Here is a 72089-nt window from a genome sequence, read left to right on the forward strand (position 1 = left end):
GAATTTATCATATTTTTCAAACACTGTTCTCTTCACCACTGCTCCCTGGAGCTGGGGAGCATTTCACAAGTACATATTCCAAGCACTGTGAGAGGGAACATGTGTGTATCTGGAGGTGGTGTTCTAGTTTGAAAACCCTAGGATGTTAGGGACCATTTTGGCAGTTTTGGCAGGGCTCACATGCAACCTACCTAAATTGAACCAGGAAGACATAGAAAACCTAAACAGACCCATAACAGAGACAGAAATTGAAACAGTAATAAAGGCCCTTCCAACAAAGAAAATCCCAGGACCAGATGGATTCACTGCTGAGTTCTACCAGACATTTGAGAAGAATTGGAGTTAGTTCTTCTCTAAACTATTCAAAACAATCGAAAAAGAGGGAATCCTCCCAAATTCTTTCTATGAAGCCAGCATCACCTTAATTCCCAAGCCAGAAAAAGATGCAACATTGAAAGAGAATTACAGACCAATATCCCTGATGAACATAGATGCAAAAATCCTCAATAAAATTCTAGCCCATAGAATGCAACATCACATTAGAAAGATTATCCACCCAGACCAAGTGGGATTTATCCCTGGTATGCAGGGATGGTTCAATGTTCGCAAAACAATCAACGTGATACACTACATTAACAGACTGCAGAAGAAAAACCATATGATTCTCTCAATAGACACAGAGAAAGCATTTGATAAAATACAACACCCTTTCATGATGAAAACTCTAAGCAAACTGTGTATGGAAGGAACATTCCTCAATACAATCAAAGCAATTTATGAAAAACCCACGGCAAGCATCCTATTGAATGGGGAAAAGTTGGAAGCATTTCCGCTGGGATCTGGTACCAGACAGGGATGCCCACTCTCACCACTGCTCTTCAATATAATTCTGGAAGTCTTAGCCAGAGCTATTAGGCAAGAAAAAAAAAATTAAAGGGATACAAATTGGGAAGGAAGAACTCAAACTATCCCTCTTTGCAGATGATATGATTCTTTACTTAGGGGACCCAAAGAACTCTACTAAGAGACTGCTGGAACTCATCGAAGAGTTTGGTAAAGTAGCAGGATATAAAATCAATGCACAAAAATCAACAGCCTTTGTATACACAGACAGTGCCACAGCTGAGGAAGAACTTCTAAGTTCAATCCCATTCTCAATAGCTACAAAAACAACCAAATACCTTGGAATACACTTAACCAAGGACTTTAAAGATCTCTACGATGAAAACTACAAAACCTTACAGAAAGAAATAGAAGAGGATACCAAAAAATGGAGAAATCTCCCATGCTCATGGATTAGAAGAATCAACATCATCAAAATGTCCATTCTCCCAAGAGCAATTTACAGATTCAATGCAATACTAATCAAAACACCAAAGGCATTCTTCTCAGATCTGGAAAAAATAATGCTGAAATTCATATGGAGACACAGGAGACCTTGAATAGCTAAAGCAATCTTGTACAACAAAAACAAAGCCGGAGGCATCACAATACCAGATTTCAGGACATACTACAGGGCAGTAGTTATCAAAACAGCATGGTACTGTTACAGAAACAGATGGATAGACCAATGGAACAGAATAGAAATACTAGAAATCAACCCAAACATCTACAGCCAACTCATATTTGATCAAGGATCCAAAGCCAATCCCTGGAGTAAGGACAGTCTATTCAATAAATGGGGCTGGGAAAACTGGATTTCCACATGCAGAATCATGAAGCAAGAACCCTACCTTTCACCTTACACAAAAATTCACTCTAACATGGATCAAAAACTTAAATCTACAACCAGACACCATCAAATTTTTAGAGAGCATTGGAGAAACCCTGCAAGATATAGGCACAGGCAAAGACTTCTTGGAAAAGACCCCAGGAGCACAGGCAGTCAAAGCCAAAATTAACATTTGGGATTGCATCAAACTGAGAAGTTTCTGTACTTCAAAAGAAACAGTCAGGAAAGTGAATAGGAAACCAACAGAGTGGGAAAAATATTTGCAAACTATGCAACAGATAAAGGGTTGATAACCAGAATCTACAAAGAAATCAAGAAACTCCACAACATCAAAACAAACAACCCACTTAAGAGATGGGCCAAAGACCTCAACAGACATTTTTTGAAAGAAAAAAAATCAAAATGGCCAACAGACACATGAAAAAATGTTCAAGATCACTAGCCATCAGAGAAATGCAAATCAAAACCACAATGAGGTTTCACCTCACCCCGGTTAGAATGGCCCACATTCAGAAATCAACCAACAATAGATGCTGGAGAGGATGTGGGGAAAAAGGGACACTAACCCACTGTTGGTGGGAATGTAAACTGGTTAAGCCACTATGGAAGTCATTCTGGAGATTCCTCAGAAACCTGAACATAACCCTACCATACAACCCAGCCATCCCACTCCTTGGAATTTACCCAAAGGAAATTAAATTGGCAAACAAAAAAACCATCTGCACATTAATGTTTATTGCAGCTCATTTCACAATAGCTAAGACCTGGAACCAACCCAAATGCCCATCAACAGTAGACTGGATAAAGAAATTATGGGACATGTACTCCATAGAATACTATACAGCAGTAAGAAATAATGAAACTCGGTCACTTGCAACATGATGGAGGAATCTGGAAAACATCATGCTGAGTGAATTAAGCCAGTCTCAAAGAGACAAATATCATTTGTTTTCCCTGATTGGCGACAACTAACTGAGCACCAAAGGGTAACCTGTGGAAGTGTAATGGACACTATGACAAATAGTGACTTGATCAGCTATGGTACTGATTGTTGATGTACAATGTAACACTTTATCCATTTTAGTATTTTTTTGTAAACTCTGTAATTAACACACAATTATTCTTAGGTGTCTAAATCTTAACTGAAAAGTGATCCCGGTTAAATATAAGAATGAGAAAAAGAGAGGGAGGAGATGTGCAATAGGGGACATGCTCAATTGGATTTGTCCCAAATGATGGCATTAGAAAAGTCCCAGGGGATTACAATACAATCCCATCAAGGTGGCATGTACCAATGCCATCTCACCAGCCCAGGTGATCAATTTCAGTTCACAGCTGATCACACTGATAGATCTAAGAGTCAAAGGGATCACACAAACAAGATTAATGTCTGCTAATACTAACTGATAAAAAAAAAGGGGGGGGGGAGAGAATGATCCAACATGGGAAGCGGGATACACAGCAGACTCATAGAATGACAGATGTCCTAAATAGCACTCTGGCCTCAGAATCAGCCCTTAAGGCATTTGGATCTGGCTGAAGAGCCTATGAGAGTATTTTAGGCATGGAAAGCCAAGACACACTGGGGAAAAAAAAAAGATGAAGAAGAAGACCTAAATGAAAGATCTCAATGAGTGTGATCCCAATGGAAAGAATGGGGCCAACAAAGTAGGAGGTAACTTTCTCTGAAGGGAGGTGAGAACTTCCACTTAGACTATGGCCTTGTCGGAATAGGATCGAAGTCGGCGAATCCTAAAGGCTTCCATAGCCTCGGCAACTCATGGCTAGAGCCTAGGGAGATTACTGACGCCATAAACAAGAGTGTGAAATTGTTAAATCAACATCAGGGGTCACTGTGTACTTACGTCCCATGTGGGATCTGTCCTTAATAGGTTGTCGAAGGTGAAGTAATGATATAGTTAATACTGAAATATTATTTTTACACTTTGTGGTTATGTGTGGGTGCAAACTGATGAAATCTTTACTTAGTGTATACTGAAGCGATCTTCTGTATATAAAAATAATTGAAAATGAAAAAAAAAACTTGGTTTTAAATTTGAAATTACATAGAGAAATAATCTTTTTTTAAAAAAATATCTTGCAGAATCTGTCATTAATGTGATGTACACTGTTATTTAATGCTATAACTAGTACTCCAACAGTATTTTTTCACTTTGTGTTGCTTTGTGAGGGCAAACTGTTGAAATCTTTATATATACTAAACTGATTTTCTGTATATAAAGAGAATTGAAAATGAATCTTGATGGGAATGGAAGGGGAGAGCGAGTGGGAAAGGGGAGGGTTGTGGGGGGAAAGCCTTTGTAATCCATAAGCTGTACGTTGGAAATTTATATTCACTAAATTAAAAATAAATAAAAGAAATCAAGCTAATAAGAACTTTCATCAAATGTTTTCTTTTTTTCCTTACAAAAGGAAATGTAATTTTTGATGAGTCTCCAAGAGAAACTTGACTATTTTATTTACTTTTCTTTCACAATGATCAGCACCATGATGTAAGACTTCAGGCACAAATTGGTGATTCACAGCCACTGTAATCTCTTGTGTTTATAGGGCTTTATATCTACTCATTTTATTTTTTTTAAGTGACACATACAAGTTGTACCCAAGAGGGTACTTCAAATTGTTCTTGGAAAAAATGGAATTGAAAGGCAGGTTTACCTTTCTCTGAAGGGAGGAGAGAATGTCCACTTTGAATATGGCCTTGTCTAAATAAGATCAGAGTTGGTGAACCCAAGAGGCTTCCATAGCCTTGGCAGCTCATGGCAAGAGCCTCGGGTGATTACCGATGTCATAAATTAGAGTGTCAATTGTTAAGTCAACAATGGGAGTCACTGCTCCCCATGTAGGACCTCTGCCCTTAATGTGTTGAACTATGTGAATTAATGGTAAAACTACTACTCAAACAGTACTCTATGCTTTGTGTGTCTTTGAGGTTGCAGTCTGTTGCAATGTTTACTTAGTATATACTAAGTTGATCTTCTGTATATAAAGATAATTAAAATGAATCATGATGAAGAATGGGATGGAAGAGGGAATGAGAGATGAGATGGTTGCGGGTGGGAGGGAGGTTATGGGGGGAAAGCTGCTATAATTCAAAAGTTGTACTTTGGACATGTATATTTATTAAATAAAAGTTGAAAAAATAAAAAAAGGTAGGTTTACTTTGATGTAAAATAAATTTGAGATCCATTCATAGTTTTATAACTTTCCAAATTTTGAAGGCCTTTTATACACATGAATTTCTATTTGTTTCAAAATAATCTCTTAATTCCATGTTCTATAAATTTACTCTAATCCTGTTATCTACTCTATCAAATTAAGAATCAGTATCTCCACTGAGTGGGGAGATGAGTGGGGCTTAAAGATCCAAACTAACTTGTTCAAGTTCACTCAGCTGGTAAGTGACAGAAGGAACTGAACCTTACACCTGCCTGCTCCCAAGCTCATACCCACAGTCTGAAACATGGTATGCCCTCAGTAAGCATCTGCTGACTCAAGGAACAAATGTGCCTATTAGAAGGATATCAATGGCAAGATTGGACTAACTCTAAACTCTTTGCCTGTACATCCAGTAACTCTTCCAGTAAGATTGAGACCTACTGGGGCAGGCATTTGGTGCAGTAATTAGGATGTGACTTGGATGCCTACATGCCACACCTGAGTGCCTGGGTTCAAGTTCTGGCTCCTTTCCCGATTCCAGTTTCATGATGATACGAATGTGGGAAGCAGTGGTTATGACTTGAGTTGGGTTCCTGCCACCCATGTGGAGACACACATGTGGTCTTGTCTCCTGGCTTCAGCCTAGCCCATTTCTAGTTGTTTGGGGGAGTGAACCCTCTGAGAAAAGATGTATTTCTCTATCTCCATTCCCTCCACCCCTGCTTTTCAAATAAAATATTTAAGTAATGAACATTTTTTAGAAGTAGACATATTTTGAATTTTTTCTTCATGCAATTGCATCCTCTCAAGCCTTCTACATCCCCTCTACTCTGGAAAAGAGCAGCAAAAAACCCCAGGCCACCATTAAGAGGACCTCACCCCCGGGCACCATAGCCAGGATCTTTACCACTTTTTTATCATAGATCCCTTTGAAAAGCTAGAGAAACTTCTAGACCTCTTTCAAAATATTTTAATAGTTACAAAGAAAACCAATTATTTTTAAATAAAAACTTTTTTAAAAAAAACTTAAGCCCTTAAGCTGATTTGTATCACTCATGTAGCGCTTGTTTATTAATGCATTTTTCTACTAATTTATTTCTTTGAAAGGCAGAAGAGAGAGACAGACATCTACTACCCAATTGATTCAATCCTCCCAAAGCCATGAATTCCATCCTGGTCTCCCATGTGGGTGGCAAGGACCCAAGTACCTGAACCATCTAATCCAGAAAGCTGGATTAGAAACAGCAACTCAGTTTCAGGCACTCCAAGTAAGATTTGGGCAATCCAAGCACTAGCCTAACCAAACATGCCACACCTACTCCTATTGATGTATTAAGTAACAAGATCTAGCTGGACAATTATTATATTCTCAAAGTATCAATGATCATAAACATTTTGAAACATCTAACTGCTGTAAGGTGGCATGAACAGATCTTTGAGATTTTACTGGGGAGATATTATTAATATTGATCTTACATGTGGTCTCTGTTAATAAGAAAATGACAAATTTCAATTTGAAGTTAATGACTGCTTCCCATCTAGATTTATAGACCTTTCACTACTCTAAATTAAGAAATTATAACTCATCTTGAGTTACTCATAGCTAAACTTTTCAGAAGCTAAATTTAAAATTTCTTAATTCTATCAAAAATCCTCACAGCAAAACACATACACATGTGACATATTCACTTTAACAGGAATGGCCCGATGGGATGGCAGGCTTTAAAACTAACAGGTCAAGGACCTATGAAGGTATTAAGACAATCTTGAGTCTTGTGACATAAATCTGCAAATATCATTTACCTATAATAACAATTCAATTTGACTTAGCTAATATTTATCAAGCAGTTACTATACCAGATGCTGTTCTGGGATTTAGGTTTTAAAAGGGAAGAATCTGCATCCTTTACTTGTGTGGCACTGTACAATGTTTAAAGCAGTTCTATAAAGCTCTCTCATTCAAATCTAACCGTGACTCCAAGAGGTAAAGCAGGGTCCCAAGACTTATTAATTCTGCATCCTAACCATAAATCTCAAGCCAGAATTATATCTGGTACTCAATAAATGTAGACACTGCTCTGCTCTCTTCTTCTGAGCCAATCCTCCCTGAACTAGGGTTGTCAGATAAAACACATCCAGTTCCATTTGGACCTCAGATAAATGATTTTTCAGCACATGTTCTGTGCAATAATTCTTCCTAGAAGATGCTCGAAGCAATACAGGACATATACACTAAAAGCATTATTTGTTGTTCATTTGAGTTCCAGACTCAATTAGGAATCCTGCATTTTTTTGTTTATTTGAAAGGTATAATCACACAGGGAATGATATGGAGATCTCTGATTGGGGAGTGAAGCAGCAGATAGAGACAAACGACCACAGTGGCTGGGGCCAGGCCAGGTTGAAGCCAGGAGCCTAGAACTCTGTTTGATCTCCCACATCAGGTGGCTGAGCCCCAAGCACTCAGGTCATCTTCCACTGCTTTCCCAGGTGCATTTACAGGGAGCTGGATGGGAAGTAGAGCAGCTGGGATATGGGCATCACAGGCAGCAGCCTGACCCACTATGCCACAACACCAACCTGTATTTTGCATTTTTATTGGCTAAATCTGACAACCCTCCCCGATTTCCTCTGCCTGGGAACCCTCTCTCCTGCAAGAACTCAACAAAGGGGAAGAACAGATGGACAGTGCAGGGAAGCTAATGCCCCTGTGAGCAGCCTGCAATCCCTAATGGGTTCAAATGTGAGGGACAGGGCAGGGCAAGAGTTCTGCAAGAAGGATGGTTGTGCACAGGGCAGAAGCAGGGCTGGGTGTGTGTCCTGTGATCAGACACAGATTTCCCAAGACAGGGAAAAGGGGACCAGGCCACATAGAGGAGAGCTGGGGCCACCAGGTAAGAACAGAGATCATCTGAATGCTTATGTAGAGCAAACGCAGCCAAAACTGCTAGGATCAAAAGATAATATCATGTTCATTTGGTGGTGGAGGGCAGCATAGCTGGAAGCAGAGAAACCAGTTAGTAGGCTCCTGCCAGTCTACACCTCTGCTTATAATGACCTAATGAGTAGGAAGGCGTGGGCTGCATCACAAAGGAAGAGCCCTCAGATCTGAGCCATGGAAGGGTCAAGAGAAAGAGAAGAAACCTCCTGTCTTGTACCAAGGTAATGGGGGAAACAGCACCATGAACAAGAAACTGGGAATCTAGTTGTACAAAGTTGAGAAAATAACTCTTAGGTATTCATCGTTTCTGTGAAATTAGGCTTTCCGATTTTATGATTGAGAGTGTGGATATGTCCCCTGTGCTGGACAGAAGTAACTTTAACCACCTGGGGATGAGACGCCATCTTCCCTCCACTCCAAACTCCACTCCAGGACTGCATAGCATCTAAGACCATGGCGTCTACCCCTGGAGGACATCTGCTTCTACCTGCCCACCTTCTTCTCCCCCTGCCCCCATCTAGAAACAGCCCTTGTCTTTCCTATAAAGGTTTCGTTCCATGCAGTCTAGTCAACCTACCCCACCACTCTGCCCCAGTACAGCTCATGAAAAGGCATATAACCCAGACCTGGCCAGTTGAACCACCCCATGCCACCTGCACAATGCAGTGGCCCAGGAAGAGGAATGTGGCTAAAACCAAGCCAGTCATGAGCTGTAAATTATTGAGAAAGCAGAAGAAGTTCCTTCTGCTACAATTAGGATCCACAGTACAAGTTAGGGGTTGAAATGAAAGGCTCAAGACCAAAACCTGGGATTAAAAGTAGGGGAGAACCTGGCTGAAATCAAAGAGTACAGGGCCAGCACAGTGGCATACTGGGTAAATCCACCTCCTGCAATGCCAGCATCCCCTGTGGGTACCAGTTCAAGTCCTGGCTGCTCCATTACCAATCCAGCTCCCTACTAATGCACCTGGAAAAGCAGAGGATTAAGGCCCAAGTCCTTGGGCTTTAGCACCCACATGGGAGACCTGGAAGAAGTTCCTGAGTCCTGCCTTTGGCCTGGCCCACCCTTAGTTGTTGTGACCATTTGGGGAGTGAACTAGGAGATGGAAGATTCTGTCTCTTCTCTTTTTGTAACTGTGCCTTTAAGATAAATAAATCTTAAAAAAAAAGAATCCTATAAAAATTATAGGAACTCCTGGGTCCAGCAATATCTGAAGCCAACTGAAGCTTCCAACTATATCAAATTATTTTCTTTAAGGAAATAAAATTGAATTCAATTACTTGCTACCAAAGAAAAGGTCTGTATAATTTTACTAGCTTTAACAAAATATGTGCTGCACATACCAATATTCCAATCTTTTTAAAAAGTCACTGTCGGGGCTGTTCCTTCCTTGGCCACCACATCCATGTATCCCTTTCCCCTTGCTCTGCCTCTTGCTCAAGTTATTTGCATTTAACTTAAAGAGCTTTTAAAAGATTGCTCTAGCAGCTCATCATCCTGAGCCTGCCCACTAATAGAGGATGATTCCAAAACAAACAAAAAACTTCCAAAAAGGAGAAAGCAGAAATCAGCCAAGCCCAGATGGCAACCACTGTCCTGGCCAATACCTTGACTGAAGCTCTGTGGAGATCTTAGCAGAGAATCCATCTATGCCACAACTACACATCAGACCTGCAGAAAATGTGACATAATCTACTTGAGTTGTCTTAAGCCTCTAATTTTCTGGTAATTTGTTATCCAGGAATAGAAAATAGATCCAAGCCAGATGCAAGAGCTTGTCCTTAATTGCAGAACAGATATTTTACCTGGCCCAAAACAAGACCCTTAGAAAACTGGAATAAAGATATGCAGACAGATTCCAATGAAGATGCAAACCTGGAACCCCTTAAGTTGGGTGGCCCTCCTTTGGCAAAAGAGGCTTCCGGGGACTGGCACTGCGGTGCAGGAAGTCAACCCCCTGGCCTGAAGTGCCGGTATCCCATAGGGGTGCTAGTTGCTCCTCTTCCAATCCAGCTCTCTGCTATGGCCTGGGAAAGCAGTAGAAGGTGGCCCATGTCCTTGGGCCCCTGCACCCATGTGGAAGACCCAGAAGAAGCTCCTGGCTTCAGATCAGCACAATTCCAGCTGTTGCAGCCATCTGGGGAGTGAACCGGTAGATTGAAGACCTCTCTGTCTCTACCTCTCTCTGTAACTCTGTCTTTCAAATAAATATTTTTTTTTAAAAAGGAGGCTTCTGTCAGAGTTCCAAAGTGGTGGAGTAGGGAGGGAGCTTACTGCTCTAGTCTAGGAGAAGATAGTTTTTAAAAAGTAGAGTACAGTCTCAGGGAAGAGTTAGAGATATTGGCAAAGGCAACTCTATGCAAACTAAAGGGACATGGTAGACCTGCATGGAGGGCATGGATGCCCACAATTCAAGTCTCCAGCAGCCGAGAACCTATGCACCAGCATTGAAAAGTCAGGTGGGTGCTCCGGTGTGGCTCACTAGGCTAATCCTCTGCCTGCTGCACCGGCACACTGGGTTCTAGTCCTGGTCAGGGCACCAGATTCTGTCCCAGTTGCCCCTCTTCCAGACCAGCTCTCTGCTGTGGCCCAGGAGTGCAGTGGAGGATGGCCCAAGTGCTTGGGCCCTGCACCCCATGGGAAACACACCTGGCTCCTGGTTTCGGATCAGGGTAGTGCGCCAGCCGCAGTGCGGCAGCCATTGGAGAGTGAACCAACGGCAAAGGAAGAACTTTCTCTCTCTCTCACTGTCCACTCTGTCAAAAAAAAAAAAAAGCCAGGTGAGACCAGACTGCAGCAGCCCAAGCCACTAGCACTAAGCTGCAGGAACAGACTAGAGGGAACCGAGCTTGGAGCCCCATGGCAGAATAGTGTACCTGCCAAACTAGAGGAGAAAAAAGGAAAAAAAAAAGAAATATTTCTCTCTCCTCGATCACTTTACAATGGTGTCCTGTAACAAATCCATAGAGCAGGCACCATTTTGGACATATGTAACAGCTGGGCCAGTTCATGTCTGCACACAGCAACCAGCCAAATGCAGACTCCTGACTCTGATGAGCAGGATTCTTGTCTCTGGTGGGGAGAAATAAAAGGGGGCTCAGAGCTCACGACTGTGGGAAGCTTGTATGCCAGGACTGTGGAAAAAAAACTAGTCTGTGTGTGAGGACTCATAGTTTGGCTGGGACTTCAGACAGTCACCGTGGGAAACTCCACATGCTCAGGGCTTCCTGGTTACCTGACGAGGGACATTGCTGAGGAGTCTGAACTTACACTGAGAACTGCACAGATAATTTCTGTGGCCTTTGGGACAGAGCAGACGAATATTACACCACTGGGGCTAGTGCTCAGGCACTGGTCTCCTTTGAGGAGAGGAGCTCAGTTGAACAGAATAAACTTCTCTTCTGATAGAAAAAAAGAGGGGCTGGCACTGTGGCACAGCAGGTTAATGCCCTGGCCTGCAGCGCCAGCATCCCAGATGGACACCAGTTCCAGACCCAGCTGCTCCTCTTCCAATCCAACTCTCTGCTATGGCCTGGGAAAGCAGAAGATGGCTCAAGTCTTTGGGCCCCTGTACCCATCAGGGAGATCTGGAAGAAGATCCTGGCTCCTGCCTTTGGATTGGCACAGCTCCAGCCATTGCAGCCATCTGGGGAGTGAACCAGCAGATCAAAGACCTCTCTCTGTTTCTACCTCTCTCTGTAACTGTCTTTCAAATAAATAAAAATATAATAAGAAAAAAGAGAAAGAGGAGATTTACCATGCCAAACCTGGCTGTGTCACCTTAGACACTGACCTTGGAAAACTGAACAGAGCTCCCTGGCCACACCTACTATGAGCCTCTAGATATTCATTGAAAGCAGACATTCCACTTATCTACAGAGAAATAGTACAAAGATAACAGCCACCACAGGGAAAAAAAAAACTAATATCTCCACAAATGCCAAAAAACAAACGCACCAATTCAAGAAACAAGAACAAATACCTTGGAATACCCAAGGATATCTAAGCTCTCTATGATTATAATTACAAGACCTTAAAGAAATAGAAGAGGATACAAGAAAATGGCTAATTCTTCCATGTTCATGGATTTGAAGAATCAATATCAAAATGACCATTCTTCCAAAAGTGATTTATAGATTCAATGCTATACCAAAATACCAAAGACATTCTTCTCAGATCTGAAAAAACTGATGCTGAAATTAATGAGACACAGGAGACCTCGAATAGCTAAAGCAGTCTTGGACAATGAAAACCAAGCTGGAGGCATGATAATACCAGATTTCAAGACATACTACAGGGCAGTTACAATAAAAATAGCATTGGGGCCAGTGCTGTGGCTCACTTGGTTAATCTTCCACCTACAGTGCCAGCATCCCATATGGGCACTGGTTCTAGTCCCGGTTGTTCCTCTTCCAGTCCAGCTCTCTGCTGTGGCCTGAGAAGGCAGTGGAGGATGGCCCAAGTGCTTGGGCTCCTGCACCTGCCTGGGAAACCAGAAGGAAGCACCTGGCTCCTGGCTTCAAATCAGTGCAGTTCTGGCCATTGTGGCCATTTGGGGAGTGAACCAACAGAAGGATGACCTCTCTGTCTATAACTCTACTTAAATAAAATAGAAAAAAACACACAGCACACACAGCATGGTACTGGTACATAAACAGATGGACAGACCAATGGAACAGAATAGAAACACCAGAAATCAATCTAAACATCCACAACCAACTTATATTTGATCAAGGATCTAAAACCAATTCCTGGAGCATGAACAGTCTATTCAACTAGTAGTGCTGAGAAAATTGGATTTCCCCCATGCAGAAGCATGAAGCAAGACCCCTACCTTACACCTTACACAAAAATCCACTCAACATGGATCAAAGATCTAAATCTCCAACCTGATAGCATCAAATTATTAGAGAACATCGGAGAAACCCCACAAGATATAGGCACAGGCAGACTTCCTGGAAAAGACCCCAGAGGCACAGGCAGTCAAAGCCAAAGTTAACAACTGGGATTACAAATTGAGAAGTTTCTGTACTACAAAAGAAATAGTCAGAAAGTGAAGAGGCAACCAACAAAAATGGGAGAAAATATTTGCAAATTATGCAACTGATAAAGGTTTAATAACCAGAATCTACAAAGAGATCAAGAAACTCCACAACAACAAACCAATAACCCACTTCAGAAATGGGCTAAGGACCTAACTAGACATTTTTCAACAGAAGAAATCCAAATGGCCAGCAAACACATGAAAAAATGTTCAGGATAACTAGACATCAGGGAAATGCAAATCAAATCTACAATGAGGTTTCACCTCACCCCAATTAGAATGGCTTTCATACAGAAATCAGCAGCCAAGTGATGGTGAAGATGTGGGGAAAAAATGTACCCTAATCCATTGTTTGTGGGAATGTCAACTGGTAAAACCACAATGGAAGTCAGTTTGGAGATACCTCAGAAATCGGAATATTGACCTACCATATGACCCAGCCATCCCACTCCTGGGAATTTACCCAAAGGAAATGAAATCAGTAAATCAAAGAGTTACCTGCACCCCCATGTTTATTGCAGCTCAATTCACAATAGCTAAGACATGGAATCAACCTAAATGCCCATCTACTACAGATTGGATAAAGAAATTATGAGATATGTACTCTGTGGGATGCTACAAAGTGGTAAAAAAATATGAAATCCAGTCATTTGCAACAAAATGGATTCATCTTGAAAACATCATACTTAGTAAAATATGCTAGTCCCAAAGGGACAAATACCATATGTTCTCCCTGATCTGTGATAACTAATACAGCACCTAAAATGAAATCTGTAGAAGTGAAATTGACACTTTGAGAAGCCATGACTTGAACAACCCTTTTCTTAACTGTCAAGAAAAAAAATATGCTATTCTCAATGGAGAATGGGGGCCAGCACTGCAGCTCACTTGGCTAATCCTCCGCCTGCACCCCGAGTTCTAGTCCCAGTTGGGGCATTGGATTCTGTCCCGGTTGCTCCTCTCCCAATCCAGCTCTATGCTATGGCCCAGGAGAGCAGTGGAGGATGGCGCAAGTGCTTGGGCCCTGCACCCACATGGGAGACCAGGAGGAAGCACCTGGCTCCTGGCTTTGGATCGGCACAGCACGCCGGCCATAGTGGCCATTGTGGGTGAACCAGCGGTAGGGAAGACCTTTCTCTCTGTCTCTCTCTCACTGTCTAACTCTGCCTGTCCAAAAAAAAATGGAGAATGGGAATGGGAATGGAAAAGGGAGGAGGTAGGGTGGGAGTGTGGGTGGAAGGGTAGGTATGATGGGAAGAGTCACTATATTCCTAAACTTGTACTTATGAAATTTGTATTCATTAAATAAATGGCTTCTTTGGGAAAGGTAAAAAAATTAAAAGTGGAAGAAAACTTAATCTTCTCTAAAAGCATTTTCCTTTCAAAAGTGTTGACTGAATATTTCCCTTTATTAGATGTCCTCTTATTTAAGAATAGTAAAATATCTAAAAATTAAAATATTACTATCACTGCACATTTTCAAAGAAACCGCTAGCTGGAACAGTCCAGATTCAAGCAGAGCAGCAGAGCTACTTAGAATATTTGAGGAATAGAGATTTATTAGAGAAATTGGGCTTGCACAAACTTAGCAACAGCCAAGGAAGTGTAAGCCAGAGGATCTGCTAAAGAATCTTCTGCTAGTCCTGGTCCAAGGAGTCAGCTGGAGCTCTCAGAGAAACAGGAGGTGCCAACCATTTCCAGTGACTGTGAGAGGGGAGCTCAGGAGATGTCTATGGGAAGAAACATGCTCCCTATGTATGGCTACCAGCTCTGTGGATCTGCAGTCAAGCACAAGGTTAGGGAGGAGGAGGAAGCAGGCTGTTTTGGGAAACCAGAGCTGGCAGGCTTTGAGATGAAGTGGAAATGGTACAGAGAACAAGTCAAGGGGGTACCCACAGCAACCTCTTGTGTCCACCTGGCTGATCAATTTAACATTGAGAATAATGGTCTTTGCATCCCTTCCGCCTCCAAACCTCATCAAAGTTCCTCTATGGTCAGTTCTAACCCAGAAGCACACAGGGACCCTAACTCCCAGCATAACCAGGGCTGCCAGAACATAACCCAGCACACTAGCTGAGGAAGAAGGCAATTTAGAAGTCCTGGCATTTCTCAAAGTAAGAGACCAGGTCTCAACACTCAGAAACAGGAGCTCAGACACTATCCGAGCCCTCTGGGCGTCTCCCTCTCCTGCTGCTCTAAACTCATGTGCTCCTTTAACTGCCTCCCTGGACTCTGGCCCACTCCACCACAGGAAATCTAACAGCCAGCAAGCCCCAAGTATCCCATCTTCCCATTTCTTCGGATGTGCCAACTGCACAGACTCCCCACTGTGCCTCTTGGTGCATGGTCCAGGAAATCTGGGGGAGGGAACCATTGGCCAGAGGGCTGGGCTTTGTGGTAACCATGATTGATCCTGCTGTGCCATATGGATGGGGAAGGGAGGAGCAATCTTCAGAAAATAGTAGAGTGCAAGCAAAATAGCGCAAAGGTGTCCACTATGGGGGGCAAGGTGTACGTCTCAGTGCTTACGACATAGTAGACTATGCTAAGAGTTCTACATGCATTATCCCATCAAATGCTTACCTCAGCCCTCTGTTATTGTTCCCATTTTACAGATATGGAAAGTAATACTCAAAACATCTTACCTACAATGCCCAAACTAGCCAGTTGTAAGACTGGCCTGACCCTATGGAGTGCTTCAATATCACACCAGAGGTTGCCATAGCTCCAAGGAATTCCAACAGCTCCATTTGACCATCATCATGGGTTGGGCTTTTCCTTTGTACCACATTTCAACAGAACTTAGCATGCCAGACTGTGCTGTGCCCTTTCTCACTGCACAGGTAGCAGAGACAAAATGACCACCTGTCTACACAGCTGCAAAAGCTTGATTCTTGCCCGTGCTCCTTTCCCTACTCTACACTGCCTCTGCACCCTCACCATCCACTGAGCAGATATGGTTAAAGCTACTTTCAATTAATTTCTTATAGTGTTAAAAATTCATCCTCAAACACTTTGTTGGTAAAGCTAACCCCTAAGTATTAGTGCTCTTCACTAAGCATTTAGCATTCTTTATCTTGTGTAAATTGGTTTTTCTTACAAGTATAAGGGTCTCTAATCTCAAGCATTTTCATGTTTTACAGTTGTTGTCTAGGGGTAGGCACTTGCTACTGTGGATAAGATGCCAGGTGGGATGACCACATCCCGTACTCAAGTACCTGGATTTCAGCTCTGGCTCTGCTCCTGATCCCAACATCCTGTTAATGAGCAACCTGGGAGGCAATGGTTTCAGTACTTAGGTCCCTACCACCCATGTGGGAAACCAAGATGGAGATCCCGGATCCTGGCTTCAGTCTGGCCCAACACTGGATGCTGGAGGAATTTGGGGAATGAACCAGCAGAAGGTAGTTCATATTCTTTCTGTCATCCTTTCAAATAAGGAAAAGTAAATTTTAAAGTTTGAATTTCTGTTTAACATGTAGAAACTTATACTTTTATGAAAGCTAATCAAATCCGGCAATAAGCATTTCCATTTTCTCATCTCTTATGTTTGGAGCCCACTAACCCCACTATGCCCTAAATTATGCAGTTTATGGTACATTATTGTGAATTACAGTTGCCCTAATGTGCTGTGGAACTCAAATAGCATAGTCACAGCTGAAACCCATGTTTGACATAATTATGTAAATTGCTATTGCCACCACTTTATCCTCAAGAATCTACCAGGAAGAAAGGCCAAAGCAAAACAGCAATAGCTGGGAGGTTTGCTGTTTATTTTTCTCCCAGAATTTCATTGACAACTAATATAGTTTGAGTATGCTATGACACTGTTCCAGGCATAAATGGATACAAACAAGTGTGTAAAACAGTCCTAGCCTTTTAGAACCTGGTTGTGATGGAATATAAGCTGTCATTCAAAGTGCTCTCACCTTTAAATGAATGGTGACAACTACAGAGTAACCACCAAGGCCTGGAAGAAGAAGGATTGCATTGAGGAGGTAGGAGCTGAAAGACTTGATTTTATCTAATTTATTTCTTTAATCATTCATTCATTTAATACTGAGTTGGGCATAATGCCTAATGCATGTAACAGCAAGTGGACAAGGGCACAGAGCCTGGGAAAAGGTATGTGAGATCTACAGGATGAATTAACCTATGACCAGATGGAGCCTTCCAATAAGCAACTCATTCATTAAAGCCAATGACAAGAAGGCCAGCATTGTGGTACGGCAGGTAAAGCTGCTGCCTGTGATGCCAGCATTCCATTTGAGTGCCAGTTCAAGTCCCAGATGTTCTACTTCAAATCAAGCTCCCTGCCAATGCACCTTGGAAAGCAGCAACAGATGGCCTAAGTATTTGAGCCCCTGCCACCCAAATGGGAGATTCAGATGGAGTTCCAGGCTCCTGGTTTCAGCCAAGCCCAGCCCCAGCTGGTGCAGCCATCTGAGGAATAAACCAGTGGATGGACAATTCATTCTCATTCTCTCACTCTGCATTTGAAGTAAAATAAATAAATCTATAAAAAAAGGTAGCTTTGAACAAGGCACTACAATTGACCTTGCCAATTTCTTTTGTTTTTAGAGATTGACTTATTGGGGCTGTTGCTGTAGTACAGGAGGTTAAAGCATTGGCCTGCAGTGCAGGCATCCCATATGGGTACCAGTTTGAATACCAGCTGCTCCACTTCCAATCCAGCTCCCTGCTATGCACCTGGGAAAGCAGTAGAGAATGCCCCAAGTCTTTGGGCCCCTACACCCACGTGGGAGACCCAGAGGAAGCTCCTGGCTTCAGATCTTCCCAGCTCCAGCCATTGAGGCCATTCGGGGAGTAAACCAGCAGATCTAACTCCTCTCTGTCTCTACCTCTCTCTAACGGTCTTTCAAATAAACAGAATAATGTTTAAAGATGTGCTTATTTGAAAGTCAGAGTTATGAGGCAGGGGGCAGGGAGATCTTCCATCTGCTAGTTCACTCCTAGATGACCACAATGGCCAGAACTAGGCCTGGCCTGGCTAAAGGCAGGAGCCAGGAGCTTCTTCCCATGTGGGCAGCAGGGGCCCAAACATTTGGGCCATCCTCTGCTGCTTTCCCAGGCTGTTAGCAGGGAGCTGGATCAGAAGTGGAGTATAGGATATTTAACTGGCACCAATACAGGATGCTGGTAACCCACTGTGCCACAACACTGGCCCCAATCTTGCCAGTTTCAGTCTCAAAGTGCTATCCATCCTTTCAACCACCCCAGAAGACTGAGGATGATATGGACAATGGCAGCGCCACTGTTTTCCTAATACCCTATTCAACTGCTGCACACACAATTTATCCCATGACATAGCTTTTTCTTCTACTGAAGATTTCTCCAGAGACCCTATATGAAAAATAAGTTTTCCAGTAACATTTTATCTACTGCTATTACAGTCCTCGGGCCTGTAAAGACAGAGAACAACCAGAGACATAGACTATGACAAAAGCATATTTATATGCCATTGATGAAAGCAAATGAAATCCTTTGGTAAATATTCAAATTCCAGCAAGTAGCAGAAATGTACTCTCTTAAGTTGATTGTCTTCCTAGGATCATCAGTTGACACAGTCAAACATTGACAATAAATCATTTCTGTAATTCAAGAACAGCAACACTAATATTTTCCCATAATTTGTATTATTCAATGCTTTAACAAGTTATAAAATGTAAAACTTTTGGAAAATAAAAACTAAAAATTCAGCAGAGAATCCAGCACTATGGCATAGTAGGTTAAAGCCACTGACTGTGGCATCAACATTCCCTGTGGGCACTGGTTCAGTTCCTGCTGCTTCTCTTCTGATCCCATGCCCTGCTAATGTGCTGGGAAAGTAGTGGAGAATGGCCCAAGTCCTTGGGCCCCTGCACCAACATAAGAGACATGGATGAAGCTCCCAGCTCCTGGCTTCGGCCTGGCCCAGCCCCAGATGATGCAGCCATTTGGTGAGTGAACCAGTGGATGGAAGCTCTCTTGCTCTAGCTCTCCCCCTCGCTCTAGCTCTCCCTCTGTTTCTCTGCCTTTCAAATAAATCAATTTTAAAAATAATTCAGCAAATTAAGAGACCACCCAGGACAATGTCCTTGGGTCCACGTTTAACGTTGAGTTTACTTGTAAATTTTGTTTGCCCAATGCAGATATATCTAGAGCCCAGTCCACTAAACATGACACCATAGGCGATTTGATTTTGATCAACTTTAGAGTTCATTCAACTACACATATCAATCATTTTAATGCTGGATGACTCCCCATTAAAATCTGTCAAAGAATTTTCCATGGCTGGCATTGTGGCATAGAAAATTAAACTTGTGCCTGTGATGCCAGCATCACATATGGGCACTAGTTGAGTCCTGGCTGCTGTACTTCAATCCAGCTCCCTGCTAATGTACCTGGAAAAGCAGAAGATGGCCCAAATGCTTGGGTCCCTGTACACATGTGGGAAACCCCAAAGAAGCTCCAGGCTCCTGGCTTCAGCCTAGCCCAGTGCTAGCCATTTGGGGAGTGAACCAGCAGATAGAAGATCTCTCTCTCCTCCTTCTCCTCTATTCTCCCCTTCTAACTTCCAAATAAAAAAAAATATGTATCTTTAAGAACAAAAATGAAGAATTACCATGTTATTCAATTCCTGATGAGTTTTTCCCATTTTATTCCAAAGAGGGAGAGAGAGAGGAAGATCTTGCATGCACTGGTTCACAACATGCTTTGATCAAGAAGAAGCCAGGAGCCCAGAACTCAGTCTAGGTCTCCCTGTGTGAGCAACAGGAACCAAGTACCTGATCCATCATCTGATGCTTCCCAGGTGAACATTGGCAGGAAATGCTATCAGAAGTAGAGCCAGGACTTGAAACCAGGCACTTCAATGTGGTACATAGGCATCCCAAGTAGCATCTTAACTACTGCACCAAATATCTGTCCCTCAATTCCTGTTCTGAGCAAGGGTATCAAAAACCTGGGATGGGGTGGGGATGGGAGTGGGGCATGGGGTGGGTAGAGCAAGATGGCAGCCGATTATACTGCTCCCTCAACCATTTCTCCACAAAGAACAATTTGAAACGATGTTTATCAACAAAGTCACCTTCACAACAGCCAAGGAAACCAAGTGAAAACCAGTGCCTGGTGTTAGTGTAAGAAAAGATGCAATAAAGAAAGCAGGAAGGAAAGAGTTGCCTCTGTGACCCCTCCCCCAGCTTCAATAGCTCAGCATGGAGAGACACCTCACCTTCTCCTTGAGGTAAGGAGGAGGAATAAACTCCAGACCTCATATTTAAACCCATTACCAGGATCACCATGATTTAAAACAAAAGAAAACAATTAGTGCCTGATAGAACTCCATAGCCCCTGCTGCCGGGTCAGTACATGTTGCCTGAGCCCCTGTGGACCCTCCTTAGCCAGGCAACTGAGGGACTACCTCTACCTTCCATCCTCCAACTCTAATAGATAGTGGAGCAAGAGTCCAGCCATCAGGAAGTAGAGCAAGAAAAGTGAGATTAGGAATGTCCCTGGAAGCTCACAGCTGGTCCCACCACAGTGGGATCCCACACCTGACAAGTTCCAAAAGCCTCCATCCCCAACCCAATGCTCACAGAACTCTAGACCACCAGTATTAGAGATCTAAGCCCAGTTGCGTGGACTCAGTGGGATAAACTTATTTAGGGGTGTGTCACTGATAGCCTTGCATGGACCTGGCATGCACCCCTGAGACTGTATAGGGACATGAGTTACCCAGCTTAGTGCCAACCCAAGTACCCTAGAGGCTTCCACTAAAACCATTCTCCCAAACTTGGGCAGATTGCAAGGTTACAAAAAGCCAACTCTGGGCAGATCCTTATGGTTCCCATCCCCAGAACAGCAGGATAGCCACAAACAAAGCCAGATTATGAAGACTGGAAAAACACCTAATCCTTCAATGCCCAGATGACTTCATATGCCAACAAGTGTCAAGAACTTTCAAGGAAATATGATCGAACCTTATGACCAAAATAACATGCAAGAGAACAATGAGATAGCAACTGAGATTTACAAATTCTCACATGAAGAATTCAAAGTAGCTATTTTAAGTAAATTTGAACTTCAGAAGAGCAGAGAAGAGGTTTACTAACCAAGAGATGAATTAAGTTTTAAAAATGCTTGAACAAAAAAGAATACTAAGCAAAATTGAAAACATGATAGAAGACAACAATGTTAGAATAGATCAAATAGAAGGGAAAAGAAGAGTAAGATCAGATAGTTGGAGGAGGAAAAATAATCTTGAGGAATGAAGAAACATTATAGGAATTTTGGGACAACATAAAAAGGAAACATTGGAGTTTTGGGGATTCAAGAGAGACTTTAGAAAGCCTGAAAGTGGTAGAAAGCATATTCAATGAGCTATTAATGAAAATTTCCCAAATCTGGAAAGATAAAACTAGCTAGGTAAAGGAAGATCAAAGGTCACTAGTCAGATTCAACTCAGCCAAGTCTACCCCAAGATGTATTATGATCAAACTCTGCAAGGTTCAAGATGAAGAGGATTCTCAAAGCTGCAAGGAAAAAAACACAAGCACACTTAAATAAGTCACTATTTGTCCAACTACAGACTTCTCGGGAGAAACCCAATAGATCGAGTGGCAGTAGGATGAGACTGTCATACATCAGGAGAAAAAAAATGCCAATGAACAATACTATATCCAACAAACTATCCTTTAAATATCAAAGAAAGATAAAGATGTTCCCAAACAAAATTGGAGATTTGGTCCTATCAATAATTACTTAAATGTAAATGGATTAAATTCCCCAATTAAAAGGCAGAAGGACTGGATTAGCTAGTTAACATTTCTAGCCTTGAGAGGAGATAAGGTGAAAGATATTTAATCAAACATTAAGAGTCTTTTATAAAAGGAAGACACCTGGGAGCCAGCATTGTGATGTAGTGGTTAAATCCACTGCTGGTCAGTCTCCAGAGAGGCCCTGACTCCCTATTACACCCCAGAGGAAGAGGCCAGGGCCAAAGAACAGGGATATGCCAGGACAGTAGAAGGATGGTACCAGCAGGAAGAAATAACATATCTTCTTCAGGCATTACAATGGAAAGTCATAAAAGGGCTTCATGACTCTTGTGATTTTGGGAGAGATAAACTTAAAAAGCTGTGTGATAAATTATTTTGTGCAAAGGGCCTAGCAAAAACCATCCACAGAGTCTGTCAAAATTGCACTCTGTGTGCTATAAATAACTCCCAGGGGTCTCACCTTTCACCTTTTAATTAAACCTATGCAGCAAAAGGGAACTTACCCCGGGGAAGACTGGCAAATAGATTTTACACAGATGCCACTCTGCCAAGGCTATAGGTACCTGCTTATACTTATGGACACCTTTACTGGATGGGTAGAAGCCTTCCCAGCCAGAACTGAAAGCTCAGGAAGTGGCTAAAATTCTCCTGAAGGAAGTTACTCCATGCTTTGGCCTCCCAAAATCTTTACAAAGTGACAGTGGGCCTTCCTTCATCTCCCAGATTACACAAGGGATTTGTAAGGCCCTAGGAATAATCTGGCCCCTTCATTCTGCATTGAGACCTCAGTCTTCCAGTAAGATAGAAAGAGCCAACCAGACTCTATGGAAAACATCACAAGTATAGAAACGTGTGCTTGGTAAGAAAGGTTAAGAAGGGAAGAGTATTCTTGGTAAGGAAGGTTAAGAAGGAAAGAGTTCTTTTAAAGAAAGAAAGGGCATGGTTTGTAAGAATGACTTCATCCTGATGGCTAGTTTACTCTAGACTTGAACGGAAGGGATGGAATGTTTCAAGCAAGTTGAACAGGGTGTATGGAAGTCACAAAAGGTTATGAAAGAAATATTGGACATGCCAACTGCTGCTCTCGGAGGTATCTGTGCCATGTTCCAGGAAGAATGTTGTTTCTAGGTCAATCAGACTGGACAAGTACAAACCCAAATTCATACTTTCCTGGACCAGCTCCAGGGCCAGGCCAAGCACAGCACTGATGGCCTGACATCTGGTCATGGAAATCCTGGCTATTTCCTCTCCTTGGCCCAATAACTTCTGTAATCTTGCTGCTTCTCTTTGGACCGTGTGTTTTTAATGCCCTTGTTTGTTTTGTCTCTAACAGAATAAAAGCTGTTGAACTCCAAATGGTCATCAAACAAGGCTTCCAGCCCATTCCATTGGATGACCTAGCAGCCCTCTGGACCAAGAAGGACAGTCTTTCCAAGGCCACTGTCACACACCATAGGACACATAGCAAAAGGAAATACCCAAATCCTTCTTGATGCTCATATGTCAGCTTTGAATAAGCTACAGAAAATGGAACTCCATCCATTATCCCAAAAAGAATTTTGGGTATTTCCTTCTTGAGGGGGGAATGTTAGGTAGGAAGTCAGATGTGAGTTTATGTGTGTCTGACAAAGGCCTAAAGAGTTGACATCTAGGTCCAGCATATGCATCTCAAAGTCATCCTGATAACGTTTCAGGGGCAGCCCAGTATTTGCATCCTTCCCTGCCCCCTTCTACCCAGTAACCTGCCAGGTGGGGGTCCCCACCCTTTCTGCCTGATATCTGCATTTCAAATACCCTGCTCCTCCAGATCCTGATCCTCCAGGGGTTCTTGCTCACCCTTCCCCTAACCAAGGGTGGTGCCAGCCAGGCTTCCTCCCATCTGATAACTTCAGGGGGGAAACTCAGGAGTTTTAGTATTTATACCCATAAAGTCCTTTGTCTTCTCACATCTCCTGAAACAAAGACCCATCCCCTTAAAAACCCCCAGCCTCAACCAGACTGTGCACTCAGCCCTCTGCCTCACTGCTGAGCCACCCACCTGGCCTGCCCAGGTGTACTCTCTCCACTCAAACATGTAACATCTCTTTCCCCCAGTCTGAGCAACTGGGCACTCTCTCTCAGGTTCTGTCTGGAGAGGTGCCCATCCGTTCTTATGGATGTCCCTTCCCTAATGAACCTTGCTATTTTACTTTCTACTAAAAAAAGTAATGAAAAATAAAGCCACTGTCGGGGCCGGCGTCATGGCACAGTAGGTTAATCCTCTGCATGCAGTGCCAGTATCCCATATGGGCACTGGGTTCTAGTCCCAGTTGCTCCTCTTCCAGTCCAGCTCTCTGCTGTGGCCTGAGAAGGCAGTGGAGGATGGCCCAAGTGCTTGGGCCCCTGCACCCACATGGGAGACCAGGAGGAAGCACCTGGCTCCAGGCTTCAGAAATTAGAAATTAGAAATTAATTACAAAGATGTGTGAATGTAGTAATATACTAATTATATGTACATACATACATGCACATATCTATATATAGAGTATATGTACGTACCAAGGCACCCTGAATTGAGTAAAACAGGAATGTAAAGCTGAGATTTATAAACCGTTTCACATGCTTTTTCTACACATTGTAAATTCAAGCATTTAATGGTTATGTAAAATGCCAGGATTGGGGCTGGTGCTAAGGCATAGAAGATTCAGCCTCTACCTGTAGTGCTGGCATCCCAAAGAGGTGCCAGTTTGAATCTAAGCTGCTCCACTTCTTATCCAGCTCCCTGCTAATGTACCCGAGAAAGCACTGGAAGATAGCCCAAGTCCTTGGGCCCCACTCCCATGGGAGATCCAAAATAAGTTCCTAACTTTGGCCTGGCCCAGCCCTGTTCATTGTGGCCATTTGGGGAGTAAACCAGCAGATGGAAGCTCTGTTTCTGACTTTGAAACAAACAAATTCTTTTTTAAAAGAAATCTTAAAAATATAAAAACAGAAACAATTACCAGGATTAAACCATTGCATGTCATCAAAAGCAATGGATTCTGATCATGATCCTTTTGCCATATAGGACATTAGGACAAAACAGCAAACTATGATTGCAAGTTGTCAGTTAATGACAGTAGTATGGCAATGTTAGTTTGATGTTTGTGTTTCTGGTGTGGTAATGTGGCTATCCCTCATTTGAGAGAGCAGAAAGTTATCTGATACCATGTCAACTTGTGGGGGAAAAATGTCTTCATAGTGTTTTTATAACTTTTCCATGTGCTTGAGATTTGGGGATTAGGGGTTTGTTTCTTTATTCTGAAACAAGCTGTAACTGCCAGTCTTTGAGTATTCTTGACTGTGAAAGACTTCAGGCCACAGTAAACAACTGTATCAAACGGCAAAGCTCAAAATGGCCACAATTGAAGATCTATTGAAAACTTATTACAATAATAATGCAATTGACTAGGAATTTAGTTATTTCTGATGTTTACAACATCTAATTTTTGGAACCCCACATTAACACATCCATAAAAATAATGAAGATCACAAGCCACTTAATGTTCCCTAAATAATTCAACACAAATAAGCTTAATCAGTTTAATATGTGTGTTTCAGAAGTTCCACTGGTCCTTCTGGAACATCCAAACACTGGCTTGAAATCAAGAGTTCTATTGTAGAACTTGATTTGGGGAAGTCAAAAGTATCAGACATTCAAAATTGTTGAGCAAAATAGGATCACAAGCTAATGCATAATAGTCATCCATTTAATAAGAAAGAAAAAAAAATCAAAGAACAGCCAATACAGGAAGCCACATAGCCCTAGGAAAAAAGCTCATCTTGTTAATAGAACTCAGGTTTTTCTAAGGACATACAAATCCTAATAAGTTTCTATTTCCTATTAAGAACAAACCAATTCTGCAAGAAAATCTAACTAACATAGGGAACCATAATCTAATTTTGCAGTTATGCCTTATAGTTTCACTTCACTTATTAAAAAAGTCTTAAATTCCTCACAGAAGCAATTATCTCTAGTTCTAATTATCATAAAGTTTAACTCTTGTTATCAATTTCTAGTGATAACTTAAAAAGCAAGCAATTTTGAACTGTTGTACAGCACTTGTGTATGAGCACCATTTCATATTCTTAAAGAACATGTTTCTTTGTAATACTTTTTGTGTCTATTAACAGACCCAAAGATATCTAACATCCATGTACTACATAAAAATCAAAGATGTTTCACTACAAGAAGTTACTGCTTATCAAACACTAAAGTTAAAGCCCAGCATGTGTTTGGTATTTAAACAAATGTCAGTAAAAAATAACTGACACAGGGAGCTCAATCATTCATCTATTTGAAGTACCCAGGTAGCAGTGAGTGGACAATCCTTTCTCCTCATAGAACTCCATACTATTTACTTCATTTCTTACTTGTACTGCATGCATTCATCTATTTTTCCTATAATACGCCATGAAGGAACAGACAACATCGGCAACATGTGCCACCATATCCCGGGCCCTAATAGAATGTGTTACCCATAGTAGAGGAGATTGGGAAGGTGAAGTTTATCAAGTTCCCATGCCTTTTTGTCCCCTTATCTGTGCCTCTATGGCAGCCAGTGTCATGGCTACCAGAAGGCCCACCTGCCTGGTTAGCTGCCCACACTTGTTATGTAACTACATGGCAATCAGCCATTTTTACCTGTAAGCCCACATAAGCAACTGTGGATCATGTGCGGATGCAGCTGTGGATGGATGTGAACATGCAGATCTGTGTGTACATGTCCCACCACTGCCTGGGACACCAAGGCAGGTTTCCTCTGTGGCTCCACTACTATTGGGGACTAGTGGCTGTTTGTTGTATATTTCTCACCACCACTGTGAATAAAGGAGATAGAACTACCAGTGACTGACGTGTTCCATGACCTGTTGGAATCCAAATCTGTCAGGCCTGGGCCCAAATCTCAGGCATACAGTGGCCAAACATCTGTTAAGTAAGTGCATGTTATTACTGTATTCCAATTTGTCAAAACACACTCAACATTTTCTCAGTGAAAGAGTGAACTGTTTTCTTTTCAGAACTTCTAGTAGCTTATCCCAATCCATGAAGATACTCAGAAAATCTCCCACTACTTACAACCACAAGCATCTGGTCTTCAGACTCTCTTCCAATGCACAACAAAACCAAAATGGTTAAGGAATGACTTTTAATATTTTAACTTATACATAACATCTGAATCATTTCCTAGTAAGTATCTGCCTCTTTACTTACCTCAAATGATTCTAAGATTGAAACCACTGCAAAAAAAAATCCATAAACTATGATAAATTAATCCACAAAATTCCATCAATTTATATTCACCTAGTTTACTCACAACAGGATGTTTGAAAAGCTCATTAAATAAACTAGTCATTGAAAGTTCAGGAAATAGTACCTCAAAATAAGCATTTATCATTTAGTATTTGATTTGCTTTAAGTTGAAAGCACTTGAGTATCAAAATGGAAGGCACTCCAAGTTCTTATTTACTAAAAGACAGATCCTCCAAAGGGACTCAACTATTACCAACCTCTGACGACAAATTCACAAGAGAGGCACTTTCACCATGCAGATAGCTTTGTTACAAACCATCACCCACTCACTTCTCTCAAAAACCATTTACTCTGAGGATATTTTCTTCACACCCTGACCACTTCACTCATTGCAGTAAGGATTGAAGTCAACCAAATACCTCCCTATCTTTGAATGACCTAAGTCAAGTCACTGCTAAACCAGGTTCCAGGCCTAGACACCATTACCTGCCAAGACAAAAAGAAGTGGGAAGCCTGGTCAAGACACAATAGCTAATGGTGAAGTTTGTTACATGGAGCTACAGAGCTACGTGGAGCTGCTTGGCCTTCTTCATTGTAGAATGCCTTCTTGAGATTTGCTCTTCCCTCTCCTCCCAGTGCAGAGGGGGAGACACCCTTACAAATGGAGAGTTCTTCCCCCTTCCTAAGTTTTCTTTGCTAAAGAAAGGTCTCAGAAGGATCGGTGCTGTGGTGCAGTGGGTTAAAGCCCTGGCCTGAAGCACTGGCATCCTATATGGGCACCAGTTCTAGTCCCAGCCGCTCCACTTACTTTTTCTTTCTTTCTTTTCTTTTTTTTTTTTGACAGGCAGAGTGGACAGTGAGAGAGAGACAGAGAAAGGTCTTCCTTTTGACGTTGGTTCACCCTCCAATGGCTGCCGCGGTAGGCACACTGCGGCCAGCGCACCGTGCCAATCCGATGGCAGGAGCCAGGTGCTTCTCCTGGTCTCCCATGGGGTGCAGGGCCCAAGGACTTGGGCCATCCTCCACTGCACTCCCTGGACACAGCAGAGAGCTGGCCTGGAAGAGGGGCAACTGGGACAGGATCGGTGCCCCGTCCGGGACTAGAACCCAGTGTGCCGGTGCCGCAAGGTGGAGGATTAGCCTAGTGAGCCGTGGCGCCGGCCCTCCACTTACTTTTTCAAATAAATAAAATAAATCTTAGAAAAAAGAAAGGTCTCAGAATAACTAAAAATAGGCAGCTTCCAAACCAAGCTTATGTTCCTTACTCAGTCCAGGGAAGGGCCCACTAACAGGGCAGACAAAGCATTTTCCATGCCAGACTAAGATACCTTTTATTGTTGCTCTAAAGTTAAGATTTTAACCTAGGCAACAAGTGGTTAAAGCAGCAGAATTCATGGATCTAATGGCTAAATGTCCATTAACAATTTTCTCCCTCATTTAGTCCTTTAAAGTCCTCTGTGTGCCCACTGAAAAATATGTCCTTTTGTTTCTGTGAGGTCTTTGATACTCCCTTTTCCAATGTACTCTCCAAATAAACAATTGTATCCACACCAAAACTCCTCCACTGAACTATAATAATTCTGCAAGTTTCACCCATTCCTCTAAAATCAAGAGTAAAGGTTTTGGGAATTCTTATGCATGAAATTGCCTGCAGTTCCCAATGAAAGGGCACCAGACCCAGGACCCAGTATACATTCCATCCAACCCAGACAGCTGCCATAATCCCCAGAAAGGTTGCAAGCCCTCTCGTAGAGCAAGCTGACCCATGGTACCCACTCCAAAGTTACACTAACTCCTACAGCAGGTGGAAGTACAGAGTCTCAGAATCCAGATGAAACTATGAGCCCCTGTTCCTAGCATCCTCACCTATCTACTGAGCCCAGGAATTTTTCTGACCCAGCCAGACACCGGAAGCTTCCCTACAGAACCCAGCACTGTCCCTACTGAAACACAGCTCATTTTCTATCAGAGTCACACACCTGAGAATTCCCTACAGAACCAAGCCCTGTTTCTGTCACAACTTCAAACCCAGTCGAGACCAAAAGATTGCTCAAGATAAATTCAGGTAGCTCAAAACACAAGTCAGTGGAGCTCTGGAATCTGCCAAAGAACTTACCAAAAAAAAAACAGTGAACAGGATGGGCTCAGCAAGTACCTAAGCCTGGTCACCTTGGAACCACAGAACTCTGCTTTGAGTTCTGCAAGTTACGGCAGAACTGTTAAAAAAAAAGGGGGGGGAGGGGGGAATTTCTTGGAGCCAGCACTGTGGCATAACAGGTTAACACCCTGGCCTGAGGTGCTGGCATCCCATATGGGCACCAGTTTGAGACCCAGCTGCTCCAGTTCCTATCCAGCTCTTTGCTATGGCCTGGGAAAGCAATGGAAGATAGCCCAAGTCCTTGGGCCCCTGCACCCACAAGTGAGACCCAGAAGCAGCTCCTGGCTCCTGGCTTTGGATCAGCTCAGCTCCAACCATTGCAGTTAACTGGGGAGTGCACCATCAGATGGGAGACCTCTCTCTCTCTGTCTCTCCTCTCTGTGTAGTTCTGACTTTCAAATAAATAAATAAATCTTTTAAATGGGGGGAGGGATTTCTGAGGCCAGTCGCATCAAATAAAGCTTATCTGGGCAAAGAAAACAAAGTAAAACAAAAGTGACTCACGGTTCACGCAACTCCCAGAACAGGTTTTGAGAACCCCAACCACCAAAATGATCTGACGGCATTTAAAGAAAAACAGAAGTGCGGCAGAGAAAACAACTTAATTGGCTACAGCCTAGTCAATCAGTCAACTGGTTACAGCTTGACTATTTAATTGGCTACAAGGCTTCCTGCAACCAACCAAACTCAGTTACTGCAATTAAACTCTGTATTGGTCTGATCTGTTAGATTCAGTGCAGATGCCCAATCCAAATCCATGACTTCCCACAGATTTTATTCAGTAGGATATACATTAAAAAAAACCACTCTAGCATCCCTAATCCAAATTAAATTTGTCCTTCTGATTATGGACCTTGACTTAATTCAGTGTGGACCCATTGAGCCTAGGTTTCATTATCTAGAATTGTTCTACCTACCCCTGTTGGCAAGGTTTACTAAAGGCAAGAAAGTGCTAGAGGGTCTTATACCAGTAACTCAGTAGATCAACCTGGAAATGACACCAGTGACTTCCTCTCAAAACCTGCAGGCCAGAACCACATGGTCCCTTCAGCAAGCAGGACATCAAGGTGCAATCTTTCAGGGTTCTGGAAGCAGAGGAAAAGTGGATATACACAAGCACCACACCCATGTAATTTAGGGCAGCCACAAGTAATTAGGGGTCATAATATCACAAGTTATTCGTACACCCTAGAGAAGGTCCCATCTTCATTTTCTCTGAAATCTTCAGCTTGGAGGCTTGCAGCAGTTCTGTTCTACAATCCTTAGTTTTTTTCTATAGCTAGTCTCTCTCCCAACTCTTCCACACCTTATATAGAAAGCACCTGTAGTGACCATATTTCAGGTGTCAGGTGGGAGTATCTGAATTGACGACATGAGTGTGAGCTCTTTGTGCAGTAGACTGGTGTCCTAACCTACAAGGGCAAAGTCTTGTCATTGCTGCTTCTGTTTTAGAATGGAATGATACCAGGTGTCCCTAGTTTTATGGTTCAGCAATCAGATAATAGCTAGTTGGTGATGGCTAGTTTAGGTTGTCTAGTCACTTGCAGTCCTAAAGTCAGGTGTTTTATTTCTCTCAGGGTCCAGTAGTAAGCGAGGAACAGCTTTTCCAATAAAGAATAGTTACAGCATGACTTTCATCTAAAACCTAGGAGTTTGCTCTACAGGCCTGGCCTGTGTCCCCAAACAGCATCTCTGCTGCTGAGCATACTTCCAATGCTACTGGATCTGCTACCCAAGTGGGATGTCAGCTTACATCCCAGCATGATCTGCTGCAGAACTTGCTCTTGTTTTAGGACGCACTTAAAACTGGCAATTTGTGCATTATCTCATAACCAAGTTGGTTCAGCATTCCCAAAGATGGTTTGTTTTGTCACCAAGATCTAAAAAGGCTAATCAAACACTGCACCTCTTTGTGGCAAATGGGTCAAGGAACTGCCATATCTCTGTGTAGAAGGGATTTCCTGGTGTGATAGACCTCTGGCCCTCTTGAAAGCTCACCAAAGAGGCAGGGCCCTGAACTTTCACAGGGCTTATCTCCTACCCTTTTGTCTGTATGTTTTCCACTTCCAATTATCAATATATTATTATAAAGGGCCAAGGTGATGTTCCACAGGTGACAAAATATACACCTCTGTTGCTGCTACACAAATGCAAACTGCTATGATCTTGCCTACTGCATGAATGGGAAAGAATGCATTTCCCAAGCTAACAGTTGAATGTCAAGTGCCAGGACTGCTCATGTATTTCAGCAAGTCTATTATATCTAAAACAACATCTGCAACTGACATACCTCCTAATTAGGTTTGCACTAATCTGCCATTTCCAGGTTTACCAGGCCTTTGCTGTCCAAGTCCTTTGCAGATTTAGTAGGAATCACTATCCTAGCTTCTCTTGAGGTCTTTATGACATCAATATTTTTTCTTCTTTTTAAAAACATTTATTTCATTTAAAATGCAATGTGACAAGAGGGAGAAGGAGAGGGAGGCAGGGAGAGGAAGAGGGGGAGAGGGAGGCAGGGAGGGGGAGAGGGAAGTGGGAAGGGGGAGGGGGAGGGGAGGGAGGAAAAACATTGAGAAAGAGAGCTTTGATCCACTGTTTCACTCCCCAGATGGCCACAAAAACAAGGTCTGGTATAGCCTGAAGCCAGGAACCAGGAACTCTATCCAGGTCTCCCATGTGGGTGGTCCAGGCCCTAGGATATAGGTCATCTTCCACTACTTTCTCAGGCACATTAGCAGCAGGTAGCTGGATCAGAAGCAGAGCAGCCAGGACACGAATTGGCACTCTAATATGGGATGCAGGTTTCACAAACATCCATAACCTTTCTTTTAATTTTTATTGTTTTTATTTTTAAGGAATATAAATTTTATAAGTACAACTTTAGGAATATAGTTACTCTTCCCACCATACCCACACTCCCACCCACTCCTCCTCCTCCCTCTTCCCTTCCAGTCCCATTCTCCATTAAGATTCATTTTCAATTAACTTTGTACACAGAAGACCTCTATACAAAGTAAAGATTTCAACAGTTTGCACACACACACACACAAACTGTTTGAGAACTAATTTTACAGTTAACTCTCATAATACAACTCATTAAGGACAGAGGTCCTGCATGAGGCGTTAGTGCGCAGTGACTCCTGTTGTTAATTTAACAATTAACCCTCTTATGTATGACATCAGTGAACACCCGAGGCTCTTGACATAACCTTTCTTTGACTAGTGAACTATTACAATGTTTTTGTTCTTTATGGGTGAGAATAAACATTAGAACTAGCATGTAATAGCCCCAGTTCTGGGTATTTTGCTTTAGCCAGTGCACATTCACCTGGGTAAACTGCTCCTGGTCTTTCTGCAGAAGGTGTGGGAGGGAATGCACTCCATGTACCCATGGCTACAATGCAGAGCTCTTCTACAGGGAACCCAAGTCCACTTTGGAAGACTCAAGTGTGTGTGTGTGTGTGTGTGTGTGTGTGTGTATATATATATATATATATATATATATATATATATATATGGTGGCTTAGTTCTGGGAACTTGGGAGGAAGCCATGAAACCTTGTAGGCAGCCCATAGACAAGTCATAGACAAGTCAAGGTCACTCTTGGCTTGTGGAATTCCTGGGATGAGAAAGTCATGTACTCCCATGTTGAAGGAGGATGATTAAACAAGAGTACTCTGTTAAAATTAACTGTGTTATTACTGTGTTGCAGAAAGCCCGATAAGTTGCTTGTGTATGTTGTTATCCTCTGTGTTGCCTTGAGCTATAGCTGGTTATGTATAAATATTGCTGAGACACTGGAATAAAGGTGCCTTGATCTGTCTTTTGTCTTGGCTCCATTCTCTGCACCCTTGTCCCTCTTTTCATTCCCACGCCCCCTTCAGGTTCTGTTGGACTGGTGCGGCAGGCCCACATGAAACCTAATAACCGTGTATGATTAATCACTGCCCAGTGCCCCTGGAAGCATTCGTTTCTATTAAAACAGTACATCAGTACGCTGTCCATTCGCCTCATTTCAAAACACTCCTATTACCATTCTGACTCTAACACATTATGCCTCTGAGGCAGAGTCATAGTCCAGGAGGTCTCCAAGTCCCCTGCACAAATGCTGCCCCTCGGAACATGAGGCAGCGTGCTGTGTTCTAGAAGACCGCACACACTGGACACAGAAGTTGGCCATGAGGATGCTGATGGGTGAGAGGCAGGTCTGAGGTTGGACTCTCAGAGGGAGATCAGCGACGGCCACTTGCAGCCCCCACGAGCTTCCCTGCTCATTATCCTCTGCACCGCTGGTCAGCACGAGGAGTGGAAGTCTCCAGCCCTTTAAGGTCAGATGGGAGTTGGGGGGGGCTGGCACTGTGGTGCAGCGGGTTAACCCTCTGCAGCACTGGCATTCCATGTGGGCACCGGTTCGAGCCCTGGCTGCACCACTTCCAATCGAACTCCCTGCCAATGCACCTAGCAGAGCTGCAGAGCATGGCCCAAGTCCTTGGGCCCCACACCCACATGGGAGACCTGGAAGAAGCTCCTAGCCTGGCCCAGCTGCACCTGTTGTGACCGTTTGGGCAATGAAACAGCACATGGAAGACCTTTCTCTCTGCCTCTGCCTCTCTATAACTCCACCTCTAAAATAACGAATGAATCTTTGGGAGAAAAAAAAAGAATAAGGGGGTTGCAGGAAGGAGACACCTGGGGCCCTGAGGTGCTGGCTCGGAGCTGTCCAGGCTGCTGGCCTGGCCCTGGTTCAGGTTCTCTGTCCTTGAGGACAATGCCTTATCTGTGGACCTGTGGGGTCTGCAGGCTCAGGGGGAGCTTGGCCCATCACCCTGGTCAGCACTCAGAGACCTGCATCCATGTGGGCGGCTCTAGAAACAGACACATCCCTGCCCCAGACACACATCTCCTCATGCATCTGAATGATGTCCTGGACAGAACTTCTTTGTTCTCTTCCATCCTCTGCCTTGCTCTGCCCCTCCCCACACCGGGTCTGGCCTCTGTTCCCTCTCTCCTCCTTTTCCTCTCTCATGAGACCAAATGTCGTCTTCCTCCAGGAGGAAAAGGAACACCCTTGGGTCGTCAGAATGAATGGTTCTTGTTGACTTCATTCTTCTCACATTTTGAAATTGAACTTGAACTTGAATGTTCCTGAGACTTTGGCCTGGAACCCTGATTGCTCCATAAGTTGCTGCGCTGTTGGGGAAGCCTCGACTCGACCCAGAATGGCCCTGACCCCGTTTCCTACACCACACCCGGGGGGCCCTGTTCCTGAGTCTGCTGGTTTGATGGCTGCATGCTGGGCGCTCTTTGAGAGGAAGGTGTCCCACGCGCCCACACCCATCTCATGGGGTGCCAGCCCTGGGTGCCGCTTCAGGTTCTATTTCTGGTGGGGGTGGGGGTGCCCGGCAAAGCTAAGCTGATAAAGCCCCATGGGGCCAAGCATCTTTCTCTGAAGTCTTTGGCTGCTCCAGGTGTCCGAGAGCTGAGACAGAGAAGGGCACAGATTTGGGCCAAGGGGGAGAGGGTTTGAGGTCATCACTGTGTCTGGGGAACCCGGCTCATCCCCTTCCATTCACACCTGCACCCTGTGCTCCAGACTGTGGCCTGTGTCTGACAGGGTCCCGGATATTCCAGGTGGGCACTGATGGCCATGGCCCATCCCCAGAGTGTCTTCCCCAGCTCTGTGCATGCAGCTGGGAAACACAGTGAAGCCTCGGGGTCGGCCCTGGGCCCACGAAGATGGGAAGTATACATGCTTTCTGCCAGGAGCCAGCTGCGGCCATTCATGCTGGGAGACAGCTTCAGGATCTTGGGGCAGAGGGGCCAGGAGTGTTGTAAATAAGCCAGGGGGGTCAGTGTTGTGGGAGACTAGATTTACCACTGGTGACAAACATAGGACCTGGGCACCATGTCTCCAACCTGGCACAAGTCACCCGCTGCTCACCAAAATGAGGAAACTGACTTTCTGGAGAAGAAAAGACTTCCTGACACTGTAGCACAAAGGAGCTGCATGGACCCAGTCCATGCCCTCAGGTCCAGCTCCCCCTCTCTCAGTCGGGATCTCCCATGGCAGCCCACACATCGCTCAGAGTCTGAGCTCTGGGGATGCAGGCAGGACACCAGGCACCCCTGAGTGGCCGTCCGCCTCAGGGGTCTTTCAGAACCCAAGACCCCCGCTGAGAAGGCCTGGATGGCTTGGAGCTCCTGGATCTACAGTGAGGCCCTGACACTTGCTGCTGGCTTTTCACAGAGAGACAGGGGCTGGGGCAGTGGGGGCCCAGAGCCTCCAGCAGGCAGCCTTGTTTTTTATTTTACTTACATTTTAATTACATTTTTATTTTATTTATGCTGCCGCATTCTGACCTGGGGTGGGGGAGTGGGGTCCCGAGGATTCCCATTCCTGATGCTTCCATAAGGTTTTCTTGAACAGCTGCTTTATGTGAATGAAAAAGCTGAGTTGTTTTAAAGAAAAGTATTGGATTGAAGGAGGAGATGGGTGTGAGGCTGTGAAATAGGGGATGTGGGAAACAGGCAGCCACCGCCCAGCCCCTGCATTGGGACAAGGGGTGGAGCTTCCTGTCATGCCAAGGGAGCTGAGCCAAGTTTAGGTTTCAGTGAGGGACAGGATGGAAGAGCAACAGAAGGTTTGAAGGGTACCCCAGGGGGCACCAGATCAGCCTTAGCCGTGAATGGCAGGTTTGTAGGCCAGAGGCGCAGGGTGGGTCAGGGGTGAGGTCAGGGGGAGCTGGCTCTGGGGTCAGGGGTGAGGTCAGGGGGAACTGGTTTAGGGGGAGCACCGTTGGCGTCACTCTGCCCAGCCTGGCTGCTACAGCACTGCACCCACCGTGGTGAGGGGCAAATGGCACTGCTCCAAGAGCTGAGGAATCTGGGTTCAAGTGGGTTGTTCCCCTCACTCAGGGACCAAGGACAGTCTCGGTCCTGGGGCCCATGGGCTGGAGGCACAGGTTGTCAGGCCCCAGAGACAGAGACAGAGACAGACAGAGAGAGATTGATCTCCCATCCACTGGTCCACTCCCCAGATGGCTGCATCAGCCAGGCTTGGGCCAGGCCAAAGCTAGAAGCCAAAGAGCTCATTCTGGGTATCCTAAGTGGATGGTGGGGACTAAGTGGTTGAGCTGGTCCCTGCGGTCCCCTGGATATACACTAGTAGGAGGTGGGGAGTAGGGGCAGAGCCAGGGCTGAAATGCAGGTGTGCATGAGTCACCCCCTGTGCCAGACACTGGCCTCCAGCTTGGTTTCCTGTGTCTCTCACTCCTTCTGGTTGTTCCTGGGCAACAAGACTAATCTAATAGGCAGATCCCTACTCAGGTGTTATGGTTGGGAGCCCGCCAGCCCACCTCCCTGCACACACCTCCCTGCACCATGTGAAACGGAGGCCCAGGGAGGGGAAGGGGCTTGCCCACCTGGTGTTGGGGGGCGGTCATGGAGGGCTGTGCAGAGGAGATGACCCTTGGGCCGAGTCTGGAAGGGAGCGTGGGTCTGAACCAGTGATGAAGGGGAGGGGAAAGCAGCTGCTCTCTGCCATCCTGGGTGAGGTCCAAGGGGTGGGAGATGCCCGGGGAGTGCGGACTGGGTCCTGTGAGGCTGCAGCAGAGCCCCAGGGAGCTTGAAGCCGCTCACTTGAGGCAGTGCAGTTGGAGCATGGACGTTGGGGCTCTGGACCTGGGTTCTCTGGCTGTAAATCCACCCCTCCCTCACAGGGGTGGATGCAAAGACAGCCGATGCTGAGGGGGAACCACACGCACGGCTGCTCCACAGGCCAACGATGATGATTGTCGACCTTTGCATTGTGGCTGCTGCCTGATCAGCTTTAGACAGCGTTGTCCAGCAGTGGGGCTGGAAGCAAACAGGCAGATCAGATGGAGACTTCCCTGATGACCCACGTGGATGTGATCACCTGTGGCTCTCAGGCCAAATTCAGCCCAGTGCCTGTTGGAGTCAATAAAGTTTTACTGGAACAGGGCCACACTCATCTGCTGACACATGGGGCTGCAGCAGGAGAAAGGCCCCAGGAACCCTGTGGCCCTCATAGCTGAGAACCTTTCCTGGCTGGCCCTGCCCCCGAGAGCAGAGCTCATGACCCTCAGCAGGAGAGCTATGCTGGTGGAGTTCATTTGGGGTGTTCCTGCTCAGGCTGTGTGGATCCTCTCCTGTTGCTTCATTGTTGTTTTTGTTTTTGTTTTTTGACAGGCAGAGTTAGACAGAGAGAGGCAGACAGAAAGGTCTTCCTTCTGTTGGTTCACCCCCCAAATGGCCGCTATGGCTGTCACGCTGCACTGATCCAAAGCCAGGAGCCAGGTGCTTCCTCCTGGTCTCCCATGTGGGTGCAGGGCCCAAGCTCTTGGGCCATCCTCCACTGCCTTCCTGGGCCACAGCAGAGAGCTGGGCTGGAAGAGGAGCAACCAGGACAGAACCTGCGCCCCAATCAGGACTAGAACCTGGAGTAGCTGCACAGCACCAGCCGTTTCATTGTTCTTTTGCAAATTAATTCCCTGTGTCTTCAAACCTGCAAAGGAAAAAATTATTGAGAACAGCCTGCGACCTTTAGCGGCTTTCACTTTCTGCCTCCTTCATTTTTAGCCCCGACTATCCATGGGACAGCGTCTAATTATTCCATGAACAACCGCGTCTCGGGCTCTGGGCACTCGGGGCAGCTGCCTCCCTGTTTTGTCTCTCCCCTATTCCCAATGCTTGCCTTTTTGTCTTTTCATCTAAGTTCATCCAAAAATAGTCCTCAAATTGAGCCTGGACTTCTTCTCTTCAGTTCACTCCCCTCAGGAAGCTCTTTGGTTTTGCAAATGAGGTCTCTGCTCCTGAGCAGCTGGGCCCCAGAGCCACTGCATGGAGCTTACCTGGAGCTTCCAGTCCTGTCTTCGACCCTGAAGGCTGAGGGCCTGCTGCAGCCAGGCTCTGTGCCTGCGGAGCTGAGGACTGCTAGGCAAGCTGACCTTACTTCCCCTCCCCACCCCCGGTTAAATGGGGGCAGGTGCTTCCCACGCGGGGGATCATACTGGTGCATTCTCCATTTTAGTGGTGAGGGCCTGGGGACTCCTGTTGGGAGAATAAACCCACCCCCTCTCCCACCCACCCCCATTCTTGTCTACTTGCAAAGTCACATTTCCGGGACTGAGCCCTTAGCCAGCAGCTTGCCCTACAGGAACCATTCAGAGAGTGACCCTCACAGAGTCCCCCACACACAGCGCCTCTGTGCCTCACAGGTTGCACGCACACCTGGGATAAGCTGGCCAAAGCATGGACCAATTCTACTGGTGAGGAAGGAGGTCCAGAGAGATGGACTTCACTCAGGGTCACTTGGGGTCACACAGTCGCTCGAAGCAGTGTCCCTGAAGACCCTATGTCTCCCCTTTTCCTGATTCTTCTGGGGGAAGCATGGTGGTGCAGCAGTCCCTCATCCAGGACTGGCCCCGCCTGAGTTAGGAGTCTGGACAAGACGGTCCAGTGCGGCCTGAGCTGTGGCCCCCCAGAGCCTGGTTACTCTCACCCCTGCCCTCCTGCTTCTGCCTATGTGCCGGCCTCCCACAGAGGTCAGAAAGCACTGGGTGAACTCTGCACAGGGAGTCATGGGGATGGAGTGCAGGCCATGCTTCTGCTGCTCTGAGCTGGGGGCCTTGGGAGCAGGTCCATCCGAGATGCAGGGTCCTCCACACGGGGGAATTAGACCTTTTCCAGGGGATGGCGGTGGGGCTCAAGCAGGAGCCTTGTCTGTCCCTTACCTGGAGTCTGGGGAACCTGGCCCTGCCTCTGTCCAGCGGCTTCTCCCATCCTCCCATAATGCTTTTTTGATCCATTGATTAGGACGTTTTTGTTTAAGAGTTATATTTATTTGAAAGTCAGAGAGAGAGAGAGAGAGAGAGAGAGAGAGAGAGAGAGAGAGAGAGATTTTCCATCCGTTGGTTCATAACCCAAATGGCCACAACAGCTGGGCCTGGGCCAGGTCAAAGCCAACAGCCAGAGCTTCATCTGGGTTTCTGACATGGGTGCAGGGGCTCAAGGACCTGGACCACCTTCCACCGCTTTCCCAGGACATTAGCAGGGAGCTGGGTTAAAGCGGAGCAGCCAGGATTGGAACTGGAGCCCATCTGTGATGCAAGGGTGGGCTTGACCTGCAGAGCCACAGCCCAGAGAGTTTTAACAGTTGAAAGGAAGGGATGAGGACCCTGGGAAGGAGAGAAGGGTGGTGACAGTGAAACTACTTCAGAGAGAGGGAGAAGGAGGTGGCAGGGGTGGGAGCAGAGGTCGCCTTGCTCTGCTCCTGGTGGGTTTGTCCTTCCCCCTCCCCCATTTTTCTTCTTTTAAAATCCGAGAGCGTGTGGTGGGCAGCTTGTCCTGCCAAGGGCCACGTGGGCACTCCTAATGCCGTTAGCAGGCTGCACTTGAAAATCAGCCTGCTGCATATTTGTTGAATCTCGAGTCCCACCTGCGGCTGCCTTGGCAGGAACGGCCGAAAGTGCCTGGTCCTCCGGGAAGGCCTGGCGCTCCTGGGTCTGTGCTGATTGGCTGGCATGGGGAGTGGGCGCAGGAAGTAGGGGACTTGGGTGCAGATCTAGCCTCTGCCTCAGGCTGCCCCCCCATCACTCCCGACCAGTGTCCTTCCCTCCCCGGGTGTTGGCTTCCTCATCTGTAGAGTTGAAGGAATGCAGATGTGAAGAGACCTTGAGAGATCTCATTGTAGTTATGGCCACGTGTAACTCAGCTGTGATGCCTCGTGGTGTCCCGGGGCACCTGTCTTCACACTCAGCATCTTCACTGGGTGCCTGGTTCCCCTTTACTGCTGAGTCACTCCAGCTATCACACCCTCACTGGGGACGCAGTGGTGGACAATGGCCAGACCTGGCTGAGCCTTCCTGCCCTTTTCATTTTCATGAGAGGGATTTGATAGACACACAGGAAGTGTCGCCCCTAGGGGAATGTCTAAGACACTCCCCCAATGACAAGTGCTCACCAGCAGGTGTCGCATGGCCACACTGCATTTAACCCAACACTGTCACCATCACACCTGCACCCTGCACTCTGCAGGTGAGGAAGCTGAGGCCTGGGCAGGAGGTGTCTGGGCCAGGGTCACAGGCCCGGCAGCCCAGACCCAGGATTTGCACCTGTGTCAGGGGAGGGGTGGAAGGCCATCCTCTGAGGACGTGAATCAGGGGCAGGCAGTGCTGTGCTAAGGCCGCCCTGCAGGACACGCAGCAGGGAGCCAACGGAGCAAGGGGAAGAGCTGGCCGGCTGGGCCAGCCTGGCCTCACAGGAAGTCCTGCTTCACCCCACATGGGAGGGGAGAGGGCAGACGATCTAGGGTGCACATTCAGAGGCCCCTTCTGCCCACCCTGTGCCTGCCACTGTCCTGGGCTGGAGCCTGTGACAGCTCCGTGTAGTCTGATTTTTTTTTTTTTGACAGGCAGAGTGGACAGTGAGAGAGAGAGATAGAGAGAAAGGTCTTCCTTTTTGCCGTTGGTTCACCCTCCAATGGCCGCCACGGTAGGCGCGCTGCAGCTGGTGCACCATGCTGATCCGATGGCAGGAGCCAGGTGCTTCTCCTGGCCTCCCATGTGGTGCAGGGCCCAAGCACTTGGGCCATCCTCCACTGCACTCCCTGGCCACAGCAGAGAGCTGGCCTGGAAGAGGGGCAACCGGGACAGGATCGGTGCCCCTACCGGGACTAGAACCCAGTGTGCCGGCGCCGCAAGGTGGAGGATTAGCCTAGTGAGCCGCGGCACCGGTCTAGTGTAGTCTGATTTTAAGCAGACACATTGTGCCTTGGCCAGGTTGGGCCCCAACTCAGGAAATTGCCAGGAAGGCAGAGAAGTCAGATAGCTGACTCCTAGGCCCTGGGCCCCGAGTGTCCCGGTGAGGCCTGGCCTGCTGCTGTCTGGCCTATGAGCTCCCAGAACTCTGGCCCCAGCAGCCCCCAGGTTCCCCTAGGATCCCCAGGCCTGGCCAGTCCACCCCGGAGGCTGAGCACATGTGGAGAGTGGGGAAGAAGGCCGAGTACTCCTGATGCCACAGCCTGGTTCGAATCCGAGGGTGACAGGTGTGGTGAGGACACTGGTGGAGGGCAAGGGATGGCGGGGGCAGGAGCAGGAAGTGGCTGGGCCTGTGTTTAGGAGCAGAGCTGCAGGTTCTGAGCAGGACTTGAGCCAAGGGAGCTGTGGCAGAACCCTCCCAGACCGGCCCCCAAGTATTCTGAGTTGGAAACTAAGTTTTTTTAGAAAAAAAAATTTTAAAAATGATGGTCCTAGTTTTGTAATTGGCTCCCAAGACTGGTCCATGGTTACTAAAACAGTGACAGGAGACCACAGGGGAACCAGGCCCTATATTTATCGCTTGCATTGGCTGCATGAGCTGAGACCTCGTGTGGGGCCTTCAAGGTCAGATAATTAACTTGGCAAGGGTGGAGTCAGATTTGCACAGGGCACTGGGAGCTGGCTTCGAGGGAGCTTGCCTAGTGGACCACCCAACGCAACCTGGCCACAACACTGCTGGGCCAGGTGGCTCTCCCCGCAAGGCTCTGGATTGCAGATCCCGAGGCTGTGGCAGAACAGGGGCCACCAGGAACCACAGACAGATGTCTGAGCTGCCCACAGGTGTGCAGCACAATTCATGGTTCTTGCGGTACACGGCCAGCAGCAGCTGCCTCACCCAGGAATGTATCAGAAATGCAGATTCCCAGGCCCCAACCAGACCCACTGAGTCCCAGATGTGTGCTCACCATGCCTGCTGATGCCACCTGCGCACCCCAAGGCTGGGCTTTGGAGCTGAGGGAGCCTGGACAAGGCACTGCTCTGGCCCTGCTTCTGTCCCCCAACTCTAACCTGGACATGAGCAAGACCTCAGGATGCTGGGGGATTCTATGGCAGTGTTGACGGACAGGCTCATCATGTCCATCACACAGTGGCCGTCATGGTAACGGTGGTGCCCACACTGCTGAGGAGATGAGGCCTGAGCAGAAGTGTGGGTGGAAAGATGACTGCATTGCAGGATCCCAGCCCCGGCAGAGTCCCTGGCCGTGAGAGTGGCAGCAGGGAGAAGGGTGAGGGGCAGGTGGGAAGGTCGAGTGTTTGCTGAGCTCCTGTGCTCGGGGTGTTCAGGCCCCAGGACTCGTGGGACACTCGCATGGACCAGGCAGTGTCTGGATGTGGGGACCGCGTGCGCCTGCAGGACATCCAGTGTGTGCAGCAGCAAGCATGGCAGTGGGCCAGGGTGCAGGGCCTGCTCAGAACCCTAGGGAGGGGGATGGGGCGGGGGCTGCTCAGAACCCTAGGGAGGGGGATGGGGCGGGGCCTGCTCAGAACCCTAGGGAGGGGGACAGGGTGCAGGGCCTGCTCAGAACCCTAGGGAGGGGACGGGGCAGGGCCAGCTCAGAACCCTAGGGAGGGGGACAGGGTAGAGCCTGCTCAGAACCATAGGGAGGGGGACTGGGTAGAGCCTGCTCAGAACCCTAGGGAGGGGGATGGGGCAGGGCCAGCTCAGAACCCTAGGGAGGGGGATGGGGCGGGGCCTGCTCAGAACCCTAGGGAGGGGACAGGGTGCAGGGCCAGCTCAGAACCCTAGGGAGGGGGACGGGGCAGGGCCTGCTCAGAACCCTAGGGAGGGGGACGGGGCAGGGCCTGCTCAGAACCCTAGGGAGGGGGACGGGGTGGGGCGAGAGGGCCCAGGAGGTGGCAGTCAGTTGAGGATTCCTGATGGAGTAGAACCAGCCTGAGGTTCCAGGGGAAGAATAGAGAGGAGGAGGGGTGTGCCCGGGAGTGTGGGGGAGCAGGAGGGAGGCCAGGGCCTGGGCATTGGGTCTGGGGCACCTGGGGCACTGCAGGAGCTCAGCCCTCTGAAGCCACACTGGCCACCAGGTGGACCCCCCTGAGGAGCCATTGGAGGAGCCACATCTGGCCCATCATGGCTCCGGGAAGAGGTCCACCACTGCCCCCCATGGCCATCTCTGTGTCCCTGGGAGTGGCACGGGCAGATTTCAGCCCAGGTGAGTGTGGGGGATGAGAGTCATGGTGCCTTTGGACCCACAGAGGAGCTGACACTGGAAGCCGTGTTCTGCAGGCAGCACATGTCCACCGAGCATCCCCAAGGGCTGAGCAGTGGGACTTCACAGTTAGGGGACATCCCAGTCCCTGAGTGCTGCAGCATCCAAAAGAGAGGAGAGAGAATATCCCTCCAAGCCTGCAGTTTGCCGTGATGGTGCTTGGAGTGGACCCTCAGAGGTGACTGGGCCGTCAGGACTCCGCCCCCACTGATGGGCCGATGCCATCACCACAGTCATGGCTCGGTTATGAAAGAGAGGATTGGCAGTGCCCCAGCCACAGGGCAGATGGGCAGAGCTTTGGGGAACTGCAGGCTGGCAGCATCAGAAAGCCGAAAGGAGCCCAAAGGGGTCGCCTCCTCCTGGAAGCCTTCCTGGATAATCTGTGGTGCCTTTCCTCCAGGAAGCACAGGACCTACCTTGTTCCTCTACTGGACTGAGCAGTCCTGGAGGCTAAAGGTTGGGAGCAACCCGTCCTTGGGCTTCTAAGGGTCAGGTCAGTACCCGGTATGCAGTGAGTGCCTGAAAGAACAAGTGAGCAAATGTGAGATTAAAATTAAGATGAAATGAACAGGGGTGATAGGCTGGCTTGTGGAACGAGGAGGAATTCTGGGGTAGGGGGTGGGGTGATGAGCTGCACTTCTCTCTCTGGACACAAGGAGGCGCCATCAGCACAAGGCCTGGCCTGAGGAGACAAGGACTCAGAGGCCTGAGAACCTGGGGCCAGGGCACAGGTCAGTCCTGCCTTGGAACCAAGTGTGGGTCACAGCAGTGGCGTCCTCTCCCAACACGGGCGGTGAGCTCGGCCTTGCTGGTGGCCCAGCAGAAGCAGCTCCAGCCCCGGTCTGTGGAGCCCGTCCAGGCCTTCCCCGAGGTATCAGGGCCGCTGACCTTGGGGCTGCCTCTGGAGTGGGGGGGGGCTGCTCCAGGGCTGTACCCACACCTGCTTAAGGAAGGGGATCCAGGTCTCGGCGTGTTTCCAGGAACAAGAACAGGCCACTCCGCCACAGGAACCCACATTGCAGTTCGCGCCAGTGCCTTGTAGCTTCCTGGTCCTCACAGCACATGTGTGCTCCACCCAGCACCCGCAGCATCACCCCTGAGAGCCTGGGCTCCCGTCCCGGCTGCACAGAGCCCCTCTGTGTTCTGGAACAGCCGCTGCGTCTTCGGCAGAGCCAGCACGGCGGTCACAGGCCACCCGATCCCTCCACGTTGTCCCTGAATTCGGGGGTCCAGGTTTGCCGCTTCGGGTGGGGACACCACAGAACGGATGCACCAATTGCTGGTTGTCCGGTCCCTGCTCGCGTTCACTTTGCTCACTTGGGGCGGTGGCTTCCCCACTGGGTCACCCTCGTGGGCGAGGTCTCTGGGGTTACCAGCCCGTCTTTCCACGCGACTCCCACCCGTGAAGTATGAGTTTTGATGACGTTTGTCTGAATGAAGTGCAGGCGCTCCTTGGGAGTCAGTCCCAGCGAACCCACTGTGAGCTCAGAGCATCGCCAAGTTGCAGATGCCTCCAGGGCGCCTGGCACTGGGGAGCTGAGGCCCCGACCCCAGCCACCGCCTCCCCGCTCCTGGCTCGGCCCCGCCCCCCAGCTGCCTGCTCAGGGCTCAGGCCCGCCCACCAGGGGCCTGCAGTCAAGCCGAGGGGTCGCCCACAGCACAGCGCCTGCTTTAGGATGACGTGTGTGCTGGCTCCTGCAGGGTGGCTGCATGGGTGTGCTGTCGCATCATCGTTTTAGGAAATATCCAGACAGGAAGCGGCAGAAACCAGGGGCTGTCTGTGCCGAGCTGCGCTGTTCTGGTCCCACCTGCCCTTCGAAAGTTGCCAACAGGCAGATCCCACCCCCCACCCCGCAAGGAGACCCTCCCCTTCCCTGCATCCGTTCCTTCCACGGACTCCCGGGTTCCAGTTTGCTTCTGCTGGTTATGACCCAGTGCTGTGAGAATTGATGTTGAAACTCCAAATGCTGAAGTTACCCCAGGTTTGACCGGTCACCTTGACTGTCCCAGCAATGCTTAGAGCACCTCCTGGCACCAGACATTCTGAAGGGGCATGCTGGGCTGGGGTTCAGATCCCACCGCCCGCTAACAGCCTCCGTTTTCCTCATCTGTGCAATGGGCACGATAGCCCTACTGCCTCACTGGGGAAGAAGGAGGTCTTTCCTAGGCAGGCTCTCCTGGAGCTCCTCTTGTTGCCGTGGTGTTTTTTTTTTTTTAAGATTTATTTTATTTATTTGAGAGACAGAAAGAGAGAGAAAGAGAGAGAGAGAATGGTCTTCCATCTGCTGGTTCACTCCCCAGATGGCTGCAATGACCAGAGCTGCGCCAATCTCGGAGCCAGGAGCCAGAAGCTTCCTCTGGGTCTCCCACATGGGTACAGGGGCCCAGGCACTTGGCCCATCTTTCACTGCTTTCCCAGACCACAGCAGAGAGGTGGACTGGAAGAGGAGCAGCCAGGACTAGAACTGGCACCCATATGGGATGCCAGCACTTCAGGCTGGGGCTTTAACCTGCTGCACCACAGCACTGGCCCCTGCTGATTTTAACATTCTCCCTGTGGCTCTGAGCACCCAGGGCACTGGCAACTGGCAGGGGGCACCCCCAAGTCAGCAGAGGGCAGAGGCTGAGTCAGGGGACCCTGGCATGGGCCGGCCCATGGGTGCTGCAGCTCTGCCTGTCTGAGTCTCCTGCCCATGGTCATTTCTCCCCTGGATCCCCGCAGCTTCTCAGCATCCAGGGAGGGGGACATGCAGAGATGGAGATACTCCATGCAAGCCTCACAAGGCTACAGGGGAGGGGGTGTGGGAAGCACCGCATTCCAAAGGCTCCCGCTGCATATGGGGACTGCACAGACCTGGGCCAGCATCCTGGAGGCCGTGCTGTGAGCCCTCTTCTCTGAATTGTCCCAGAGTCAGCCACTTTGTCAGGTGGGAACAGAGCATCCTTTGGTCAAGCCCACTGATAAAGCCCCCTTCAAGCAGCCTCTTCAGTACTGTGGGCTATGGGAGGTCCCCTGCCCGGCTGGGATGAATGTCAACCACAGCAGGTACTCTGGGAGTTGGGAACCCTTCCCAGCAGCTCCTCCCCAAAGCTTGAGGAGCTCCCTCCCATGCCTGGGCTGGTCTGCACCCAGCCTCTGCCTGAGAGCACAGCTTGGTGGCACCCATTCTGTCTGACCTTCAGCCTCTGACACCCTGCTGCTCTGTCCTGCACCTGCCAGATTCCCCCAGGTCTGCATGTTCTCAGTTCTGCCTGCAGATTGAGGGGAGCCCTGCTTTCTGTCTGAGCTCCCCTCTGTCCTGTGACCTGGAAACTCTCACCTGGAAGTAAGCTGGCACCCTAGGGCCCCTTTACTTGTCTCCTTCCTCTTAGAGATCACTGCACTGTGCTCCTGTTGCCCAGTAAAGCCATGGTTTCCTACGATTTTTGCCTATTTATTTTCAGGTGTAGAAGGTCAGGTGTGTGTGTGTAAATTGAGTCCCTGTTACTACTATGGCCAGAAGCAAAAGGCCTCGTTTGTTGTCATTAATTGTCAGTTTGCTTGGTGATATTCATTTCTCATTGCTTTAAATTTTCAACTTGTTTCATTACTATCAATATGAAAGATCTGTTAGAGCTACAGACAAAGCCAGATGGACCAAGACAACCATGCCACATCAGTCACTGTCAGTTGATGGCAGAGCTCCTGGGATGCTTGCTGTAGCCTTGGTCTGTTGTTGCCTGTGATCACAGCCCTGCCTTTCTCATGCCCAGTGAAGCTGTGTATTCATCTACCATGGCTGTGAGGCCAGCTGCTCCTCCTCACAGGCCCGAAAGCTGGTGCTGCAGAGCAGGGCCAGCCTGGAGTCCTCTGCTGCAGAAGCCTCTTGGCGCTCAGGCCAGGAATTTGTTCCCTTACCCTGCCCCTGCCCATGTGTTTCTGGGGCTGAGACTGGATGCTGACAAGGCCAGGTTAGGATCTCCTGCTGCCTCCTACTGGAAGATGCTGAGCAAGTTGCTCCTCTTTCTAGATGTAGCATCTAAACCGCAAGGTTACTGTGAGTATTGAATAAGGCTTTGCAACATGTGTAACACATGCAGTAATTGATCGAGTTCATCATCACCACCACTGCCATCATCAACACCATCATCATCACCATCATCATCATCACCACCACTACCATCATCACCATCATTGTCATGATCACCACCATCATCACCATCATAATTGTCACCAACACTACCATCATCAACACCTTCATCACCACCATCATCACCACTACCATCATCATCACCATCATTATCATCACTATCATCATCCTCATCAACACCATCACCACCATCATCACCACCATCATCATCATTACCATCATCACCATTATCACCACCACCACCATCATTGCCATCAACATCATCATCATCATCATCATCATCACTACCATCACCATCATCATCACCATAACCATCATCATTACCATCATATTCACCATCAGCACCATCATCATCTTGTTGTTCCTGTTACAGCCAGAGGACAGCCTCTAAGCCGACCATCACATACCTTCACCCTGTGGGCTCTCCTGAGAGTGGGCTTAGCCTTGTTCTTGGGCCATGCTGTGCTCTACCTATCACCCCTCTCCCCCACACCGTTCCAGTTGCACAGCCCTTGGCCTCAGAGACTCAGGCCTCATCTTCCCCCATGTGTTGGTCTCCAAGATGGAGGCAAAGTCAGCCCCACAGGGAGGCTTTCCCTGCCTGAACCCCTCCCATGCCTCTCCCAGGACACACTCCCTCCCCTTTCTGCTTTATTTTTCTTTCCAATACTTAGTATGTGCCATGAAATTATGTATTTCTTTATTCTTTGTAAATCTTTATCACCATTAACTACAATGAGAGCCATGTCTCCAACATCTAAAACCATTGTAGAACATCTAGAACACCTAGTAGGTGCTCAATAAATACAGCTTGATCAAATGGATGGATTCTGGATGCCTATCCTAAAGCTGAAGCCAGCTCTGTCCCCTAGGCCAGCAACATTGACCTATCAGGTGCATATCTACTGAGCACCTGCTGTGGGTGTGGCTCTTGGCACCCATGATGGGTTGAATTGACTGCAGCCTCCTGCATTCCTTTTGCCTGATGGGACCCTGAGTCCTCAGCCCTGCCAGAACAGCCTCTGCTCAGCCAACACTCTTGGTCCCAAGTGATGGAATCCAAGGGAGAACTCAGCAGAAAAGACACCACACCACACATGGAATCCCCTGGAAAGCTAAAGAGAGGATCTGGGGGAGTGCACAGGGATCAAGTGTGGGAGATGCTAGAAACAGCCCAAACCCATGCCCAGGACCTATCAGGGACTCGCTGGACCATTTCTGAGGGAGCTCCCATGGTTTCCCAGCTCCTGGAGCTCACACCTACTGTGGTCTTCTCTCCCTGAGTGTGTGCTTGGCCTGGTGGCCCACTCGTAACGACTGTAGTACTTCACAGATGGTACTTCATGAAAACAAGTCTCTGGCTTCCACCTCCCTTGCCTCTCGTGCCCTCTTGCTTGTTTATTCTGGTGGAAGGCAGCTGTCATGATGTCAGCTTCCTATGGCAAAGAACAGAAAGAGATCCAGCAAGAAACTCAAACCCTGTGCCCAAGACACCAGTGGGCACCAGATCCTGCTGAGAAGCACATGAGTGAGCTTGGGAGCTGATCTCTTTCGATTGGAGCCTTCAGCTGGGACTGCAGCCCTTAATGCCTCCTGGTTGCAGCCTTGTGAGAAACCCTGAGCCAGAGGATGCAGCGAATCTGTGCCTGCATTCATGACCCACAGACACTGGAGGGTCACAAAGGTCTGTGGCAATTTGCTCTGTAGTAACTGATAACAAATGCAGGTGATGACCACTTTGGGGAGCCCTGGTTGCTTGACTGACAGTGAGTGCTTACCTCTCATTGTCCCTGCTCCTTTATCACTTCTCCAGATGTGGAACTCCCCAGCGGAAGCACTCAGCTGGCTGCACTTAGGTCATGTGAGGGAGGAGAGGGATACAGGTGCTGAATGGCCAAGTATACGCTTGTGTAACCTTGACCTTGACACAAACCTTGATACAAACTCCCTCCCTCAAAAGAAGCGCTGTCAGAGCTCCCTTACAAAAGCATTGTGGTGGGGGCAGAAATCACTGCTTTCTGCCTTGGAAAACCCGCACAGTGGCAGCAAGTCTGAGGGGCACGTGGGGGCCATGCTGCCCCTTCCAAGGGGGCCTCCACAGTGATCCCAGGACCTGAAGGTGCAGAGGCCAGAGGGCTGGGCTCAGACTGGGCTAGGGGCAGGAGGGGCAGTGAAGGGCAGTGAGCCGGCCTGGCTTTGGGGAGGGAAAAGTTGGTGCTGTCAGTGAACAAGTAAAGACAGGAGAACCACCCAGGGATGTCAGCAGCACCAAACTGTGAACTTAGCTTGTGAGCACCTGGGGGCCCCGGTGTCTTTCTCGTCCATGCGGGGACCCCATTGCTTCTCCATCCAGGGGGCTCACCTGTGGTTTTGTTGGCACTCTGAGTGCCCTGCTCTGAGCATGGAGTGGCCTCGCTGGGCACTGGCTCTGATCTCCCAGGCCCAGGCTGATGCCAGGTGAGAAGCAGCTCCTGCAGATGGAGCTGCCTCTCTCCCATGACTCAGCTCCCTCACACCACAGAGACTGCCCTGCTGCCCGCCCCGGTAACTGTGCCGAAGATGTCGTGAGGAGTGCTTAGGCCAGGGCCCAGGCTCTGGCAGCCTCCAGTGAGCCAGAGCCGCTTCCATTTGTGGATCCAGAGGATGTCAGCTGAGGCAAGATGGAAACACTACAGGGTGCAGCAGAGAAGAGACAGGCTCTGCAGGCAGAGCTGAAGTTCAAGGTCTGGCCTGCAAATTGGCCAGCAACACGCTTCACACGTCCACCCACGTACTCCCTCATCCATCTGTCCATGCTCTCTCCCACTCATCCGACCACCTACCAAAGCATCCACCCACCAACCCATCCCCTCATCTAACCCCCATCCACCCACCTACCTGCCATTCCACCCAGCTATCCACCTATCCACCCATCTATGCACCCACTCACCCACCTACCCATCTGCCCAACATTCCACTCATCCTTTCACCTACCAATGCACCCACCCACCAACCTGTCCCCTCATCTACCCCCCATCCACCCACCTACCTGCCATTCTAGCCACCTACCCACCCATTCACCCGACCTTCCACTCATCCATCCATCCATCAACCACCCACTCACCAGCGAATCCCCTCATCCATCCACCCACCCATAATGATTCCTGGAGTGTTTCCTCTGCCTGGAAGTGAGTCAGTGGAGGAGGCAGCCCCAGCTCTGCCCTCATGGAGCTGGGCAACTTAGGGAGGCCTGGCTGTTGTGGCTGGACTGCCCTGCAACAGGAGCTGCCAACCGCAGGACAGCGGAATGAAAAAGCAGGACTCATGGCAGCCATCACTGCAGGATTGATGCTGCTGACAGCAGGGTGTCAGGCTCTGAGCCTGGGGGTTTTCTCTGTCCTGCTGGCTCTCCTGCCCTGGGACACTACAGGGCAGCATGAAGACCCCCACCTGGGCAGTCTCTAGATTGTGACTCTCTCAACCCCAGAGCCCCAAGCCAAACTCATCTGTGTTCTCCAGTGACCCAGCTGTGGTAGTGTGAGCAGGAGGGCCCTGACCAAGGAAAACCTGAGGACCAAGTGTTAATTAAGTTTTTTTATCATTATTTTAAATGCAGAGTGACAGAGACAGAGAGAGAGAGAGTTTCCATTCTCTGGTTCAATCCCCTACAACTGGGGCTGGGCCAAGCTGAAGCCAGGAGCTTCATCTGGGTCTCCCACATGGGTACAGGGGACCGAGCACTTGGGCCATCTTCTGCTGCCTTCCCAGGTGCATTAGCAGGGAGCTGGATCAGAAGTGGAGCAGGCGGGACTCGAACCAGCATGCATATGGAATGCCGGTATCATTACATAATGTTCTCATTTGTTTCTTTGAACAGAATGTCTATTTTGTCTGATATTAGGATGGCTACTCCTGCTTGTTTTTGCTTCCCATTAGAATGGAATATCATTTCCAACCTTGTTCTTTCATTTTGTTTGTATCTTTGTTGATGAAGTTTGTTTTTTATGCAGAAAATAGATAAGTTTTGCTTTTTTGTCTATTCATCCAGCCTGTATCTTTTAATTGGAGTATTTAGGCCATTTAAATTTAGGATTTCATTTATACATAATGACTTGACCTGGCATTTTCCATAAATTTTATTATTATTTGCTTTGGAATTACTTTTTACTTTTCTAGGACAATTCTAAGTTCACGTTCTTTCATAATGGTGATTATCTTTCTCTGTTTCTGTGTGTAGCACACCTGTAAATATCATTTGTAATCCTGGATGAGTGGTGACAGATTCTTTCAATTTCAGTTTGCTTTGGGACATCTATTTCATCTTTATTTATAAATTAGAGATTTTCTGAGTATACTATGCTAGGCTGACAGTTTTTTTTTTCTTTTAGGACTTAGGTTATGTCTTTCCATTCAATCATAGGTTGTAGAGTTTTTGATGAGAAATTAGCCTCCATGGAATTGGATAACATTGAAAGTAATGTGGCATTTTTCTCATACATATTTTAGAATCTTTAGGTTTTATTTTTCTTTTTTCTTAATTTATTTGACAGAGTAAGATTATGAGAGAGAGAGAGAGACAGAGAGAAAGATCTTCCTTCCATTGGTTCACCCCCCCAAATGGCTGCCAAGGCTGGTGGCGTGCTGAACCAAAGCCAGGAACTAGGTGCTTCCCCCTGGTCTCCCATGTGGGTGCAGGGTCCCAAGCACTTGGGCCATGCTCTACTGCCTTCCCGGGCCACAGCAGAGAGCCAGACTGGAAGAGGAGCAACCAGGACTAGAACCTGGCACCCATATGAGATGCCGGCACTGTAGGCAGAGGATTAACCAAGTGAGCCACAGTGCCGGCCCCAAGGTTTTACTTTTAAACATTTCACTATGATGTGTCATGGTTAAAATCTTTTCTGATCTTGTCTATTCAAAGTTCTATGTGATTTCTGTACTTGTGTGTCCCTAGCTTTGTGCAAATTAGGAAAGATTTCTGTTATTAACTAATTAAATAGAACTGACAAATCTATTTTCTTTCCACATCTTCAGAAACCCCTAAGGCACATATGTTAGGTCAATTAATAGTATCACCTAAATTGTGAACACTATTTTCAGTTTTTCTATGTTTTCTTCTTTTTTTTCTTGGACTGAGATACTTCCAAATATTCGTCTTGTAGCTCAGATATACCTTATTCTATGTTCTGCCTCAACAAGTCTAATGTTAACGATATCTATGTATTTTTATTGCATCTATTGAATTATTCATTTCTGAAATTTTAATTTGACTTCTGTTTAATATCTCTGTCTCCCAAAAAAAATTTCACCATGTCATGCATGGATGTCTTTAAGTCATATATTTGCTTTTCTATGATTTTGAGTAATCTTACAATCATTCTTTTTAATTTCTTTTCATGTATTTCATCATTTCCTTCATCTTCAGGTTCTAACAATGAAGTGTTTTAATGACGTATCTTGTATTTCTGTTTATTTTTAGGCATTTGTGGGAGCACTTTTTTCCCCTCTGGTGGCATCTGTCATTGAAATATGCATCTGTGTCTTAATAGAGTATCTGCTTACTCAGTGGATATACAGAGGCATGTGCTACATGGGAGCTGGGATCTGTGATCAGTGCTTGAACATGGGGTGAGAATGCAGAGTAACACCCAAGTTGGGTTTGATAGAATTCCTCTACTGTCAGCAGGAGGTGGTATGATCACCTCAGCTGATATGATAGCCTCACCTTCACTCTGCTTTTGTGATTGATGACCAAGATGAACCCACAGTTTACATACCTCATCCACACATGTATATGAACCACACAAAGGATCTGTGCAGTCCACAGTGTGAGCACAGATCCTTTTTCAATGGCACACCCCAAGCACACAGGGAGCTCTGATTCTCTTAATCCAGACACAATGATTGCTCAGAGATGTAGCTACACATCATGCCCTATCATGAAGTCACAGAATTCCCACAGTCATAGAACACAGGCCTCCCACTCTCACAGGGAACAAGAATTTTACTCAGCCTCCATGAGTGTGGTCATTCATGCAGAAAGCCAAGGTGTTCCCAGAACCAGCTGTCAGTCAGTGCTTCACTATTGCAGTTTGTGTCTCAGTGTCCATGATGGAATGAGGGGAGAGAACTCATGGGACTAAATTGATGCTCTACCCCATGCCAACCCTGAAGGCCAGACTTCAAATCATTGGGGACTGCAGATTTATCTCTGTGATGAAATCCCTAGTCACCCCACCTACCCACCCTGGCAAATCAAGTGAGACAAGACTCCAGGGCCTGCACTGTTGTTGATACTGTGAGAGGGAAAGTTTCGTGATCTGTGCCTTTTTGAGTTTAACTAGGATCCCTCAGGACAGCAGGGCCACTTCTCACCCAGTGTACAAGAGGAAAGGAAAAAAGGTGGAGTGTCTCTGTGTCTACCCTCCTCCCTCCTGCAACAGTGACCTGCAGTCAGCTGCAGGAGGAGGACCACTTTTGGAGTTCAGAACATAGTGGCTGCTCCAGACTGTGTGTGCACACCCAGTCAGCAATTTCACTCACAGGAGTGCAGGAGCAACTGACACAGCAGTCTCCACTGCACCAGCTGCACTCACTTGGCAACAAGAGGAAGGGGATCCATCCCTACAAAGGGAAGCATAGCCTGCAGGACTCTCCTAAGTGCCCAGAAAAACTATGAAGTGACCTGGGCTGTGGCTGGCAGGTATTGTGCATGCTGGTGACCCAGATATCTTACCATGGAGAAAGATCCACATATCTCACTGGCATAGAATCTGGTTGGGAGGACAGGACTCAATGATAATACACAGAGACAAGGGCTCTGAGAGCACCTCAGTTCTCATGCAGTCAGGATGGATAGCAGGATGTAGTAGCTCCATCTGCACTCCTTGACCCTGAGAGTCCAGAGTACTGAGACTGAAAAAATAATATGTGATCCTGTGAGAGGAGATAGGGTGTAGCTGGGTTCTATGCTGATTGGTTGCATAGAGCAGCTCACAGCAGATGGAACAGTGCTCACATGAGGGGCTGGACAGATCATATGTGCACTTCATACAGCAGTGTATATTAGTGTTGTCCATGGGCTCACTTCCACAGCACATATACTAAAAATTGGAATGATGAATGCTGTACACACCAGGGGCTAACACTGTACACTCCTCAGCCTGGAGAAGAAGTGGTCATAACAACAGATGCGATCATTCTTCTCCATCCTGTCAGCCAAAGGAAAGCTACCACACCCAACTTGGGTGTTATTGCAGATACTCACATCCTGGAGCACTGACCAGAAATCCCCAGCTACACCTACCACACACCTCTCAGTATTTACTGAAAGAATAGGCATTCCAATAAGCCACAGAGGCATAGTGTAAAGATAAAAAGCCAACAGAGAGTAAAAAAGCATTTTAAAAATGCCTAAAATAACTGCAAAAATCAAGAAAAAAGAAAAAGGACTACACTGTGACCTCTGCAAAGTAGTACAACAACATTAAAATACAAAAACATTAAAATGTGAAGATGAAGAGATTGAAGAAATGCCAGAAATCAAATTCAAAAAAGTAATCATAAGATTACTCAAAACTAATCAAAAGTAAACCCACAAGCTAAAGAAAATCATATATGTCATGAATGAAAAATTTCCCAATAAACAGAGATTTTAAAAAGAAATCAAAATGAAATACTAGAAATTAAGAATTCAATAGATCAAATAAAATGTAGTTTTTTAACAGCAACAAAGAGTTGGTGAGGCAGAATAAAGAATATCTGTGTCAGAAGACAAATCTCTGGAAATTTTACAGGCATAGTAAAAAAGAGGAAGAAATTAGATATATGGGATACTATCAACCAACCCAACAGCTCCTCCATGCCCAACCTTCAATAGGCCAGGATGGGAATCAAACCCAACCAAAGGGAAGTGCTATCTGTGGGGACTCTTTTACATACCCAGAAAAAAACCTGTGAAGTAGTGAGTCTGTGGCCAGCAGATATTGTACACACATGTGATCCAGGGATTTTACCAGAGGGAAAATTTCATGTTCCCCACTGATTTTCTGTATAACTGAGAGGCTCCATCTGCAAGGGTGGGACACACAGGCAGTGGCTCCAGGAACTCCTCAGTCACTCTGTGGACAGGACAGGCTAGCAGGGCAGAGTGGACCCACTTGGAATCCTTGACTATGGGAGCACTGGGTGCTGTGACTGCAAAAACACTGTGATTGGATGAGAGGGGGCAAGGTGTAGCCATAGTTCTGGGCAACCTCTGGATACAGAGCCACAGCCCAGAACTCCTTGGTCACCAGGGCAGCTAATGGTTGCAGGAATCATGCTCACAGAGAGGACTATGCAGATCATCCATGTGGTTCATACAGCAGCACAGATGTGTGCTGAAGACACTGGGGACTAACACCCAGGCATTGCTCAGCTTGGAGGAGAGGAGGTGAGAGGGTGACCATGCCAACAGACCTGACCACTCTCCTCCCACTTCTGTTAATAAGAGGAGAACTACCGAGTCCAACTTGGTTGTTACCCTGGCTACTCACCCCTCCCTGGAGCACTGACCAGAGCTCTCTGGCCACACTCACCACACAGCTCTTGGTATTCACTGAAAGCACAGACAATCCACTAAGCCACATAGGCATAGCTCAAAGATAAAAGCCATTGGAGGAAAAATAAACAACAGTTAACTCCACAAGAGCCTAAAAATAAATGCAAAAATTAAAAAAAAAACAAGAATAAGGAGACATCATGACCACTTAAAGGAACACAACAATATTTAAATATTAGAATGTGAAGATGAAGATATTGATGATGTGATGGAAATGAAATTCAAAAACTTAATCATATGATTACTAAAAAGCAACCAAAACAAGTCCATGAACTAAAGAAAATGATACATGTCATAAAAGGAAAAATTTTCCCATGAAATTCAGATTTTAAGAAGAAATAAAAATGAAATATTAGAAATGAATTCAATAGATAAATAAAAATACAGCAGAATCCCTTCACAACAGACTTGGAGAAGCAAAATAAAGAATATCTGAGCTAGAAGACAAATGTTTGGAAATCATTCAGTCAGATTTATAAAAAAGAAAGAAATTAGAAAACTTAAAAACAGTGATGCAGATTTATGGGATACTATCAAACAATACAATATATAGGTATTAGGAGTTCCTGAAGGTGTGGAAAGGGAGAATGGACTAGAAGGCCTATTTAGTGAAATAATTACAGAAAACTCCCCTAATTTTGAGAAAGGGACATTAAAGTAGAGGAAGCATACAGAACTCCTGACAGACATGTCCAGAAAAATTTTCACCTAGACACATTATTATCAAACTCTCCACAATAAAGCATAAAGAAAATGTCCTAAAATGTGCACTAGAGAAATGCCAGATTATTTTCAGAGTATTTCCAATTAGATTCACAGCTAACTTCTAATCAGAACCCTGAAGGCTAGAAAAGAATGATGAAACATAATCCAAGTCTTAAGGGAAAAAACTGTCAACCAAGAACATTGTACCTTGCAAAGCTTCCATTTATGAATGACGGTAAAATAAAGACCCTCCATAATAAATGGAAATTAAAAGAATTTTTCACCACACATCCAGATTTTATAAAGATGCTGAAGGATTTGCTACACACGGAAATACAGAATGAAACCCACCATCATGACAGAATGCGAAGACAGATAATCCCCCACTAAAAGTACAAAAGAAACCCAAAGTGATTGATAGCAATATTGATAAAAAATGCCACAGTCAAGTTGTTACTTATCAATAGTTACCTTGAGAAGCCAGCAGTGTAGCACAGCAGGTTAAAGCCCCAGACTGCAGCACCAGCATCCCATATGGGAGCCAGTTCATGTCCCAGCTGCTCCACTTCAGACCCAGATCTCTACGATAGCCTGGGAAAGTAGTAGAAGATGACCCAAGTCCTTGGGCTCTTACACCTGTGTGGGAGACCTGAAAGAAACTCCTGGCTCCTGGCTTCAGATAACCTCATCTCTGGCCATTGCAGTCATTTGGGGGAGAACTGGCAGATAGAAGACCTCTCTCTGTCTTTATATATCTACCTCTCTCTGTAACTCTGTCTTCCAAATAAATAAACCTTTTTAAAAAATAGTTACCTTGAATGTAAATGACCTCAACTCTTCAGTTAAAAGATACTTACTGACTAAATGGATTAAAAATAAGACCCATCTATTTTCTGCTTAAAATAAACACAACTCAAGAAGATACACATCGACTGAAATTGAAAAGCTGGAAAAAAGATATTCCATGTGAACAGAAAAAATGCAGGTGTAGCCATCCTAATATCAGGCAAAATAGAGTTTAACACAAAAACTATTAAAAGAGACAAAGAAGTATACTATACAATGATTAAGGCATCAATACAACAGGAAGATGTGATTATAATTAAAGTAAATGCACACAATTACAGGATGCCTGGCTATTTTAAAAAATCTATTAAGGGATTTAAAGGAAGATATAGACTGCAACACGATAGTAACAGGCACTTCAGCATCCCCATTTCATCAGCAGGTAGATCAACTAGAATGAAAATTAACAAAGAAACAACAGAGCTAATTGACATAATAGACCAAATGGACCTAACTGAAAACTATAGAGCTTTTTACCCTAGAGTTGCAGAATATATAGTCTTCTCACAGTGCACAGAATTTTCTTTAGTATAGACCATATACTATGCCATAAAACATCTCAGCAAATTCAAATAAATCAAAATCATACCAGGCATCTTCACTGTTCACAATGGATTGATCTTGAAAAAGACAACTCAAGGATGTCAAGGCCGGCGCCGTGGCTCAACAGGCTAATCCTCCGCCTTGCGGCGCCGGCACACCGGGTTCTAGTCCCGGTCGGGGCACCGATCCTGTCCCGGTTGCCCTTCTTCCAGGCCAGCTCTCTGCTGTGGCCAGGGAGTGCAGTGGAGGATGGCCCAAGTGTTTGGGCTCTGCACCCCATGGGAGACCAGGATAAGCACCTGGCTCCTGCCATCGGAACAGCGCGGTGCGCCGGCCGCAGCGCGCTACCGCGGCGGCCATTAGAGGGTGAACCAACAGCAAAGGAAGACCTTTCTCTCTGTCTCTCTCTCTCTCACTGTCCACTCTGCCTGTCAAAAATAAAAAAATAATAAATAAAATAAAAAAAAAGGATGTCAAGGACATATGTAAACACATGGAGAATGGTTAAAATGCTCCTAAATGAACAGTGGGTTATAAAAGAAATAAAAAGAGAAAAAAAATTCTGGAAATGATTCAAGATTACAATACCTCATTCCCAAATGTATGAAATACAACAGAAATAGTGTTGAGGAACTTTATAGTGATATGTGCCTACATCAAGAAATTGGAAAGCAACAAAATAGATGAGGTGTCAATGCATCTTAAGGACCTAGAAAAAAGAAAAACAATAAGCCAAACCCCAAATTATGAGGAAGGAAATAATTAAAATTAAGGAAGAAATACAATTGAAACCAAAATACCATACAAAATATCAATGAAATGAAGAGCTGTGTTTTTTTGAAAACATAAGATCGACACATCATTGGAACAGCTAACAAAAAATAAAAATGAAGATGATGCAAATCAACAAAATCAGAGATGAAAAAATAAATGTAACAACAAATAAAAAGAAGTATCAGGAAATACTATAAAGAGCTGTATGCTAATAGAATAGGAAGCCTAGGAGAAGTGGATATATTCCTGGCACATACAACCTACCTAAATTGAGCCGTGAAGACATAAATAATCTAAACAGACTAATTTTAAAAAAAAGAGATCAAATCAGTAATAAAGACCATTCCAACAAAGAGAAGCCCAGGTCCTGAAGGCATCATGGCAGAATTCTACCAATTAAAGGAGAACTAACTCCCATTCTTATCAAGCTATTCAAAACAATTGAAAGAGAGGTAATCCTCCCAAAATCCTTCTGTGAAGCCTGCATCAACTTAATTCCTAAGCTAGAAAAAGATAGGACAGAGAAAGAGAACTATAGACTAATATCCCTGATGAATGTAGACACAAAAATACTCAACAAAATACTACCTGATCAAATCCAACAACACATCAGAAATATCATTCACCTGGAACAAGGAGGGTTTACCCTATGCAGAGATGGTTAACATCTGAAAATCAATAAATGTGATTAACCACATTAACAAGCAGAGGACCAAAACCATATGATTATCTCAGTAGATGCATAGAAAGCATCTGACAAAATCCAACACCCTTTTATGATGAAAACTTTAAACAAATTGGGTATAAAAGCAGCATTCCTCAACATAATCTAAGCAATCTAAGACAAACCCACAGCCAACTTTTTACTGAATGGGAAATAATTGGAAGCATTCCCATTAACATTCAGACTCAAAGATGCCCATTCTTACCATTGCTATTTAATATAGTCCTGAAAGTTTTAACCAGAGACATCAGGGAGGTAAAAGAAATCAAAGGGATAAAAATTGGGAAGGAAGAATTCAAACTATCCCTATTTGCTGATGGCATTATATATATATATATATATATATATATATATATACACACACACACACACACACACACACACATATATATATATATATATATATATATATATATATATATAATGAACACAAAAGATTCTATGAATAGATGATTAGAACTCAGAAACAAGTTTGGTAATGTGGCAGGATATAAAAATCAGACAAAAATCAAGAGCATTTGTATACATAGACAATGCCATAGATGAAAAAGAACTTCTAAGATAAATCCCATTCACAATAACTGAAAAAAAAAGCAATCAAGCACCTTGGAATAAATTTAACCAAGGGTGCCAATGACCTCTGTGAAGAAAATTACAAAACAATAAAAAAGAAATAGAAGAAGACATAAAAAAGTGGAAACATCTTCCATGTCCATAGATTAGCAGCACCAACATCTTCAAGATGTCCAAACTACCGAAAGAAATTTGTAGATTCAATGTGATCCCAACCAAACTTCCAATAACATTCTTGTCAGATCTAGAAAAAATGCTGATAAATTGATATAGTAATACAAGAGACCCCCAAATAGCTAAATCAATCTTACACAACAAATAATGAAGTGGAAGACATCACAATACCAGACCTCAAGACATACTACAGGGCAGGTATAATCAAAACAGCCTGGTAATGGCACAAATCATACATGTAGAACAACAGAGCAGAACAGAAACCCCAGAAATAAATCCACACATATACAACCAATTTATCCTTGACAAAGAATCAAAAAACAACTCCTGGATCCAAAACAGTCTCTTCAAGAAATGGTGCTGGAAAAACTGGATTCAAATATGCAGAAGTATGAAACAAGTCCCTTGCCTCACACCTTACACAAAAATCCACTCAAAATGGATCAGAGACCCAAATCTACAAAGTGATATCATCAAATTACTAGAAAATATTGGGTAAATGCTACAAGGTATTGGCATAGGGAAAGGTTTCTTAGAAAAGCCCCCCAGAAGCACAGGCAATCAAAGCCAAAATTAACAATTGGGTTCCTTGAACTGAGAAGCTTCTCCACTGCAAATAGAACACTCAACAAAGTGAAGAGGCAACCAACAGCGTGGGAGAAAATATTTGCAACCAAAACAACTGACAAAGGATTAACTTCCAGAATCTATAAAGAGCTCAAGAAACTCAACAACAAGAAGACAAACAATCCAATTAAGAAATGGGTAAAGGAACTTAAGAATTTTTGAGTTTCAAGAGAAGAAATTCAAATGGCTGATAGATACATGAAAAAAATGTGCAGGATTGCTAGCCATTGGGGAAATGCAAATCAAAACCAAATGTAGTTTCACCTCACTCTTGTTAGAATTACTATCATATAGAAATTAACGAACAACATCATAGGAGTCCTTTTGGAAATTAGAGTCATGTGGGTTACTAACGCATTACTACTAACACACTAAATTCACTTAGAAGATTTGGACAGTAAGGATTTTATTTGAAATCCATGATGTATCATTACTCCCGTATATCATGTTCAATCAAGTATTAGTGTTAATGTTACCATTATTTTGAATTGAGATATCAAAATTTAATAACTCTTTAAAAATAAAACTGTGTTCACATTTACAAAAAAAAAGAAATTAACGAACAACAAATGCTGGCAAGAATTGGAGGAGAAGAGTTCTTTAATCTATTGTTGCTGGGAATATAAACTTGTACAGCGACTTTGGAAGACAATATGGAGATGGCTCAGAAAGCTGAATGTAGATCTACCATATCACCTAGCGAATCCACTCCTGGGAATTTATCCAAAGGAAATGACATCATCATATGAAAGAATTATCTGTACACCCATGTTCACTTCAGCTAAAAGTAAAATAGCTAAGATATGGAATCCATCCAGATGTCTATTACCTCAAGGCTGGATAAAGAAATACTGGCATGTATACATGTGTAGTATATACACATATACTACACAGTGGTAAAAACAATAAAATCTTGTCATTTGCAACAAAATGGATGCAACTGGAAACCATTATATTTAGTGAAATAAGCCAGTTACAAAAGGACAAATACCATATGGTCTTTCTGATCTATGTTAACTAATAGAGTACTTAAAATGTAATCTATAGGAGTGAAATTGACACTTTGAGGCATGATGATGTTGAACAGCCCATGCCTTGATTATTAGGGAACAATGTTTTTCTTGTTTGTTTTTGTTCTTTACTCCTTTATTTCTTCATCCTAGTCAGTGAACACTCTACTTGGTGTAGGTTTAACCTTGTGAGTATAAATATTAATTGAAAATTGATTTCTGTGAAAAATAAGAATGGAAGGGTCAGTGATCTGTTGTAGCATGTAAAGCTGCAACTTGCAGTGCCGGCATCTCATATGGATGCTGGTTCAAATCTTAGCTGCTCTACTTTCCAATCCAGCTGTCAACTATGGCTTTGGAGAGCAGTAGAGGATGGCTCAAGTTCCTGCACCCATGTGGGAGACCTGGAAGAAACTCCTTACTCCTGGCTTTGGATCAGCACAGCTCTGGCTGTTGTGGCCATCTGGAGAGTGAGTGAACAGCAGATGGAAAGTATCTCTCTGTCTCTCTCTCTCTCTCTCTCTCTCTCTCCGTATAACTCTATTTTTTCAAATAAATAGATAAATCTTTGAAAAAGGGGGACTCAGCATTGCTCATCAAGACTACAGTGGGTATCACCTCACATATGTAAAAATGGATATTATCAAAAAGTAAGAAAAAAGATAAGTTTTGAATAAGAGAAAAGGGAACACATAAATTGTAGCAATGTAAATTGGTATATCCACTATGGAAAACACTATGGAGATGCCTCTAAAAATTGAATGAATGACAAAGCAATCCCACTAATAGATGTGTATACAAAAGAAATAAAATCACTATCTCTGGGATACACCTGCACATCCATGTTCATATAAGCATTATTCACAAGTACAAGATACGGAAATATCCACATTGTCTATAAACAGATGAAAAGAGAGAATAAGATACATACACAAGATGGAATCAAATTCAACCTAAAAAAGAAATTCTGATGTTTTGTCACAACATGAATCCTAAAGTATGAATGTGGACTTTATGCTGTTTAACATAACACATAGAAGATAAATGCCACTTATTTGTGGAATGTAAGAGTCAATCATAAGCACAGAATATATTGTGGATTTCCAGGGACTAAGGGTGAAATAATTGTTGCAGCTCGGCTTGTTGTGCCAATTGGGGAGTGAACCTGTGGATGGAAGACCTCTATCTTTGTCTCTACCTTTCCTTTTCTCTCTGCATAACTCTGACTTTCAAATAAATAGATAAATCATTAAAAATAATTATGGGAAAAGAAGAGGGAGGAGGAAGAAAGGCAGGAGTTTGGATGGGAGGGAGGTAGAGGGAGAAGAAGCATCATGTCCCCAAATCCATATATATTAAATGCATGAAGTTGTATTCCTTAAACAAAAATAAATAAATAGCCTAGTCACACATGTTGAGCTGCAGAAGCTTTTACTTGCTTTATTAAGATGGTACTTTCTTCCTGCTAGTCACCAGTCACCTTTTTGGGGGAATAGAGAGAAATCAGTGTGCTCTGCTGTCACAGGGTAAGGTGGGAAAATGGTCCCTTACTGTCCCACCAGGCCTGACTCAATGTCAAAGCTGTCCACATGGTTCTCCCTCAGGTAATATCACAGGTGACACAGGATGTCACAGATAGAGCTCACCCAACTCCAAGATGGTGTCTCCTCCAGATCCAGCTGTGGGAGTCCCCTGTGGTGTCCCCACTACTGCTATGTATTTGTACTGTCCATGCTGCTCCACAGAGTCTTCCTACTTTCCATAGGATTTCCACTGCAAACTTCTCTTAAACTCTGTCCTGGAAATGCAGTTACTTCACCTTCTTTCTGTTATCTTCCTGTGGTCAAAATCAGCCCATCTTATCTCTATTAAGCCATCTTGGATCTTCAATTCTGCTGTATTAAGTTCAGAAGTAATCTCAAATGTATTACACCTGAAAATCGTCAATGACTGAGGCATGAATTTGTGTCAGGCACTGTGACTGGCAAATGTTACTTATCTCATTGAATTTCACTAACACTCTATATGTTTCCACTATCCCAATTTCTGATGAAGATGATGAACATTAGAAAGTGTCATTATATTGCCTGGAAGCACTCAAGATGTTATTACGAAAACTGGAATTTGAATATAGGTGTATCTAATATTGAAGTCCAGATTCTTAGCCAATAATATTTTGTTCATATGGTTAATGGGTTTTCATTTTATCAGGGTTCATTTTGAAGATTTCCAAAGTGATTACCTACTTACTGCCTACATATTAACTTGCTACATTCTCACAATACTGCAATTAAAATAAATCCAATTAATCCAAATAAATGAAATGAGTCTATATGAGTCAATTATTAAGTAGGAACTATTAGCATGAGAAAGAACAGAGGTATTTAGACTATAGTTTAAAATTTTAAATTTAAATTAAATTAATTTATGAAAAAATAATTCATGGGGATGTGGTTTAGGTTTTGCATTTTATACATAATTTTAAAAGAAAATTTAGCTACATGTTTATCTATAATACAGGTAGTGGTAGAATGTTATTGTTTTAATATTCTGATTTTGTGTAGACTAATATAACCATTTTAATGGGAACATGGAAAATAGAAAAGTCAAAAGTAACCATTAGGGGCCAGCGCTGTTGCCTGCAGTGCTGGCATCCCTTATGGGCACCAATTCAAGTCCTAGCTGCTCCACTTCCAATCCAACTCCCTGCTAATTTTCCTGGGAGATCAATGGAGGAAGATTTTGGAATTTTCCTGTTGGAGGAGAGGGATCAGGTAAGGAAGTAAATGTGACATCATTTCCTCAGTGATAGAACATAATAGAACTCAGAACCCAGGTGACCAGGCATCCATATTTCAAGTGAAAGTCACCACTCAGCTAACTTGGTCAGAGACAATTTTAACAATAAGATATTCTCATGCTCAGCCCATACTTACAGTGGTTATGGGGTCAGGAGGCCATGGGTTCTGATCTGTCTGTAGATATTAGTTTAGGCCACCATCCCTCTCATGCCAGTTTCCATCTTGTAGTGGGATGACAGGAGGAGCTATGCTAGAAATGAGAATGAACCAGCTCAGTCTCATGAAGACAGAGTCATGTCATGCCACAGGTGAGTGAGCAGAGGGGACTGAAGAAGTGAATTTACAGTTATGATAAGGTGAAAATACTGGGAATTATAATGGGAAGCAAAATGTGCTCATCTTTTGTTACTTTGTAATTATTCATTTGTTAAAGTTATATACAGATCTGATATCATTATTAAATGTGACTTCATTTTTTAAAAAATTATTAAAATTTTTAATGAAAATCCTAGCTGAATTTAATGTTCACCCCAAATAATCTGAAGAAATGTCAATGTCTTATATAATGCATCAATAAAAATAAAGCAGAAATACTGTGTGCCTTTATGGTCATAAAATCAATCTTTAAGAATAACTCAAAACACAAGCATTTATATTACAATTTATAAAATTACTAATTTATTAAATTCAATTTGAATTGCAATTCTTGTGAATATTTCTTTATATGTCTATATATTTTAGTATATAAAATGATACTCTAGCATACATATTGGGTTAGTCATTTATCTGAATAGAAGTTATAACATTATTTCTACCATTATGATTAAATATTATATTATGAAACTTTAGTGTATTTTCTATTCTTTGAGAGAACTCTAATGAATTTTCTAATGAATTATCAAAGTAGGTTGGTCTTTCAAAAAGATGTATTTTTGGCAAGAAAATGTTGAAGTATCTTTTTACCCAGAATGCCAACATCCAAAAGTGCCCTAAAAGATTTAAACTCCATTTCTTTGTGGAGACCTATAAAGCACTTGAGAGTGTATTTTAAACAAATCTTAGTTCATCTGCTTAATTTCATCTTCACTGGTTTTCAAAGAAATTTCCTGTCATTTGCGTTTATTCTCAATAGGCTTACTGTTTTCTAAATGCTGAAAGGAAAGATTTTCAAACTACATTTATTTAATTTGTAGGTCTTCAATACCAAGTTTTTGTAATGAAATGTTCTTTTTCTGCCCCCTAACTTTCTTACTGAACAATTTTTTAAACATTTTCCCTAACTGATTTTTCTTATCTTGATGTCTCATTTTAGAAATTTTCTCTAAATGTAATGGTTCCAGATGAAAACTTAACTTATTTTTCTGACTTGTGAAGGAGTTGAAAGGAGGAGCTGCCAAAACATTCTATTTCCAGCTCTATAATGTACTTCAGGTTTTGAATCAAACTGTTTTCCAGACTGAAATTGCAACATTTGAGAAGCCAACATACTCTTACTATAATTTATACCCTCTGTTACCATACTAAGCTTATTCATTTCTGCATTGAGACTTTGGTAAAAATTCCTTTTCTTTTTTCATTCAGTAATTAGATTATCCACTTTGTTTTCTAGATTAGAAAAAAATAGATTTAATAAGAAGGTAATATAAAAGCCAAATAAAAAATTATTTTTTTCCATATATAAAATACATGTATATGCTAGCAGGTTTTTCTTTTATTTTCCTCCATAATATATTATCAATACTGCAATCATGATAGTTGTGCTCAATAAAATGATAATTAAATAAAATCCATTCTTTTATTACATAGGATACTGTACAAGACAGAGCTTCTCTCAGAAATAGTCTGTACAATTGCAGGGCACAAAAAATAGTCAGAAATATCAGCAATTATTTATAAATCAGAGTAGCATCAAAATACAAAAAAGAGAAACATTTTTGGAAAAATTGGCTGAATACAAATAAGTCATTTAAAATACTGTTTTTGAAGCTTCCTTGCAGAGCTTTCAAATTTATTCTGTATTCCTAAATATCTATGTTTATTATGTTTTACATGACCTATAACATACAACTATAGTTTTTCTTTGATTGTTCCTATAAACAAAAAATATATAAATTGAAATAATACAAACATGCACTGACTTTTGTTGCTAAGTTTGCAACTGGTAACACATATGGCCGGTTTCTAAAGTCATGAAAACACGATTTTGCTGCAGCTATTAATTTCCCAAAGAAACTGTCAAGAACAGAGTGATGTGTACCTCAGTGATAAAGAGAGGCACAGAGAATTTAGGGAAACTTACTAGGTACAAGGTCTTCAGCCTCCTGAAGTTTCAGATCTGAATCTTTCCTTCTTAAATGTTGCCAGCTGTCACCAGGACCCACCCATTTTGAAATCCAGGAAGGCCATTGCTCAGAAGCGAGGACCCAGCATAGGCACTGATTATTGGTGGCCACTGGTCTTCCGTGCGCATGCGCAGTGACTGCCCTCTACAGGCCGAGTTCTCTTCCGTTTAACCTCATTGCTTGGCTACAGTCACTGTGAGTTAAGCCTGTGGGAGCAGCAAGCCTGTGTGCTGGGACATTGAGGCCAGGGCTTGCTCCTATCCAGGGCTTGCCTCAGCATCTCCATGCTGGGAAAAGCCGCTAGAAGGATCAGCCGTGAAGGAGGTCTTACCTCCCCATGGAAGGGGGCGAGTGTCTCTTGAGCTCCTCCGCTGGGTGAGAGATGGCGAATGGGATAAAACCACAGCCCAGGTACCTCTTCCCGACAAGGTAAGGCTGCCAACGCGAGTGAGGAAGTCTGAGGGCAGCAGCTCCTGCTGCTCGGGAACAGTGGCCGAGGCCGCCCTCCTGTGACCAGGAACACCAGGCGCCCAGCTCCCGCAGGCCCTCCTCCCCTGAGAGGGAGAAGCACCCAGGCCGCCTTTCAGAGCAGCAGAAGCAAAGCCTAAACCTCAGTCGGTGTCCAAGTTAATCATAATCCCCTCTATGGAACACGTTATTGACAGATGTAAGTGATTTAGCAAAATTGATTGTTTCCCGTAGTTTATTTTTAATGTACACATTTCATTTTATATACTGTATACATTATGGGGAATTCATGTGGAGAGAAATAACTTATGGTTCAGACTTCAGTGTCCAGAACTTAGGGTCGAGGACTTGTTTTTGAGTAAAGATTCAGGGAAGAACAGACAAAAATTAAAATGTTTAAATAAAATTAAAAATTATAAACATGAAAGCAAAATTTAAAATGGGTAGGATAAAGTTAAAAATTAAAATGGGTAAAATACTCTCTTTACATAGAATATCTGTGTTTGTAATGCAACTTGTAATTTGATTTTTTCCTAACAATAATTTCTATGTAACTTAAAGGGCAATAATATTATACAATGGGGATTAAATTAGAGAAGGAATAATATTAAGGGCAAAGAAAGTCATGCCACTCGTACTAACTCAACATATAATCAAATTTACATGAAGCTTTCTGACTGTCAATGCAAAAGGAAAAATAGTCACTCATAGTGTTTAATAGAAATAAACCAAGTTTAATATTTTTTAAATTCATTTTCGATTCACAAGGCAGAGAAAGAGAGACCAAGATATATCGTCCACCCACTGGTGCACTACCCAAATGCCTGCAACATCCAGTTATGAACTAGGCCAAAGCCAGAAGCCAAGAGCTCAATCTGAGTCCCCCACAGCAGTGGCAGGGCTTCCAGTACTTGGACCACAGTCTGTCATTTAGGAAACAGAAAACAGAATTTGAACCCAGGATTTGAACCCAGGATTTGGGATAGAATTATACCAAGTGGTGTCTTAGCCACTAAGCCAAATGTCCACCCTTAAAGATATTTTCAATAAAGACAAGCTTTATGGTTACTGAAAACTGTTATTTGTAAAATATTTAAGTTCATTGCAGGACATCCCATGAAATGATTATTATTAAGCAGTATGAATTTGTTAAATTCACTTTAATTCTAACAACAAAATTCTATGACTTGTATAACATATTATGTATCTTATAAAGGATGGCCAACTGACTTCCCTAGACAAATGCATTATAAAGTCAAAGTGATATATTGCAAGAGAGTAAGGTAGGGGTGTGTGTGGCACAGTGAAGTAATCCACCACTTGGGATTCCCACAGTAGTATTTGAGTACTGACGTATGTCCTGGCAACCCGGCATCCAATCCGACTTTCTGCCAGCACACCCTGAAAAGCAGTGGATAATGGATCATTTGGGTTTCTGTCTACCCATATGAGAGTCGCGGATGGAGTTCCTAGCTCATAGGTCCTTGCTCCTGGCTGTGGTTTGTCCAGCCCTAACAGTTCTGGTAATTTAGGGAGTATAACAGCAGCAAGATTTGTCTCATTATTTCTTTTCTTTGTCTTGCTCTGCTTTTCAAGTAGATGAAAAAAACAGGTATTCTTTTTCAAAACAACAGAAATACATATTTAAAATATAAATGGAAAAATAAAAAAAACTTTGTTTTGCAAAGGGATTTAGTGTGAAAGTATGATTAAAACATCACTTGACAAGAAATTAGTTCTATTAATTTGTGGCTCTCCTCATAAAAATAATTAGTACTTCTGTACATTTAAGAATATGGTATAGTGCTGGTGCCATGGCTCACTTGGTTAATCCTCCGCCTGCGGTGCCAGCATCCCATATGGGTACTGGTTCTAGTCCCGGTTGTCCCTCTTCCAGTCCAGCTCTCTGCTGTGGCCCAGGAAGGCAGTGGAGGATGGCCCAAGTGCTTGGGCCCTGCACCCCATGGGAGACCAGGATAAGTACTTGGCTCCTGCCTTCGGATAGGCATAGCTCCTGCTGTAGCAGCCATTTGGAGGGTGAACTAACGGAAGGAAGACTTTTATCTCTATCTCTCTCTCTCACTGTCTAACTCTATGTGTCAAATAATTTTAAAAAATGGTACAAGTATTTTTAAAGTTACAACTAGAATAATTTTTACAGATGGCCATGCTATCACTCAGTCACTTGAAACAACCTGAGATGATTTTGAGTGGCCTTATTCTAAAACTTCAATATTGCTAATTGAACAACTTGGAATTCATTGTAAACATAAGACCAGTGCAAGAATATAAGAAATTTTTACAGGGCCAGCACCAGCCATGGCGCGTTAGGTTAATCCTCCAGCTGAGGCACTGGCATCCCATTTGGGTGCCTGTTATACTGCTGGTTGCTCCTCTTCCAGTCCAGCTATCTGCTGTGGCCTGGGATAGCAGTGGAGGATGGCCCAAGTGCTTGGGACCTGCACCTGCCTCCTGGCTTCAGATCGGCATAGCTCCAGCCATTGCGGCCATTTGGGGGGTGAACCAACAGAAGGAAGACCTTTCTCTCTGTCTCTCTCTCTCACTGTAATTTGACCTGCCAAATAAATAAATAAAATCTTTAAAAAAATACTTAAAAAATAAATTTTTACATATGCTGTAATTCTAAGAATATCTGCATACACTACTTAGCAGTGCACATCAAGCACTGATATGTCATTGTACTGTCTCAGAAATATCCTTTATATTTAAATTGAATAAAAAATGTTGTATAAGGTAACTCTTGGCCAAGGAGTTAACATAGTTCCCAGGGTACTTTCCTCAGTGAGTGTATTTCCTAGTTTTCTTTGTTGATTCTGCTTCTGAAGAAATATTAAAGATAATAGACCACCCCCCCATTCCATAAGTTTTACTTTTTGATTTTACTCTTCATTTTTAGAGCAACCTTTGACCTGCTTTCTAATTTCTGGCTCAAAGAGGGTCGAGGTCTGCTTCTACTGACCAGGCATAATGGAGCCAAGGCAGGAAGAGATAACATCGGAATGTGGGAAATGGCCCACCAAAACCTGTTTACCTCTACAGGCTCCCAGTTGGTGTAACACAGGAGCAGCCTCCTCTCTGATCTTCCCGTCTGTTCCTAAAATGTTTAACTTAGGATTTATTCAGCCTTGGGAAATGTATGGTGAGAGCCACCCCTGCCCTACCCTGTTGTAAATCTTGTCTTTACCTGACCTTATCTGTACTTTGCATATGTATACCTTCTCACCTTGTGCATGTAAAACGCCCTTACCTCCTTTGTGAACCAAATGGATTAGCATAAAAGGCCCAAGTAACTATAAAAAGCTGATGTAAATTGTACTTAGGGTCTCTTGCTCACATTCCTGATGCTGGGACCCCAGCATGCTGGTGAATAAAATACTCTACTTACTTATGCAAAATAAGAGCCTGTCTCTTGGTGTGTTCTCTGTTCCAGCATGGCCATAACACTTCTCCTATGTCTTTACCTAAGTTCAGGTTACTACTATGTACCCCAGGATTACTGTAGAAATCTTTGAACTGTGTTCCCTGCAACCCCCCTCCTGAAACCTTGTTCAGACTTTCAGATATTCGCTTATATTTTCAAAAGTTTAGACCTGATGATGTTACCCCCAGGTTAAAACCCAACTATGAGGGCCAGCATGTGGCTCAGCAGATTAAGCTACTGCTTGTGATGCTGACACTTCATACTAGAGTGCCTGTTCAGGTGACCATTGTTCTGCTTCCAACACAGCTACCTGCTTATGTACCTGAAAAGGCAGAGAATGATGGACCAAGTAGCTGGGGCCCCTGCCAACCATGTAGGAGCTCAGATGGAATCCCAGGCTAATGGCTTTTGCCCATCTCAGCCCTGGCAACTGAGGTCCTTTGGGGAATGAACCAATAGATTGATGATCCCTTTGTTGTCTCTCCCTCACTTTGTCATTCTACCTTCCAAAAAATAAAATTAAAAAGCTTTACACAAAACAACTTTTCATTGCTATAGTATATGTAACTAGGAATTTATCCTTTTATTTGAGATTTTAAAATTTGTTACCATGCACTTATTCATAGCAATTTTATGATTCTTTCTATTTCTGTGATATCAGCTATAATATCTCCTTTGATACCTGTAATTTTATGATTTTTCTCTATTTTTTAATCTATCTAAAGTTTGTGTATTAAGTTTATCTTCTTTCAAAAAACAACTTTTGGTTTTGTTGTTCTTTTATAGTATTTCTCTAGTTTCAATCTTATTTATCTCTATTCTGACTTTTATTACATCTCACCTCACTTGTGTGTTGGTTTTTTCTTATTTTACTAAGTTCTAAGGATGCATGCTTCAGTCATTTATTTGCAATCTTTCTAACTCTTTAATGCAAGTACTTATTGTTACAAACTTTCCTCTTAGTATTACCTTTGGGGTATCCCACAGTATTTGATATGATGCATTTTCATTGTCATTTATTTCAAGAGCATTTCATCTCTTTTTAAATTTATTCAGGGACTCTGGCCATTCAGTAGCATGCTGTTTAATTTGTAAATATTCTATTGTTCTTATTAATTTCTAGTTTTATTCCTTTGTGGTCTGAGAAGCTACATGGGATTATTTCACTCTTCTAAATTT

Source organism: Lepus europaeus, chromosome 7 (assembly GCF_033115175.1).
Source record: "Lepus europaeus isolate LE1 chromosome 7, mLepTim1.pri, whole genome shotgun sequence".
In the NCBI taxonomy this organism is placed as follows: Eukaryota; Metazoa; Chordata; class Mammalia; order Lagomorpha; family Leporidae; genus Lepus; species Lepus europaeus.